General features: G+C 45.3%; 4 protein-coding genes across 11 annotated transcripts in view; 2 read left to right on the top strand and 2 right to left on the bottom strand.

Annotated features, from left to right (window-relative positions):
- The window catches only part of TATDN3 (TatD DNase domain containing 3), a 4,949-nt gene extending 3,923 nt beyond the window's left edge, over nt 1-1,026 (bottom strand). For 2 of the 4 annotated variants that reach the window (XM_061348352.1, XM_061348353.1), the window contains exons 1-4: nt 944-1,015; nt 831-863; nt 675-748; nt 391-475 (exon numbers count right to left, since the gene is read on the bottom strand). In XM_061348352.1, coding sequence (XP_061204336.1) covers nt 391-475; nt 675-748; nt 831-863; nt 944-1,000 — 249 coding nt within the window. In that variant the 5' untranslated portion in view covers nt 1,001-1,015. Of the gene's footprint in view, nt 1-390; nt 476-674; nt 749-830 lie in introns of all 4 variants that reach the window. The other 2 variants (XM_061348350.1, XM_061348351.1) reach the window with 1 other exon arrangement.
- On the top strand, nt 999-12,893 carry NSL1 (NSL1 component of MIS12 kinetochore complex). Its single transcript, XM_061348349.1, is given in 7 exon segments — nt 999-1,062; nt 1,065-1,255; nt 2,027-2,111; nt 5,694-5,824; nt 7,838-7,892; nt 10,403-10,470; nt 11,384-12,893. Coding segments are annotated over 7 exon segments (864 nt in total). The 3' UTR covers nt 11,654-12,893.
- A 2,847-nt stretch (nt 12,894-15,740) lies between these two features.
- Nucleotides 15,741-20,001, top strand: BATF3 (basic leucine zipper ATF-like transcription factor 3). 4 transcript variants are annotated; one of them, XM_061348345.1, is made up of 3 exons: nt 15,741-16,324; nt 17,151-17,255; nt 17,842-18,078. In XM_061348345.1, exons 1-3 carry the CDS (start codon nt 16,022-16,024, stop codon nt 18,001-18,003), a joined length of 570 nt encoding a protein of 189 aa, XP_061204329.1. In that variant the 5' UTR covers nt 15,741-16,021; the 3' UTR covers nt 18,004-18,078. The 4 variants fall into 4 exon arrangements, with proteins under 4 accessions (XP_061204329.1, XP_061204328.1, XP_061204331.1 ...); XM_061348344.1 differs by lacking the exon at nt 17,842-18,078 and adding an exon at nt 19,378-20,001 and having other exon boundaries at nt 15,769-16,324; XM_061348347.1 differs by lacking the exon at nt 15,741-16,324 and adding an exon at nt 16,353-16,757 and having other exon boundaries at nt 17,842-18,018.
- Nucleotides 20,002-46,623: 26,622 nt separating this feature from the next.
- Nucleotides 46,624-55,440, bottom strand: ATF3 (activating transcription factor 3). 2 transcript variants are annotated; one of them, XM_061348343.1, is made up of 4 exons: nt 55,281-55,440; nt 50,732-50,892; nt 49,689-49,796; nt 46,624-48,753 (listed from the first exon to the last, which is right to left on the bottom strand). In XM_061348343.1, the coding sequence occupies exons 2-4, from the start codon at nt 50,798-50,800 to the stop codon at nt 48,556-48,558; spliced, it is 375 nt and encodes a 124-aa protein (XP_061204327.1). In that variant the 5' UTR covers nt 50,801-50,892; nt 55,281-55,440; the 3' UTR covers nt 46,624-48,555. The 2 variants fall into 2 exon arrangements, with proteins under 2 accessions (XP_061204327.1, XP_061204326.1); XM_061348342.1 differs by having other exon boundaries at nt 50,732-50,975; nt 55,281-55,439.
- Nucleotides 55,441-69,846: the final 14,406 nt, after the last annotated feature.

The following is a 69,846-nucleotide window of genomic DNA, read 5'->3' as shown; positions in this document are numbered from 1 at the left end:
TTAAAATAAAGGCTGCAACAGCTCCTCAGGTTTTTCAGGCTAAGGGCACGAACCATTGCCTTCCACTTCCCATGCTAACAAAGGGACATCTGCAAACACACGGGTGCTGTTCACTGTAAGCAAAGCACTCACCTGGGACTTCTACAGCCTGTTTTACTACAGTAACACGGCCAGATGCCTGCAGTGAACAATTCTGCCTTAGGGCTAACGCAGACAAACGGATGTGCTAAGAGACCCTGGGATTCGCTCTGCTGGGTCTTTTGTATTACAGACGAGCAAGAAAAATCACTGGGCAGATCTAAGTTAAATCAGGCAAACCGGAGCACTCCATCATCTGCCCTGAGCGGTCCCGGCTGTATTCTGCAGCCGAGCTGACTATGTGTGGTTTACCTTCAATGTAACGCTGCGCTGCTCCTCTGGTGAAACCTCCTGAACCGGGTGAACTCCCAGGCACGGGAAAACAAACCCTGGGAATCTAGGCATGGAATGCGTGAGAGAGACTGCACAGAAAGCGCGTTTACAGCCAACATGGCCTGACCAAAGAAGAGGGCAGCGAGTCCCCCATCAGCTCCCATTGGGGTGGGGGGACACAGCGGGAAGGGTTCTAGGACGCGGAAGGGAGGGGGGGCTCCGGGACACGATGTGAGCTCCAAGCCTCCCCTCCCGCCTCGCACCTCTCCGACAGCGCCAGGACGCTCGGGAACTCCGCCGCCTGCTCCGACACCACGACGAGGGCCGACACCGCCGCCTGCAGCACAAAGAAACCCCCGCGCCGTTGAGGCGAGGCCGGGCCGGGGCCTGGGGCCGCGGGTCGCTGCCGGGCTCCTCACCTGCTGTGCCGCCCGCACCACGTCCGCCACGTCCTGCAAGAGACACGCACCGCCTCAGCGACAGGGCCAGGGCCGGGGCCGGCACCGCAGCCACCCGCCCGTCCGCGCCTCACCGCCTGGAAGCAGGGCGCGGCGAGGTGGCAGTGGCAGTCCAGCGGCCCCGCCGCCATGCCGCGCCTCGGGCGGGGCGGAAGAGGCGGGGGGGCCGCGGGTTCTGCTTCCGGGCCGGCATTTCCCTCCGTGCTAGGCGGGAAATGGCGGCCCCAGCGCCGGTGCTGAGCCCGGGCCCCGGCGGGCGGGACGCGCGGGTGCGGTGCTGCTTGCGGCGCGGGCTGGCCGAGGCGATGGAGCTCTGCGCGCCCTTCCTGCGGGCCCTGGAGCAGGGGCAGCCGGGCGGGCCCGCCACCGCGGGGGATGCGCTCTGGGTGAGGCTGGGGGGGAGCGGCCTGGCCCAGCGACACCGCGTCTCGAATGCTGGCAGAGGCCCGGCACCAGGCTGAGGTGTTCGCGTTAGCTTAACGGGTTTGTGTTTGCTACGAGAGGGACATGGAGGTGCTGGAGCGGGGCCAGAGAAGGGCAACGGAGCTGGGGCAGGGCCTGGAGCCCAAGTGTGATGGGGAAGGGCTGAGGGACCTGGGGGGTTCAGGCTGGAGAAGAGAAGGCTCAAGGGAGACCTGATGGCTGCCTACAACTGCCTGAGAGGAGGATGGAGCCAGGAGGGGCTGGGCTCTGCTCCCAAGGAACAAGGGATGGGACAAGAGGAACCGGCCTCAAGCTGCACCAGGGCAGGTTTAGATGGAGCTGAGGAACAATTCCTGCCCCAGAGGGTGCTCAGGCATTGGAAGAGGTTGCCCAGGGCAGGGCTGCAGTCACCGTCCCTGCAAGTGTTCACACAGTGTGGAGATGAGGCCTCAGTGCCATGGGTTAGTGGTGGCCTTGGCAGTGCTGGGCAACGGTTGGAGCAGATGAGCTTGAAGCGCTTTTCCAACCCGGTTGAATCTATGGTTCTACCCAGCTGAGCCACAAACACGGCTGTTCACCCTGGCAGGGCTGACGTGGGCAGGGCAGCGAGGCTTGAGCAGCCTTTCCAGCGGCAGGCATCATGTACATGGAGGATGCTTCCTAAAGCCTCCTTCCTGGGGAGGGCTCCTGGAGAAGCTGAAGGAGGGTTTCTCAAGCTCTCCTCTATCTTGCAGAACTTCAAAACAGCGGTGCAGGAGAATGTCACCATCAATGGGCAGCCCTGGGATGAGACTCAAGATGACTCCAAGCCACAGAGTGGTATGTGTGTGTTTCCATTCATCTCCTGCTGGGTGGGTTTGTTTTGGTTTCTGCTTGTGGTTTGTTGAATTGGGCAGTGGTTGTAAGGTTGCTTACGGAGCAGGGGAGGTCCAACTCCAGCTCATATGTGCCTGTGTAAAGATGTTTAGTGTCGCACTGTGCGAGCATGATTCTTGCAGAGCAGTGCTTATAAATGAAAATAAGAGTTATCAAGATGTTTAGGGACCTGTATCCAAGAGAAAAGAGACAGGCAAAGTGCTTTATGTGAAGGACTGTTGCTTGTTTGACACTTCTCTCAAGATCCTTATCGATCTTGAGGCACAAGCTCCAGCTATCACTAATATGGTGCTTACATAACTTAAAGGATTTGCTCTTGACTACCACAGAAAAGTAGCATATAGACTGTCCCAAAGTAGTTGACGTTAACATGGGGGAAAATAAAGGTTTATCTAAGTTTAATGGCAGCAGGCTTGTTGGAAAGTCTTCAGCAAGCTTTTCAGAAGTTGGCGTTTCGTAGCAAGACTTTTCATTTGGGAGGTTAGGAAAGAGCATGTTCTATTTCATCAGTTTCTCCTATCAGAATAAAGGTAATTTACAAAATTTAACAAAATGGGGTAAGGTGACCTATTTTAAAGCTAGAACACAGCAATAGATCCAAGTCCAGTGACCTCCCATCCTCTCTGGACAGTCAGTTTCTGTGTTTGACAGTTCCTGTTGGAATTCTAGTTACTGCAATATATCTATTGCCTCTCATCCGCCTGTTGCACATCTCTTGAGAGAAGGGCCTGCCTCTGTCCTCTCTAGAAACACCCTTTAGGTATCTGAGGATAGCAGTTAAGTCACCCCTTAGCTGAACTTACAGGCTGAGCAAACCCAGCTCCCTCAGCTGCTTGTCATACATTGTCTGCTCCAGATGCCAGTCTTTTTGCTGCTTGGAATTGTTGCCGTACGCAGTGACACTGTCTCCCAGAGCATCCAAGCTAGGATGTTATGGCTTAGCAGGTGGGAACTGTGGCTGGATCATTGAGCTCAGAGGGTAGTGTTCAGTGGTTCATACTTTTACCTCGGGACTGATGACAAGCAGAGTTTCTCAGGTGTCTGTTCTGGGACCCATTCTTGTTAGTGCCTATCCCAAGACCTGAAAAAGGAGATGGAAAGTGCCTTCACCCTGTTTGCAGGTGTCATCAGCCATGGTGGGGTGCAGTGAATATGCTCAAGGGCAGCCCCATTCAGTAGAATATAAACAGGCTGGAGAAATGCATCTGGGAATCTCATAAAATACAGCAGGACAAAAGCAAAGCCCAAAACCTGCAGAGGTGTGGGATGAAAAGGACCTGCGGGTGCTGGCGGGCTAACCATGAGCCAACTTAGTATATTGTTTCAGCAGGAGTGTAGTCAGTAGGTACAAAAAAGTGGTTATTTGCCTTTACTCTGCATGTGCTGGAGCACATCTGGACTACTACACTCAGTTTAGGACCCACCCCCAGTACAGGAAAGTTGTTGATAAGCTGGAGTGAGTTCATCAGAGGCTGCCAGGTGGCCAGAGGACTGGAGCACTTGCACTGTGAGTTGAGACTGAAGGAACCGACTTCTTGAGCCCAAAGAAGACAAGCCAGCCTTCCAGTACCCACAGGGAGGTTACTGAGAACACAGAGCCAGGCTGTTTATAGAGGTGTGCAGTGGGGGAACAAAAGGCAAGGCTCACACTGAAAGGGGAGATTCTGACTTGATGTAAGCAAGTAAAAACTCACATCAGGGTAACTGAGCATTGGAAAAGGTTGCTCAGAGAGCTTTTGCAGTCGCCAGCACTGGAGGCTTCCAATAACCAGCTGGACAAAAGTGTTTGGAGCAACCTGGTTTGAACTGGGAGTTGACTGCTGTGAGCAGGAGGCTTGAGTCACAAGAGCCTTCCCGAGGGCCCTTATAGCCTGAGGGACCTTGTGCTGGGGACACTGGCCAAGATCTCTTTGTGTCAAAAGAACCTAGTAGTATGCCTGTTGCTGCTATTTAATATACAAATTAAGCAAGTGGCTAAAATTACTGCTATTTATATCTAACATATATACTATGTTTATATTTACTGTCTTTTGAATAATAATAGTAGAGATTCTTGGTAGTCTGGTGTCCAGAGAAAGCTTCAATACCATTCGTTTGCTTCCTCCGTTAGCATTAGGTATTCTTTGCCTGCAACTTGATGCTTTTTACAGTTGCACAAAGCTGAAAATACAGATATGTTGAACTGGCTGTGGAGAGGGAGCTCCTTGAACTCTTTTGGTTAGGAAGCTTCTGCAGTTGTAGTTGTAGAATGATAAAACACCAATTCCTTTGACTATGAGGTCAAAAATGCATTGATCTTGTGATGCAAAATGCCAAAATGATTCAGGCTCACTTCACTAATTCGGATTTGTCCAAAAAATTCTCAACAGGGTTTTCTTAACAGGAAAACTTTGTCCAGATAGATGTTATTTTCAGTAAGTTCTCCTTTGTCTGTACAAGTCTAACTTAATGTCAGCTGAGATACTGCCACCTTCCTGCAGTTGGTGTAAGGACTGTATTGTGCTTTTCAGTTTCACTTAAATTTACTCATGTGCCTGCCTATCTCTGATCCAGTTGGAATCACTCAGTGATCTGGCATTTTGAGCCTCCAGTATTTACAGTGACCAGTGGCTCAAACGCTTCCTCTCTGTACTTGAATGATTTCATGGTGATCCTAAACCAAACAAACCCACAAACTCTTAAAACCTTGAGTTTTCCTTTCTGAGGTTTACAGTCACCTGAGTCTGCAGGGGTTGACCCAGAGAAGGTGCTCAGAATCAGTCTTTACCATAGGTGGAAAACGTTGCATGGCATGCAAGTTGTGCTCAAGACATTAGTGGGAACAGTGAATATATCTTCAGTAGGGTAGGAGTAGTGAAAACACCAATTGAAAGCTGAACATATATTCTAGGTACTGAATCTTGAGAGTGGAAAAGCAAGTTACGAAAGTTAGGGCCTACCACATAGAGTCTCTTGGGCCTCTGATTTTGAAAGCAGATATGTTTTGGGTTTATGCAAATCCTTCCAACTAGGAGTTACAGGTGTCATCAGGATGCAGAGTATTTCCAGGAGCTGTGTTTCATTGTCATGTTCAACTGCATGTTTGTGCTCTATATGAAATACAATCAGGTGGCTTCAAATGACTCTTTGGATAGTTGGTGTTTGCATAATGCTTGTAGTTTACACAGATAAACCATTTTTCTTGCTGCATCTTGTGTTGCTTTTCTTCACTTGGAAAACAAGTTCCTTCAAAAAAGAGCAATTTCTTTGTGAGACATTCTTCATATCTTCAGAGTTCATAAAGAAATAGGGGTTTGATTTTTTCCCCAGGTGATTCTCTACCTCCCCATGCCCCATGTTGTGCTTCCATTACTGTATTGCCTTGCAAAGCAGATAAAAGACATATTTCTCTCTTCATTGATAGTTATGCATGGTTTCTTATTGCAGATCTAAAACTCTCTTTTTGTTAAGACTTTGTCTCAAAAATAAGAAAACCAACAAAAACGTAGAATTCCTACAATAACTTGGTGTGTTTGTCAATTTTAGGTTCCAACATTAAAATTCTTGAAGATGAATTTGATAAACTAATAGTAGTGACAACAACCAAGCGTAAGCAATGGCCTAGAAAGATACTGATTCATGCTATCCAAGCTGTGAAAGCAGAGCAGGAGTTGTTGGTGAGTATCCTATGATTTTCAGAAAACCTTTGCATATACTAGCTGCTGATCATCTGGAACTTAAAAAATAACCTTGACCTTTAAGCTTCTTCCCATAGTTGCTCTGGATTCTTTGCATTATAGTGAAATTCAGTTCTTTGCATTAGTTGGCTCTTTGGTAAAGTGAGGGTTACTACAAACCATTGTGACTGTGAGTGAACTGCGCTTGTGGCGCATTCAGCAAGTTAGTTAAACAGATTGCTTTATCTCATGATTTACAAGCCAGTATTCACCTAGTTACCCAGATGTCAAATCTGGGTTTCTGAAATCCTTGGCTGAGGGCTGGTTGAAGTACTAAATGTTCTGTTATGTACAGATACAAGTGGCAGTACAAGAGGTAATGACCTCAAGCCACACCAGGTGATGTTTAGACTGGGTATTAGGACACTGTCATCCAGAGGGTGATCAGATGTTGAAACAGACTGAATAGGGAAATGGTGGAGTCACCATCCCTGGAAGTGTTCAGAAAACGTGTAGGTGAGGCCCTCAGTGACGTGGTTTAGTGGTGAACTTGGCAGTCTTGGGATAATGGTCGGACTTGATGATCTTAAAGGTCTTTTCCAACCTAGCTGATTCTGTGATAGACATTATGATGTGCAGGCTGTTCAAAAGGTGGCTGTGTTTTCCTAAGCGGTTTATTGAGCTGAGTACTTAAGTAACACTGTGTAAGTACTTCCAGTAAAGAAAGAAAAAAAAAAAGGTAATGTGGATTAATGAATAGATGCAGTAATTTCTCTGGGTTTTTTTTTGATACTGAGTGTAATTACTGGCATTAAACAGCTTAGTCTTGTCCTTGGTTGCTGCGTTTCTTTCCTGCTAAGTTAGATCTGCCTTTTGCTTACCTGCTGATTAATTAGGACTCAGTTTCCTTGGGGGAAAAAAGGAAAAACAACAATGACAAGAGGCAGTGGGAATAAGTAGAAATACAGGAAATTCCATGTAATTGTTAACAAAAAACCCAGCTGTGATGGTAGTCAAACCATTGGCATAGGTTGCCCAGCGAGACTGTGGAGTCTCCAGCCTTGGAGATGCCCTTTTCCTGCTGCTGAGCTCTTCCAGGTTTTACACCACTACAACTAGATGATCACCATATGAGTTTTCAGTCAATACATTCTGTTGTGTTTGACAATGTTCGTTCTTCTGCTTGGAGTTGTTACTGTAAGGTTGCTAAGAAGATCCGTCAACTGTGGAAAAATTGCTCTAGTACAACTACAGGGAGGAATAAATAGCTTTCCTCCTATGTCCTTGATAGAAGGAGGTTGAAGGGTTGAAGTGGAGAACTGGAGAAAAATAGTAACTTCGAGATGGTATAACTTACATTGTCATGTCTTTGTGTTTTTTTCCTTCCCCATTAGATACTTCTAATCCCACCATTGATATAACTAAATATTAGTTGTATTTGTTATTTAATATTAGTTAACTTCATGTCACAATTAACTGATGTCAAGTCACAAGACTCAGAGTGGGACCAAAAAGCCATACAGCCTGACCTGTGAAGCAGAGTGTTCATACTTATGCATATGTAGTTGCAGGACTAGAATGTAGTCATTGCAATAGTTTTCTTTTTCTTAGCTTTTGTTTTAATGTACCCTTTGTTTGGGTTTGCTCCCCTGTGAAAGTGTACTGCTGGTTTTGTGAATGGCTCCTTCAAAACCAGAGCAGCTTTTTCCTCTGTTGTGCAGCAGGTGGCAATGCATCTTCTAGAACTGGATTCAGTTTAGTTCTCAGGCTTTAGTAACTACAATTATGCAAGCTACAGCAGATTTTGGAGATGTTTGCGTTGACTGTCACTCTGTTAACCAGAATGCTATTTCCAGTAGCTATCTGTAAACTCTCACACTTTCCTTATCTGAACAATTCCACCACCATCATTTTGTATTAGCCTTTCTCTGTTGTTCTTTCTGCTCTGTGTACATTAAATATCTATTAAACCAAGAGGCTGTTTCAGAATCGGTCTTTGTTTTGAATATGCAGATGCTCTACCAGCCTGTGGTACCACGAGAGGAGATAAGATCACCACCTTCTCAAGGTAAAGATTTCATGCGGAGGGCAGCTGCCTGAGGAAACACTGCCTACCTGATTGGCCAGCTGTAAATGTTGAAGAGGTTTTCTTTCTTTGAACTTGCTTAAATAACTATCTGAAGCAGCTAGAAGTTTGTCATGACTGCATGTAGTGCTGCATCAGTTCATTGTGTTCATTGCTCTTGTTTAGGTGCTGTCTGCTGTCAAGCACTGTACTTAAAGGTGGATTGGGTAGAAATTGTCACAGAGCTACTACTCTCAATAGGTTTTCTTCTTCGCTGCTGGTGGAGGCCAGATAGGGAACTAAATGGATTACTGAAATTATACTTTGACCATTCTTGTGTTCCTTCTATATGAATACTAGAAATGCTTCTGTCTCTCTTCCTAATCAGTCAGTTTCTTCAGGGAATTGAAAGCACTCACCTAGTACTCAGTGACGGCAGTGTGGACTCTCCTAACTTGCAGAGGAAGCATCAAATTTTATCCTGCCTCTGACATATGTACGGGTTGATGAAGAAACAAAACTGGAAACAACACCATGAGTTTGCTCCATGCTTTTGAAAGACTCCTTATACAGACTTCTTGGAATGAGGCAGTGTATTTTGCAGTTGGTGATTGGGACGTACTTCTTTTGAGGCTGGCCTTAAGAAATGGAAATGTTTGTCTTGCCTGTTCTTAAGTATTGAAAAATTACACAATTTACCAATGTTGTTCTAAGTTGAAAAGTGTGGTGACAGAACCTTCACTATGAATTGCTGCACGTGGTTTAAACCTGATGTCACAAGCAGTGGTGTTTAAGTTCGAGAAGCTGAGCTTAATCTTCGAGATCTCACCCTGCTGATCTGGCTGCATTCTAGTCATCATTTCCTCTTTGTAAACAGGAGACATTGCTTCCAGAAATGCCAGCCTGTGCAGCTAATAGGAGCAGTAAAGAGTGTCACTTCATGGCTGAGTTGCTTTTAGTTTCTAGTATCCAGGTCTATGCTTTTCTGATGTGAATCAACTACTCCTTGCAAGTTAGTAACAGCTTGCACTATGTATTGCCCTTTTAGGTTGGGTAACAGCAAAGTCCTAGCTAAGGTAGCGTAGAGTTTGTGCTGAATTTTAGTATTATGTAGTCTTTGGGAAGTTTATGTATCCCAGTTTAGCACGTACAGTGGCCAGAAACCAAAAATATTTAGATTACTCAATACCTTTCGTTTCCTTTTTTCATTTCCCTATGTTTTGGAAAGCTTTAAGCACTGAGGAATATAACGATGTGCATGTCAAGCTGCACGCCTGCAGGCACATTTCATTTAGCTGTCAGCCCTTCTGTATAACTGGAATAATCAAAGGAATTATATTTACTGAACTCCTTCCTTGCTTTTTCATAGGATCACCAATTTTCTAATCCAAATACTCTCCTGTAAGAATGCTTCATTATAGACATGTCCTTTTAGAGGGTGTCCATTCATAGGCCTCTGTGGTGTGTTTAAAGACGCTGCTGTTGAACTACCTCTCCTTCTGAGCTCTGAATGATGGTGCATTTTAGTATCCACGTTCATACATGGGTCATGCGTTCTTCAACCATCCCTGCTCAGCACATCGGGCATCTAAAGAGACTGTTTAACCAAGCACCATCTCTTGCTGCTCACTCTCACTGTGTTTCAGCAGGGGATCACTGTCACCCTGTGCTAGAACACAGTGATTGACTTAAGCTATCTTCACCATATAACATTTGCTTATCCTTTCATTTTAGGGTTTTGGTGGTGGTAGCATAGCATTGGAGACAGAATGGCAGAGAACATGCAAACCAGTTTTTGAAGAGTTGAATTTTTGAGTAAAGAATTATTATTGCTTGTAAATCAATCATCAAAAACATATATTGTGTTGATGATGTTATCATATTGCTACTGCAATCAAATATCTGCCATTTCCTCCCAGTATTCTGCACCTGCTGCCTACTTCAGTGTTCCTGAAAGCTTCTTTTTCTTTCTTTGCTTATTAAGCCAGGAGAATTAATGCAGTTCATGTTGTTTATGCTTGGTTCTGGTTTAGTCTTGGTGCTAACGCTTGATAAGCTCAGCCAGGAGAAAAATGTAACCTTTATTGTAAAAGCCGACTTGTTGGAGCTCCTTAAAAATGGGTTTACTTTACCTCACTTTCTCCACAGTTATGTTTTCATGCAGTTTTATTCAATGTAATATGAACTTGAAAGGTTGAAAACAGCTCTTTTTCTGTTCTCTTCCTTTGTGTCAAACACTGTGTCTCATGTTTTATATAAGCTGTAGGCTTTCTAGTGAAGAACTTTATGGCTTGTGATAGTTGAGACTGCTAGTCACTTCTACATGTTAAAGAGTAATAATAGTAAGATAAAACATACAAGCTCTTGTCCTCAATGCCATAATGAAAGGGATGTGTCGTAGGTTTAAGTTTATATTGGGACCCCACTGCTTTTCTGTTTGATTTCTAAGCAGATAGTGGGGGAAGGAAAGTTGTGTTTCAGAAGTTCATTTGGGCTTTGTGTTTTTTCTGTAGATGCTTACATCGCAGATCTGAAGCAGGTGACGGAAATGGCATCCAAACACATCAGAGGAGCAATGAAGGTGAGATCTCTGTGCTCTGAGAAGATAATCTTCAGTTTCTTGATCTGATAAATATGTCAGAGAACAGGAGTTCTAACCTATCTTGGCTGTGGATTTGTACCAGAAAGCCTGTGTATGTATTGTTCAAGTAGGTTAATCTTAGGGTTGGACTGCTGAAGTTCCATCTGTAAAGCATTACATCTCACATGGTGGTGAGGAAGATGACCCTGTGCCTGTATGTGTTTTTTACAGAGATTTTAGAGCCTGCAGCATCTGAAAACTAAAACATATTTTGAAGACCTGAACGACTTCATATAGCATGTGACATTTATTACTTCAGTACCAGCTTAGACATGAACCTGTGCTGTTCCTGTGCTACTCAGCTTGGAGATGTAATGCAGGAACATTGAAACTTGGCATACTCCTTGCATGGCTTCTTGAGCAGAGAGCCTTTTCACTCTTAGGCTGGTAGCTCTGAGTTACCAACCTTCACCTGCCACCCAAAGGATCCTTTCTGCAGCCTCTGAAGCTTTTGTGCCTGTCAGAATCTAATGATCCTACAAGGATGCTGGAGAGGGACTCTTCATCAGGGAGTGTAGCGATAGAATAAGGGGTGATGGGTTCAAACTGAAACAGGGCAAGTTCAGGTTAGATCTAAGGCAGAAGCTCTTCCCTGTGAGGCTGCTGAGGCTCTGGCACAGGGTGACCTGAGAAGTGGTGGTGCTCTATCCCTGGCATTTCAAGGCCAGGTTGGACTGAACCTGGGGTGACGTGGTCCAGTGTGAAGTGTCCCTGCCCATGGCAGGCGTTTGGAACTGGATGATCTTGAAGTCCTTTCCCTCCCTAACTATTCTCTGATTCTATGAACACATTTAATTCACTGTAACCATTACTTTCCCCGTGTAACATGAGATGGTTGGGTTTGTTTTTGCAGACTCTCCCAGGACTAATAGAAAGAGCAGAAGGTTTTTCCCAAGCGTTAACTTGGCAACCAAACTTGGAACTCTGCAGGCTGCAGCAAGGAGTCGTGGCGTGCAAAGAAAAGAAGCAAACCGATGTCCAAAATCTCTTCTCGCCAGGAGAGGTCACGCCAACAGACACTGGTACCAATAAAAATGTTTTGCTTAAAAGAAGAAAAGCTGTAGGTTCACCAGAAAGAAGACGCTACCCACTTCGACGGAGGAAGATTGCCCTCAGCACCTGAACTTCTCTTGTGCTATTTTCAGCTTGGAATCTCAGTTGTGCTCTTGTTCAGTGTGCTCAGGGTTTCTCTTAAAACTTCACCTCCCCTCTAATGCAGTGCTGTACGTGGGAGCTTCCTCAGTTATTTAGCCTTTGATCCTTCTGAATATTTCTATTTTTACTGCCACACTGGGGGTATATGAAAGCCTGCACATACCAGTAGCATCTGATACCCAGCAAATGGATTTGCTGGTGAACTCTCTTTGTTTTGCTCTTTTATTCCAGCATTTAGCTTGAGTCCTCATGCTGAGCACATGCTTTATGTACGTGGGCACCCTTTTGGTAAACCACTGAGTGCTCATTTACATTAAGCGTGTCTCTAAAGAGGTTGGAGACTGTCTAGCTGTCCTAATGCACTTTCATTTAGTACTAAGTTGGGTAGCTGTTTTTAAAATAAGTAAATTAAAAAGAAATTCACTGAAGGATATTGAAAACACCAGCTTTGATACGATGTCACAGGTTTTAGAGAATCCACACACAAATGGGACATTGGTCCCTGCTGTTCCACCTTTCCTGAACTCAGGTCAGCTGGGCTTATTTGCAGTCATATTTGGTTAAACTTGGAGTTTTAGCAGTTGTACATACCTACTTGTAGTGTACTCTTCTGAACAGGGATTCAGCCATCCGCATCTTCCCGTCAGCTATTTCACTTCAAGTAAGCCAAGTACACAGCTGGGGGTTTCCTGGACAATAGATCTACGCATTGCAGGATCTTGACTTGGGTCACATGTGCATTTGGGGTGTTTGACTAAACTGTAAAGATCAGTATAGGCTACCAGTAAGTGGTACTAAGTTGAGCTAGCTTGATTGATTTCTTCACACATTAGATTGCACAGTAGCACTAAATTGAGCATTGTGCCTTAACCGATCATAACTTGTCTGGTTTATGGTTGCATGTGCTTGTAGTAAATACTGATGTCTAATACAGAATGTTTGTCTTGCACAGTAAATGGAGAGGGCTTTTAGAAACTTTGTTAATGAAATGTACTGTGGGTAGAAGATAGGTCCATCTTCATGTCTAAGAGGCTGGAAACATTCAGAAAACACGTGACAGATTTTAGCATCATTTCTTTTGTAAAGGTGAGTACCTATATGAGACTTTGTGTATTTAATCATCTGTAAATACTTGCTTCCCGTCCTTGATGTATATTCCAATGTGTGTTTTTATACCAAGTAAATTAAATCAATTAAAGCAGATCAAAGTTTCAGATAATGTTGTTAGTTCTAATCCTGGAGTAGATGGTGACTGAACAGTGAAGACTTCAGAAGACATCTGTGTTAAATTTGGGATCCAGTAACTGAAGTAGCTCCCTTTACTGCCTTTGAACTCACAACTGTTATTAATCTGAGGGCTACAAAGCAGCTAATGTAAGAGAGGACAGGATGGGAGAAGGACTGGAGCTGAGAAGCTGTGGAACGTATGACAGGGACAGGTTTTCACACAGCGACTCGCTGTTGTAGCTGCTTTGAGCACGTGTGAAAATCCCCCCCATGGCTTCCTCCCTAAGATCCACAGGTACTCTTTAATCTGAGTGTTCCAAGAGTCTGAATGGCTCCCACTGTAGTATTTGAATGTTTTCTGTGCTAATAGGAGGATTCCCTGCTATTCTTTGTGAATGATGATAGGCAAGTACAGAAGTAGCTAGAATAAGCATACCTCTTAGAAGAGGTCCCATCAGAAATGGATGAGGTAGGACAAACACCTTCAGAAATAAGGAGGGAGAGCACCATGCATTAAGACTTAATAAGTGAATCCATGAGTCCACCCCACAGTGTCTGTTACTGTTAAGGATGCTTGGTCTGCATGGGATTTGAGGGAAGTGGGAATGGATGCCCTGAGTTCATTCCACAGCCCTTATTGCAACTGCAGCTGGGTGGAAGCAGAAAATGGGCACATCTGGAAACACTGGCAGGAGGAATAGTGAGAAGAAGGTTAAAGAAAACAAGAATCCAAATGCAGTGGAGAAAGTATGAACTCAGAACCCTCTGACGGCCACTGCTGCCCAAGGGGTGAGGGAGGGTGTCAGAGAACCTCCCTTTAAATGCAAGTTCCCTGGTGAGCTGAGCTTAAACACTTGAATGTTCAGCTGGCTGTTCATTTCTATAGCGAGTGGTAACTGCAGCTAGCTGTGCCTGGGAGTCTGCTCTTCCCATTGGCAGAAACAGATGAAATACTCCAGGTTTTCCCATTCCTTTTGTCCTTCAGTTAACTCTTCATAGAAATCAGCAGCGTTGTGCAAGTCAGGGGCTAATGAAGGCTTCCACTGCAATGTCACAACATCCAAACGCCTTATTTTTAGCTCGGCCACAATTGGTGTTGCATCAAGAAGTGTCTGGTAGTTTTTCTTTATATAGCCTTTGGATTTTGTAAGACAGCTGAATGGTGGTGGGTGCTTGGGAAGGTTTGCACACCATTGAGTTTCTTGGCTGCTTACGGTGAGGTGGAACATGTCACTGTTCCTTACCATGTCCTGTCAGTGATGCTGTTGTTGCTCATGGGGTGGAGAGTTGCATATTGGAGCTGTATCCTTGTGCATTTTGGCTCTGGGATTACAAACAGCACACTGGGAAGCTCCTCTTCCAAAGAGCTTCCCATGGACACTGACTGTTGGGAAGCTGGGGTGCTCTGACCTGTGCTGTGCTGAGCTGTGCTCAGCAGCTCTCCTCTGCCTGTGTGTAGGCTGCTTCAGTGCTGACAAAAATCACTGATAACTGCCATTATAAAGTGTAAGCTCAGCTGGCTGCGCTGCTCTCTGGGCTTGTTTTCTCTCCTGCATCGAGACAGTGCTGCCGTTACTGCTGCATTACCTGGAATTGCTGTGTAGGCATCTCTACAGATGTACCAGAGATAGCTTTAATACAAAGCAGAAATGTTACCACAAGCAAATTGTGACTTTTCGTTTCCTTTGTCACCTTGAACAAGACCAGGCTGCGTTTGGGTTCCAGGGACTGTCCCATGGCTTGTCCCATATTTGTGGGACCCTGGAAGCCTCTTTCCTCTATAGGTGCCAGGAGTTACTCAATGAAGCAGATGCTAAATTCTTGGTAAGCTGCTCAGGACTTGATGCTGTGGTCAGCATGGCTCCTGGAACAGCATGAGAGCTCCATATGGGGTCAGCTCAAAGTCCTGCTGTGGAAGGGGCTTTTTTTGTCCCCACAGGTCACCCTGAAGGGCAGTTGAGCTATTTTGTCCATGCAGTTCATGGATTTTATTGCAAGAGAGTATACCTGTTCCCCAAACTTACAGAAATACCATCTTCTGCTCCTGTTTATTTCAACTGTGCCTAAGCTACAAGGAGCCCACTGCTTATTTCTTAAGTGACTGCTCAAACACTGCTTGTGCCCATATTTCTACTTCTTTAACCGCATGGTGTGAGCAGTTAGCACAAGACTGGACTGTTGCAAAGGAGGGGTTGAGAGCAATTCACCCTCTGATCACTCACTGCCTTGGGCTGCCTTCCTGCTGATACTGGCTTGGATCCCCGCAGCTGAACCCATCCCTCCTGCCACCTCCATCGCACCCCCTTGGTGAGCATCCCTCATCCGCATGCAGGGTGGAGGAGGAAGGGAGAAGCAAGGCTGCTTTTATAGGAAGCAGGGATTGGGAATGCTCTTGTCAGATGCTTGATAGAGCCAGCACAGCCTGGGTACACGTAGTGAAGTGAGTCTCCATGGTTGTTAGGCTGAGGAAGGCTCACAGGTCAGTGCTCAGGGGAGTGCTGGGTAGCAGGAGGATGGAGACACAAGCTACCTTGGGGTGGAACAGCAAGGAGAAGCGCTTGCCTCTGGGAAAGTCCTGCACAGGTTTCTCAGTGATGCTGACTGATGCTGCTGCAGCCCGACAGGGAACCCATGGCAGAGACTCCTGGAGCCCCAGGCAGCACATTTCTCCCACCTTCAGCATTGAAGTGTTAGCCAGATCTTCCTAAAAGATTTATAACAGTGCTGGTACTTGCTCAGTTTGCAAACGTTGTAAGCTCACGTTCATTGAAGCTGCAGGGCTCAAACTCCTGGGAAAACCAGAAGAGAGAAGTGACCATTGTAAGATACCTGGGGCTTTAAGACTGAGTGCCCTCCACTCTGGGGGCACTTTGCCTTCCTCTATGCCTGCCCCTAAGAGCTGTGACATGGTTTAGTGGTGGTCTTGGCAGTACTGACATAAAAGTTGGACTTGATGATCTTAAAGGTCTTTCCCAGCCTGGTTGATTCTATGGTTCTATGAAAGCTGAGCACGGCCCAGAGTGTGCAGTGGTGACCAGATACAAATGGCAGAGCAGGGATGTTGCTGAAGTACCTGCTGCTGTGAGCACCTCCCATTCCTTGGGAGCAGATGGTCAGGATACCGGTTCCATTAGAACAGAAGGGAAGGGTTTGGAGCGATGAAGGGAACGTTGTGGTCGCGCAGAGAGGTTTTGGTCTGCAGCAACGGCGCCTTCCGCAGCCCTGGCCCGGCTTCGCCTTTACAAGAAGCTCTCTGGAGTTTCCTGATGGTTTAAAGGAACCGGGGCGAGCAGCGAAAGTGAAAATCGCTCGATCCCAGCGCCGGAGCCGTGCGCGCCCCGGCTGTCCCTGCACGGAGCTCGCACCGCTTCGGGGGCCGATGGCGGAGCGCTGCGGGCCGGGCCGGCGGGAGGTGAGCGGGGGGGACAGGCGGGAGAAGGGAAGCCGCGGGCGGCTGCTGCGAGGCGAGATCGCGGCTCCGGCCGCAGGGGCAGCCCGGGGGATTTTCAGGCGGCTCCTGCCCGGCAGCGCCGTGCCCCGGGGGTGCGGGGTCCCCCCGGCTCCCGGCGCTGGCAGGTCCCGGGGGACTGGCACCGGCACGGGGGGGCCGGGCGCTCGCGGTTCGCCATGTGAGGGCCATGCGGGCGGTGCGGGGCGGTGCGGGGCCGGCAGCTCCGCCCCCGGGCCGGGGGTGCCGGGTGCCGGGCGGGCCGGGGCCGCGCGTCCTGCCCTGCTCTGCGCTCCCAGCGCATCCCCTCCGCTCCCCGCGGGAGCGCAGCAGCGCCCGGGGCGCTCCGCAGGCGGCGATGTCGTGCGCAGTCCCGGCGGCGGGGGGCAGCCAGCAGGTACGGGCAGGGACGGGGCTCGGCACTGGGGACGGGAGGGAGCATGGGGCTGAGACACGCCGGGGAGCGCTTCCCTTCTTTCCTTCCCCTTCCCTTCCCTTCCCTTCCCTTCCCTTCCCTTCCCTTCCCTTCCCTTCCCTTCCCTTCCCTTCCCTTCCCTTCCCTTCCCTTCCCTTCCCTTCCCTTCCCCTTCCCTTCCCCACAGGCAGCGGGGGAAGCAGGGGATGCGCTGCCCTTGGCAGGCACCGGGAGGGCTGTTGGATGGCCAGGGGTAGGTGCTGTGGTGATGCTGGGAGTACGTGTATCTTCTCAGAACCAGTTGCACGCCGGACTTCAGGTGTCTCCAAGCGCACCTTAAGAACCAGCGTGGGGGCTCTGGTTTATGTCTTGTAGAGTCATGAAGAAGACGACAGGAAGGTAAGGAGAAGAGAGAAAAACCGAGTGGCCGCACAGAGGAGCCGGAAGAAGCAAACTCAGAAAGCAGATAAACTGCACGAGGTGAATGGGTGCTTGATGCTCAGCAGGCACGGCTTGGTACTGGGCAGGGGACTTCACCATGAGAGGGACTCCATCAGGAGGTGTGCGCCTGTCTTCACGCTGCGGGTGCCTGGCGGTGCGGGGCAGCACGGCTCTGCCGCCCGTGACACTGCCAGGGGATGCGGTCCTGCCCTGGCCTCAGCTTCTTGTGCTGCTCGGTGCCCACGCAGTGAGGCTCCTCTGGGATGCACCAAACCCCTTGTGCTCTGGATTAGCGTTGAGCTTGTCGCGTTCACTGCAGCAAGGTGAACGCTTGCTGCCTTAGGAGGGAGAAGGTGATGGAGGAGGAGGGGACCGTGCTGCTCACTGGCAGTGTGGGCTCAAGCCAGTGCTAAAACAACAGTGTGAGCCTGGAATACCCAGGCTTCTTAGGAACACGAAAGCCTCCAAGAGTGAGAGCTCAGTTCAGTTACAGTGATGCTCGTGTGCTCTGATAGATAATAGTGGGTGTTTCCAAAAAAACCTACCATGAATGTAACGGTTTCTTCCAGAAACTCTGACTATTTCTCAATATCTACAACGTGCTGTGGTTTTCTCACGTCCCCAGTGCAAACGCCGGAGGACAGGAATCCCCTTTGTCTGCTTTGGGATGTTACCCCAACAACAGTGCTTTGTTGTAGGCAGGGCTCTTGGGGTAAGCATTAGTGCTGCTGTGGCTGTGGCAGAGGCTCTTCAGCCCTGGAGCTTCAGCACAGGCTTTTCTCAGTGAGAAGGATCTGCCAGCACTCAGCACAGGGCAAGAGGGGCAGCGTGGGGAGTTTTGCGTTTGGTTTTTCCCTGATCTCCTCTGAGTCACCGCCTGAGAAAACCAGGTGCTTCTGGAAAGGGGCAGCCCCCGGCCTTTGTGGAACCCTGTGTGAGCCCTGCGCCCATCCTGCAGCCCTTCTGATGTTCCTCCTGAACGTGAGGGTCTTCTTTGTGCCGCTGCATTCCCAGGCACGCTGGTGTCCCCAGGTGCAGGCAGGTCTGGTTGGATGGGCGTTCATTCTTGGCAAGAACCCTCTGATAGTCTCTGCAATGGGGCAGAGCAATGGGAGGGTAACGCTTACTCCATGCAGCAAGAAGAGGAGAGCAGAGCCAGGGGTGGACAATGGGATGGAGTTTGGTTACTGTAATGCGTTTGTTGTACTCTGCCCGTTGTACTCAGTGGGTGGGAGGTGGAAGGTGGTGGAAGGGCATGAAGGGGATCCAGACTCTGGCAGCAAAGGGCAGCAGAGGCAGTGCCAGGCAGCCCTGAGGAGCACTGCAGGTCCCTGCTGCCTGATAAACAGGCCTTGGGAGGGAGGTGAGGTTGAGTGGGTGAGTGCTGAGCCCTGGGTTGGCTCTGATGTAGCTCTCTCCTGTTTGGGATGCAAAGGCTTGGCACCAGGGACACTTGAGACACGCAGCTCCCAAAAGCTGTGCCACGCATGTGTTGCATCCATCGCAGATGGGAGCTGCAGAACTCAACACTCCTGCAGTTCAGAGCTGCTTATTCACTGCTAGAGGAGCCTTTAGCTCTGCTTTTGAGGTCAGGGATACCCAAGGCAGTGCTCAGGCCTTCTGGTGACAAAGTGGGGCTGGAGCAAGCTGGCATGACACCCCCCTCCTCCTGCTCCTGATTCCAGGCATCTGAGCCGGTGGCACTGGGCAGGCTGCGGTAGGTGTGCACTGGGTAAATGGCCTTTCCCCACACTGTCCCCTTTCCTCACCAGCAATGCCAGCAGCCAGGTTTTCCCAGCACCTACCTGCTTTCATCCTCCCTGGTCTGACAGTGCATTGGTGCCCTGCTCAGCCTTTCCCAGCAGGTGCAGCTGAGGGCTGGCACCATCCACCATGGGGACACAGCCACCCCTGCCTGATAGGGACCCCTAAGGGCCAGCAGCATCTCCTGGTCTTCAGGGACCACAGCATGGCCAGGGCAGGGGTTGTAAAGCACTTCCCTGTTCCTGCACCCATGCTGTGTCTGTCTTTCCTTGGCATTTAGTGTGTTGCAGTAAGAAACCACACCAGTTTTTCTAGTTACATGAATATAGTCGAGCTGGGAAGCGCTGAAAGGGATGTTTTGACTCCGAGCACGCTTTCTGTTTGTCTCTCCTTCCAGGAATACGAGTCTCTCGAGCAAGAAAACACCTCTCTGAGAAGAGAAATCGGCAAGCTAACAGATGAAATGAAACACTTGAGTGAAGTGTTGAAGGACCATGAGAAGGTCTGTCCACTACTGCACTGCACCATGAACTTTGTGACCATACCAAGGCCCGATGCACTCACCGGCTGCCTGCCGAGATGAAAGCCTTTAAATGGGACGTGTGAAAGTGCCACTAATGGGGTATTTGAAGAACTGCCTGCTTATGGCACAGGTCTTCCATCGAGGAGGGCTGGGGGCTGGACTCAACCAAGCAGCTCTTCTCCATGCTGAAGTGTTACAGTCTTCTGAACCTCAGGAAAGCTCCAGTGTGGATAAAAGACAATTTGAACTGTGACTTCTTATTTGGTAGGATCTTTGAGCCATGGTTTTGCATCCAGGCATGTCAGAGTGGGAACGTCCACCATCGCGCAACGGAATGGAGGCAGGGAACAGTACCCACCCTGGGCTGGGATGCCTTTCACCCACATGTCCACTGCCAGTGACCCTTTATCACTTGTCACCCATGTGTATCATGTGCTGGCTGCTGTTTTTTTCGTTCCTCTAAACAGTTTTGGTTAATAAAAGCAGTGTCCTATCTTTGTGATGTTCTCCACCTTCTTCAGTACTCAGCATCCTTATGACATCTCTACTTTTTCTGTACCATTCAAATCCAAAGTCTAATGCTGATCTTCCCATCAGCTGTTTGATTGTTTGCTGATTGCCTCTTCATTATCTCCTCTTTGGAAGTGTTGTAGCAAATGAGTTTTCCCAATCTTTACTTCTTTAATACCCCCAACCATCCATCCTGCCAATGTTAGTTCTTGAAGTGTTTTATAACCCCCAAATCTTTCATCCTGCATATTGCCTCTGGAAAGTGATGTCTATGGATAGAACAAATGGAATTAGCAAAGTGTTTTGTTCTGTGTCCACACTGAAGATGTTTGGTAACTGCTTGCAAGAAAAACATTTTCTTTGTTAGAATTATACAGCATTGGTGAGAAATATACAGAGCAATGTGTTTGCTTTCCCTGAAGATTCTTAGTAGTGCCAGGCTCTAGAAATGGGAATGCTATAGCTGGGGATCCAGCAAAGAGTGGTTTTCTCACTGTATTTCCCAGTCAAAGAACACCTTTGGATAATAAGAAGCTCAATCCCTTTGCCAGCTCTTACCTCAGCATTCGGATCCTTTTCAGTTCAACCCATGGGATTCATTTCTCCCTTCACCAGGATCGTAGCATTTATCAGCAGAATGGATATGATCTGCAATTGCCGAAAGATCTTTGTTTCTCCTTTAGCATCTCAAGTAGAATGGAAGTGGGGAAACCCTGTGGTCAACCTTACCTTCTAAAGGGGATAACATCCTTGATACCCATGTGTGTGTCACCCGTAAGAAAGGATCTTCAGCATCTTCATCTGCTCACCTTTGGGCCCCGGATGCTGCTGTGTAATTTGGGTACAGTAGAGGTGTCATGGAGAAGGAGGGGTAGAGGGGAAATGAACAACATTCACTCTGGGAGGAATTTGCTATAGCTTAGGATGGAGTGAGGGTGTCTCACATCTCTTAACTTGGGTACGTGCAACTGAGCTGAGGCTGGGAATGGCAAACAGCTAGTGGAGGTTGGGGCTGGTGCCAAAGCATGGTCTGTCCTATGGAGCCCTTGAAAATGGGAGGAAAGATTAACCACCTTGTCCAAGACTTTCCTTCTAAAGATTCTTGCTTCTAGAAGCAGAGATCTAGTTTGCTGTGTAAAATCCTCCCCCTTACACATTTATTCTTCTAAACATCTATCCAGAAACCTGTTCCAGCTTATCATTTGGTAACCCAGTACACTCCATCAGTAAGCACTGTGCCTGCTCTGCAATGCAAGCTGTTTCTGCACTGGAGTTCCTTGGTTTGTTGACTGCACAACGTCTGTGCAGAGTGTACAGGGGGAAATGGCTGAACCCACAGCAAGCCTGTGGGCTGGCAATGGCAACCTAGCCCAAGGTTACGCTGCTTGCAAGGGCTGAGAGCCCCGCACGGGCCTTCATTGCCACCAGTTCCTTTATACAGCTGCAAAGCATAGCTCCAGCCTGTGCATCATGTCCCTTAGAGACAGTGGGCTCTGAACTTCCCAGGGCCTGAGCTGCTGCTTCCTCCTTCATCCATTGCATCACCTCTTTTCCCAGCACTATTTCCAAAGGGCCTTATGCATCATTCTTCTGTTTAACAGATTAAACTGTGCTGTCCCTTGCAAACAGTACACTGTGTGACTAATGTCCTGAGACAAGTTTCAAAACTGAAAGTATGTTTTGGAGCCTGGGATAATTGGTGCAGAAATAGGGAACCAGAAAGGAGAACAGAAAGGAAAAGGTCCATTTGCTAAGGAAGCAACAGGAAGCTCTTTTTCAAATCCAAAGCTCTATTTTTGCAGCAGGGTATTACGCCATCACAAGAAGTGTTTGGTACCTATGTATGGCTAAAACACTGCTTGATGTATTCTGGCTTCAGAAAGGTTCCAGTTAGTTCAGCTTGTTCCCTGTGAATGTATTACATTCAGACACAGGCATACCGGGAAGAGCTTCTCTATGCAAGGAGCACTGTGAATTGCAGTCCTGTTTGTGGATGTGTAACATAGATGAGGGTTTTGCCTGTTAGGTTGACAATGAAGGTTACAGTTTGTCTAGATTTGGTTTGTGTGGATTTCCTTTTCGTATTGCCTGTGACTCTAATGAAGAAGCAAAATGCTTCAGTGCAAACTTACCCACAGCTGAAAGCACCCATTGCAGGAGCAGACGGGGTCCAACCCAGCTATTTGTCCATTCCCTGCTTTCAGTTGTTGTTGGGTCAGATTTAAATGGATTGTATTTTGAGAAGATAACTTTAGCCTCCAAAGGTAGAGAAATGAACAGCAAGACAAAGTCAGGCTTCCCAAACTGCTACTGTGAGTATAAGAGAGATCAACTCTTACATCTCAAGGGAGCTGATTAGAAAGTCTTGCTCCTTCCTACCGATGTTTTACATTCGTGAGCATGAATACAGATAAACATACAAACATGAAAATGATCATTTATCTTATATATATATCCAGAATCTTGCTAAAAACGCACCCTTTAAAAGACACATTTAAATCAGCCTAATTTACAGACTTTATGTTCTTTTCCCTGGCACCTTTTACAGTTGTCTGCTGCTCCATCTGCAGTATCTGCTGATCCTATCTGCAATACCTGCTGATCCCATCTGCAATACCTGCTGATCCCATCTGCAATACCTGCTGATCCCATCTGCATTCGGTATTTGCAGTAGCCTTTGCATTCTCTCACCATTTTATTTCGAATACCACTTTTTCCCCCTTTTCCCCATTTCCATCTGTTGCTGTGTAGCTTGGTGGCATCACCCAATGGTATCAGTGTTAGAGGAACAGGGCTCGCCTGTGGGAGCATATAGAAGTTGAGCTTCACCAGTACATCCTGTATATGGTGAAAGGCTTGTGTGTGTGGCTAGTTTTGTCACTTGAATATTAAGGAAGGTGTCTGTGCACCTTTTAAGATGTACTTCAAAGTGACATAACCTTTACTCTAGCCTCTAAACCCCGTGCTGTTTCCTGTCCGTAGATGAATGCTTTGCTGCATGGCATTTGGGGTTTCCATCTGTGAATCAGTCTAGAATTTCTGCCTCAATGAAAGTGATAGAAATAAGAACCATTCGAAAAACTCCCTTTTCTCTTCTTCCCATCAGTGCAGCGATGCAATTCCTGTCACAGGAAGGAAGCACGTCCGATAAGCAGGAGAAGTGGTGGGTTTAGTTACTGTTACAAAGGCTGCTGTTACTCCCTTGGTAGGAAGGTAGGAGTTTTCTGTTCGCAAACCCTGCGTTCCTGTCAAGTGGCCACTGGAGAAGCCCTGCATGCACATACAGCGTGTGGTGTGTGGGGGCAGGCATCCATAAGGGAGTGCAAGAATCTGGATTAATTATCTGCAGGAATGTGGGTTTTACATGGCCTTCACTGGAAGCAGAAACAGCCTCAGAGGATACGTGGCACAGTGCTTACTCACTTGGGTAATGGTTAACTCAAGAACAGCTACAAGCTGACTTCAAGTGGGTCACTCTCAAGAAAGAAACCATGGCAACAATCATGCCTGCATGCTCCTTTACTGGTACTCATTAAGGTTCTTTTGCCAGACAGCTCCTATGGAAAGAAATCCATCAGAATAGGGGAGGATTTGGGGGCTTTTTTTTTCACCACTGTAGAAATAGCACCAAAAGTATTCTGGAAATAGCTGGCATAGCTATTGCAAATGATCAGGTCTCTTCCTGTTGCTTGTTCGGTCTGCTGGAGGGAACTGTGTGCTGGGCTGCATCAAAAGGAGCGTGAGCAGCAGGTCAAAGGAGGTGATCCTGCCCCTCTGCTCTGCTCTGGTGAGACCCCCCTTGCAGCACTGTGTGCAGTGCTGGGGTCCTCAGCGTGAGAAGGACATGGAGCTGCTGGAGGCAGTTCAGAGGAGGCCACGAGGATGCTCAGGGGCTACAGCACCTCCCCTATGGAGACAGGCTGAGAACATTGGGGCTGTTCAGCCTGGAGAAGAGAAGCTGCGTGGAGACCTCAGAGCAGCTTCCAGTGTCTGAAGGGGGCTACAAGGATGCTGGAGAGGGACTCTTCATCAGGGACTGCAGCAACAGGACAAGGGGTGATGGGTTCAGACTGAAACAGGGCAAGTTCAGGTTAGATCTAAGGCAGAAGCTCTTCCCTGTGAGGGTGCTGAGGCGCTGGCACAGGGTGCCCAGAGAAGCTGTGGCTGCCCCATCCCTGGCAGTGCTCAAGGCCAGGTTGGACACAGGGGCTTGGAGCAAGCTGCTCCAGTGGAAGGGGTCCGTGCCCGTGGCAGCGGGTTGGATGTGGGTGATCCTAAGTCCTTTCCAATCCAAACCAGTCTGGGATGCTACGATCCTTTCAGTTTTCTTTAGAAGTGGGTAAACTAAACCACAAGGGGGTCTTCTGGTACAGAATGAAAACATTAATCGAAGGAGTTAACTCCAGATGACTACTGCACTTCAGTTTCACAGCTTATCTCATCCTGAAGCAGCTTCTTCATGTTGCCAAACAGAACATGACATCTCTAACAGGTGTGCTTCTTTTAAACCTACTAGAAGAGGTTTATTGTATGTGTTTAGTAACCTACACACTGCCTGTATAGCTTGCTGCACTTAGCTGGGTACTGTCCAACTAAGTCTGCCACAGACCATTCCCATTAGAACTCAGGTGTGGATAGAGGTCTCCAACTATGTGAAAGAACTGACCCCTAATGCACTTGTCCTGTTTTCATTACCCTAAATGATGAAAACGTCAAAACTCTTGAGATTCTAAGCAAGGTTCATGAGTAACCTCTCTCTTGGGATCAGCAAACATTTGTCTTCCCATTGTAAAATCTGGGAATACTAATTTGTTATCTGTCTAGGGTAAAATAATTCAGGGTAAGGAATAAGCAACAGGACTCGGCTTAAATATTTGGTGTAAAACTATATGAGATACAGTTACTTCAGCTGGAGATGATGTGAAATAGTCCCAGAATGGAAAAATAACCCGAGAACAAACTGAAGGAAAATGGCAATAGTTTGTTTTACAAAGGTAGAGATCAGGCTAAAGAACAGCTTGTAAGCGTTGGTTCTCAAGGGCTGATCACACACTGCTCTTGGTTAGTACCTTTGGCAAGGACTTTGGACACAAAGGAATCATCAGTACAGAAGAAGATTAAGTTATTATGCAAAAGACACGGCATGACCTTGCACAAAGTAGAAATGCCATGGTGATTCAGCATAGAATCATGGAATAGCCCAGGTTGCAGGGGATGAAAGATCACCTGGACCAACCTTCTGTGGGAAAGGGATGTGATTATCTAGCAGCCCGTCATGATGCAAAGTATTCAGTCACAAACTTGACTCATCAACTGGAAATGACAATGGAGTGAACAAGCAACATATTAGTAACTGATGCTGAGGCACCAATGGAGTGGGGCAAGAAGGAAGTGACATAGGAGCTCAGGTGTGCAGTAATGGGGTTGTTTCTTTATTTGTGTATTTGTGTTCTTAAAGAGAGAAACAGCAATGTAATTATGCAAGGGCCTGGCAAAACCTCATCTGGAATTCTGCACACAATTCTGCTCAACCATGATAAAGAAAGATGAGCCCAAACTAGGCCAGGGATGCAGAAGGGCTACCAGGAACATTAAGGGAATAAGGAATATAGTTTTTGAGACTTCATTATAGACAAAGCCTGAGAAGTGGTAGGGTCACAGCCTATGTAATTACAGCAGAGTAAAAACTGTGTAAGGGAAAAAGTAGGTAAGATGTAATGTTAGCAGAAGGAAAAATAGATACGGTTTGGTCATGGTTTTGAGCTGTGTATGCAAAGGAGTTTCTATGTGTCAGAAGAAAGATGCTCAGGAATAGCCTTCCAAAACAAGTGGTGTGAGCAGTTTTGTAGGCAGGCATGTGTGCGGGGAACCCGCTTCGTTTCAGGATGAGCTTGATTATTTGATGAGACACCAACTGAGTACACTGCTGATCCAGACCATTTCCTCCTGTCCCATGTCCTTATTCTCTTTAGGGCAGGACTGCCATTTAGAAGCAAAAAGGTCTTAAAACAAACAAACCAAACCGTATAAACCAACCCCTTGAGATCCCTGAATCTCACATCAGTACTGATGAGAGAGCTAACACAGACACAAGGCTTTATCAGGCAGGCTCCCTTAACAAACTGAAATCTTTGATAACATCCAGGTAAAGAGAAGAGCAGAGAAGAAAGGGATTATTGATTTTGTCTCTAATTTCCTTCCATTGAACAGAGGCACGTTCCCAGAAAGAGCCAAAAACTGTTCACAGAGAAAAAGAAACCAAACCTAACAGGAATGTGGGGGATTTCCCAAACTCTATAGTAGTTTAAAAGCTGAGTTACTCCAGCTTTGCATATATGCCTTTTGCAGAGGACTGCAGGCCATTTTTGTTTCTCTTACGAACACCTCATTGATTAAACATCTAAACAGGATGTCTTTAAGAGCAGGGAGCTTTAAAACAGGATTTGATACTAAGCAAGAGATCTGCTAGTTCCCTTTTAGCTGTTTGAGTTTCGTCTTTGCTTATCAGAGCTGTTTTAGGGTACAGTAATTTCCAAGTGCACTATTGGGTTGCGAGGTAAAGAATCTCTAGAGATGAATATATATATGTATTTTTTCTCCTTTACTGTAAATGACAATAGTGCCCAGGCCAGAAATTTCCCTTGTAAATTATGGCCATCCCATTCGTTTGCTAAGTTCCAGTATGGACTCAAGACCTATTCAGTTGGTGCACTGAGAGGTTACGCACCCTTGCTCATGCCTGTCTAGGGGTAGGTCCATCAGCTCTGCTTAAGGACTTGATGAATGGCCGAGAGCCATGACATACAGTAGAGACTTTTTGATCATAGAGGTGAGGGAATTAACGGCAACACCTTAGGTATTGCTTATATAACAGCAGAAGCTGCTTTTCATGAGCAATTCTGAAGGGATAAGCACATGTGAGCACAGCTGTACTTTTAAGAAATACACAGTTAAGAAACTGTGATCGAATGATTTTCCAAACATTACCAGGTTTTTATGGCAATTTGATTGATACTTTTCCAAATCCAAAGTACCCTACTCAATCCATCTGGAAACCAGTTCCTACAGCTTTCACCGACTGGTTTCCCGTCCTTATCTGTTTGTGCTTAGTTTCCTTGCATTTCCAACCACAAATTCCAGGAACAACATACAACCGCATGTAATTACTTTGAATTCAAGTTACACTTTTTATAATGGTCGGGGAAAATGAGATTATTTTGCTTTTTAAATACCACTTATGTACATTCAAAAGACAGAATGGCTGATGTGGTTTCCATTTCGCTTTTACAGCAGTATGCGACATCAGGTATCACACGCGGAGTCTCTACTTTTTTTTTTTGCTTAGAAACTTTCCTATTTCCATAATAATATTAATAATAAAATAAATGAAAACCCTAGGTAATTGTTTTAAATTACTCTATGACTTTTCAAATTGTGTTTCATCGACAAATGCTCTTCATTTAGGTCTATCGTGCTTTGCAAGGTGCATCGCTCTTGGTCATTTATCAGGTTAAACGTATCTTTTTCCAGCGCCATCTGCCCATTTTACCTACTAAGAATATTGAGTTCTTCAAGGCAGAAGACTTGTGGCACTGAGCAGCCAATTCAGGGGAACGCTCCAGTACTTTCCTGGTCTTTCCATCCACTTCAGTGTATCTCCTCTGCTATTAATCACGCTTTGTCATGCAACAGCGATGGCTGTGGGAACATCATGTGGCTCGAAATGGTCGGTTCTGTGTTTCATGGGTTGAGGCTTCCTAATAATTCAGTGATGCTTTCCAAAGCCACTTATCTTTTTATGAGCCATATGCCTTACCCTGTGACAGCTGATTCCCTGTGCACTTTGAGTCTTTCCTATAGCCCCTTCAGAACAGAGTGTCTGTTCACGCTTGGCTCACATTTTGATATTTCAGCTGCCATACATCAGTGTAATTTTCACCTCACTGAAGCTGTTCTTGACTACAACAGAATTATGTCACTGTTATGCACACGTATAGCTTAACTTCTTTTACATGGAGCCCCTTCACCACTGAGTTCAGCACGACTGCCATCAGCCACACGGCCCCCAAAAGGCAGGCCATGGGGCACAGCCTCTCATGTGCCGTGGTTACTGTGTGTTAACAGAATGTGTCCAGCCCTGCAGCACGTTCAAGAGACTCCATGTGTCCACAGGGTGGTCTGGGTTGGCAGAATCTACTGCTCTGATAAAGGGACATAGCCTGAAAGGTTATGCCTTAATGTGAGACATGAGAAACCTCATTTTCTGCTCCAGGGTTCCTTTTTGCTGTTTAGGGCTAGATTCCTCCTTTATATCTGTTCTCCCTAACATGGTTTTATAGGATGCTGTGTTCACCAGCACAATATTAAATGGTCCCCAGGCACTGTTTTAATTCATTTGTCATGTTTTCTACACTATACCTCACTTTGTAATTACTGCCTCCATTACCAATAATTCATGCCCTCCAGAGGGCCCCATTTAAGACTGAGTAATAAAATACTGGGAGATTACTATTCGCTTGATGACAGAGCATTTAATGCCACTCTTACCAAAGCTCTCCAGTGCGAGGAAAGAGGCAGAATACAGTGGCTGGCTGCTTTCTGATGTTACTCAGTTAATAACCAAGAGTTAGTTCTCTGAGGTTTAATGGAACAGATTTATTCCTTATCTTCAGTCCTCTCAGGGGATTGTGTGAGGTGAGTGTTTGGCATGAAAGCAGATTTTACACTGCAGACCAAGACTTGCATTACTGTTTCAGCATTGTAAAGTGTTAGTAAATCCAAATACCCTCATTTAGCTGTGTGCTGATGCTGCCAGTGAGAGCACAAGGGCTTCCCATGCATGGTTCTACAGTCAGGTTCTGAAGTTGCATGTTGCAGTCTGTATTCCCTTTAAATCTGATGGGAAATCGTAAGCAGCTGCGTATGTTGCCAAACACTTGGTGGGTTGCCTTAGTGATTTCAAAATCAGAGCCAACAACTGAATGCAATAAAACATCTCACCTGGTTCTCCCCCTATCCCCCACCTTCATGCCATTTTGGGAATGCAAAGGGCTTTTAAAAGGGGTGTGGAGGACATCTAAATTACAAGTGATTTCTGTAGGGGTTTCATGTGGGTATGTTCCAGCTGGGTAAGAGCATTGATAAATTGGCTCTGGTAAATGCAGCAGGCACAGGTTTTGCTGTTGCTGTTCTCCTCTGCCGTTGGTTGCCAGAACTTATAGAAGAGGCCATACCTCTGCTTAACCTACTTCAGTTCTCACTCGGGTATCTTGGCTCCTTTGAAAGACCCCTGATGCTTTAAGGTAAGACCCTGCAGGATGCTTATTTGTGTTTTAGTACTGGTGGAGTCAAAGAGTGGGGAGTTTTGGTTTTAAACCTGTGATACATGTTGGAGTGAAACCTGCTCCTTCCCACTCCCAAGCCACTGGGATTTGTCATCAGGGGCTGCCTTTCTACTAGGGCCTTAACCAAGGTGTTCAGTTCCTATTCAGAGTGGGAAGAGATGAAAGGAAAGGACAGAGGCTTCAAGCATCCAGAGGAAAAAGTGAGCTTTGGCTGTTTCTGAAGTCCACCTAGGCTAGGATTGCATGCTATGTTAGCACTGCTTGAGTATGTTTTCAAGGTGTATGGATGTAATGTGTGAAAAGGCTTTGGTTGAGAGAGTGGATGTGTATACAGCTTTCTGGGTGGCAATACCATCTAAAGCAGGTTTATCCTCTGCTCACCCCTTCCCTTTTTCCATATTGCTCCCATGCTTCCTGTGGTACTAGTGTATTAAACCCAGTGAGTAATTGACCAAAAAGCAGTCTTATATGAAAGAAAGAGCCTTTTTTGAGTGTCATTGCCTGATCTTGTTCACAGAATGGCTCTGCAAGCAGCAGGGATGCTGCAGCTGAATGAGGGGGGCTTGCTGGGGCAGAGAGACAGAAGTAAAGGCAAGGGAATGCCTTGACCTGGTAGGTCGTGCTTGCTACTGGACACTGTGTCATGAACCCCTTCACCCTTAGTTGGCATCCGACGTTTGTATCCATAAACAGGACAGATTATCTGCCATGTGATAGCTGCATATAGAGCTCAGATGGCTTGTTAACATGCTTTAACACGCGGAAAGCTTGGACATTAATAGGCAATTGCCATGCCTCATTTCCTGACTTGGCCACTTTTGTGCAGATAGAGGAGACAAGCTGGTTACTTAGAACTATGTTCTGAATGGCCATAACTTTGCTGGAATTTCATTGATTCAGATGTAATGAAGATCCCTCTCCTCCCCTACTCTCCTTTGGGAATAAATACAGTAGAGAAATCACTGCAAGAAGTCATGGCTGATTTTGAAATGCTTCTGTGATGAGAATGATGACTTTTTTTTTCATATGGAGTTAGTATTTCTAGTAGTATCTTCTTAGGTATTTAATAATCCTTTGGGTATCATTCTTGTCTTTATTTTAAAGAGATTCATGCCTTCAGAAGCAGGCATTAAGTGATAACTCATTTTCACCTCTATCTTGATACTTGCTACAGCATTACTGGTTTACTGTGCAATAATATACTTTCTATCGTTGTTTTTTAGAGTTGCAAAACCTTAAACTAGCCTTTGCAGTAGTGTAAGCAGAATACATAAAGTGCACTTGAATCCCATGAACCGGGCAGGACAGGCAGTCCATCCATCAGTTCTCTTTGTAGAAAGGTTTGTCATCACCAGTGAAATGGGATGTGGTCCTTTGGAACAGAGTGTTTCCTGTAGCTTCCCCATACAGTTTTTATTACAGTAGGAATTGCATCATGTACACTAGTGGCCAAAATGTGATGTACAGAGCAGTGGCTCCCAAGCAGCGAGGCAGGACTGGAGGTTTGTGTCTGTGATGTGCAGGAATAGGCCCCACAGCCACTGAATGAAGAAGCAGTGAATGAAGTGTTGGCTGCTACTGACTGGACAATTAGCTTCAAAAGGAAAATACTGACAGCTTTACCATAAAGCTATTTAAAAGCGAATTCCCACCTTCTTGCCAGAGGTCACCAGTTCTATAGCAATGACTGTCAGCAGAGCTGATTATTTCTCTCTGCTGATGATCAAGCTATTCCTTGGGCTGCCTCCCTGTCTAAACTGGCTTCAGAGAACTTATGTGATCAGTTGTACGCTCTGCTGAGTTGCTTGCTTTTAAACCACTGTGCATGCTTGCTCTCTGAGTGCATGTATAAACCCAGAAGCATCGGCACAATGCAGTGTGCAACAGATGAAATGACTCTGTACAGGAAGCCACACATGAGCCAAGAGGGTGGGATAGTTAGCCCTGCTGAGCAGTAGAGCTGGTTGCTCTGGCTGGAGCAGTGCTGGTAGGGAAACGGTGCGATGGCACAGAGTTTTCAGCTATGAGACTTCAAGATTGATATGCTGCAATCCCCTTGTGCCATAGAAGTCAGTGTTTGCTAAGACAGGCATCTGTTTTGGGAATCAGAGTTGATGCTTCTGTGAGTGCTCTGAAGATGCACATCAAAGATTCTTTGATAGGTGTCTCTAACTCTGGTCTGCCGCTTTCATTCAGTGTTTGCATACCACAATGCATGGTTGTGATTGGAGATGCTGGGTATCGCACAAAAGGCTTTGGTATCTTACTCAGGCAGTGGAAGAGGCTCAGTGGGCATAGGCATTTCTCTGCTGGTCATTCCTGTCATCTTTATGTTCTCTAAAGGCAGCTCACTGGGCTATACCTGAAAGCCATCAGAAAATCCTAATGACCAGATTGGTTGTACCGGGGGTGATGGGTTCAGACTGAAACAGGGCAAGTTCAGGTCAGATCTAAGGCAGAAGCTCTTCCCTGTGAGGGTGCTGAGGCGCTGGCACAGGGTGCCCAGAGAAGCTGTGGCTGCCCCATCCCTGGCAGTGTTCAAGGCCAGGTTGGACACAGGGGTTGGAGCAAGCTGCTCTAGTGTGAGGCATCCCTGCCCGTGGCAGGGGCTTGGGACTGGATGAGTTTTAAGGTCCTTTCTAACCCGACCCATTCTATGACTGTATTCTGTTAGCCGTGACACACGGTCTCCAACCTGCCTGCAGGCAGCCTCCATGCAGGCAAACTCGCGGGGTCAGGACTCCCATTATTATTATTACAGGACCCGAACTTGCCCGAGCGAGGGTAAGTCCCTGCGCGTGCTGTGCCTGGAAGTTACTCGGAGCTCCCGTGGGCTCCATGCGCCGACATCCACCCTCCCGCAGAGACTGAGCCCGGCGGGATGCGGGTGCGGGCGGAGGGCACGGAGGGGCGGGCAGAGGCACGGACACGGACACCTCCGGCCGCTCCCCCGCTCGGAGCCACAGCGCGCCCTAGCGGCCGCGCCGGGAAGTGGAAGTGCTCCGGTTGGAGCGCAGGGTTGCGGGGTGCCCCGGGAGCGGGGTGCTCGGTGCAGCCGCGGTGGGGGTGCTGTGCTGCGGGCCTGGGCAGGATAGCGAGGTTCTTGTCCATAGATAAAGGTTATGAAGCGCTTCCCGGCTCGGTTTGTGACCTCCGGGAATGTGTGGAGCTTTAATTACCTGCTGCGAGCAAGCATCATTCCAGGAGGAATTCCAGCAGCCTTGGTGGGACTAGGCTGAGTATCTGCGCAGTGCTGGTTTAGCATTAAAGAGCCAAATTCCGTGCATGCAGTGCTGTTTCAAATTAACTAAAATACTCAAATCGCATCAAGATGATGCAAGATACTCATGGCTTAATGCACGAAATACATCAAGGTCTTGTAGAAGCCATGCACTGTAACCGTGTCCTTCTTTGCACGAGTACTTGCCATTTACTGGCACAGCGCTGGGTTAACCTACGAAGTAAAACGTGTAGTGTTCCAAAGAGCTGTGCTTGCTGTTTGGAGGATGGGAGAGGAAACTGAAAGGCTGGTTACGCTCTGATACTGAGAGTCAATGTGCTGTCCTCGGTCGGTGGCGGAGAAGGAATGGAGCTGCTGAGAGTAAAGTGCATCTGAAGAGCTTGTTTCACTTCTTGGTGTTGCCTGTTCTCCAGCTATCAACTACGTGGCTACTCCCTTTGAGCTGTTCACAGGAACAGATCTGGGGATTGCTTGATTGAGAAACACATCCTGGAAACACCACGTTTCATAGAAGGAGTCGGTGTATAGAAACCCTACATTTGGGTTCTGTCTTGTTTCTCACTATCCTTACTAGAAATGAAATGCCCCACAGCTTTGTGATTCAGCATTGCGCTACTCATAGCATGCTCGCAGCTCCGGCTGGAGCAGTGGAAGTGCTATGTGTATATGTGAATTCAGAGGTCTCCATATGAGGTAGGCATTGCTGGGTTTGAGCAATCAAGTTACGCACCAGAACCAAGCTTCTCATTAGAAGACGGGTGAAGGATCAGATTGCAAGCATTGCCTTTTGCCTTTTGTTGTTCATTGCAATCAGCCATTGGTTTCATTCGTGCTGAGGTCTGTGTTACACGGGGCAGAAACCTTCAGCATTCCTGCTGCCTGTGACAGGAACACATTCCAGATTCCTCTGGTTTTCCATAGTCCCTAATATTCCCTTTAATTATCTTTTCCTGTAAATGAGGACTGTTTTCCATAAAGAAGTCAAAATTGATGCAAGCAGCTGTCTTTTTCTGATCTGTGATTCATCAGAATGAGGGTGTTTCAGGGAAGTTCTCTCTCAGAAGCCTCTTCTGGGAATGTCAATTCCTGAGTGGACCCTAAAACAACTGTTCTCTGATTTCATGGGGTTTTCCTCATGTTTTGCCTCTGTTCCCATCTGAAAAGCAGGTGAATGTATCCTCCCCTGCCTTAAATAGTCCCACAGGACCTGAGGCATGATTCCTCATCTTTACCAACTCGGGATTGCAGGATATAAACGGCAGAGGCAGACTTGAGTTTGTTGTCTCATTCCACCCAATGAGTATTGCTGGCATGTTTCTGCAGGGGATGTTTGCAGTAAAACAAGGATGTTCTGTGTTTTACCCTCTTTAAGTCAATGGAGATTCATGGTGGGACAGCCGAAGGGAATCTTCTCACCTCTCTGCATAAAGAAATGTGTCTCTGAGCTTTTTATGGAACATGAATCCGGATTTTTAGGGACTGAGAGAATGAGGGACTGCCTGCTGTAAGCTCAAGACCACCTAAGGAACATCAAAAGTCCATGGGGCCTGATGGGATGCATCCATGGGTCCCGAGGGAAATGGTGGATGCAGTGTCTAAGGCACTATTCCATTTGAGAAGTAGTGGCAGTCCTGAGAGGTTCCCACTGACTGGAAAAAGGGGAACATACCACACACATATACACACCCCTTTCTAGAAAGGGTGAAAAGGAGAACTGGAAGCTACACACCCGTGAGTGCCACCTGAGTGCCTGGCACGATCATGGAGCAGATCCGTCTGGAAACTGTGCTTTGGTGAGACACTCCACACCCCTGCACTCCTGATCCAGCCCTGGGGCAGCAGCACCAGAGGGATGTGGAGCTGCTGGAGCGAGGCCAGGGGAGGCCATGGGGATGCTGGGAGGGCTGGAGCAGCTCTGCTCTGGAGCCAGGCTGAGAGAGCTGGGCTGGGGCAGCCTGGAGAAGAGAAGGCTCCTGAAGGGGAGACCTCAGAGCAGCTCCAGTGCCTAAAGGGGCTGCAGGAAACCTGGAGAGGGGCTTGGGACAAGGGATGTAGGGACAGGCCAAGGGGAATGGCTTGAACCTGCCCGAGGGGAGACTGAGCTGAGCTCTTAGGCAGAAGCTCTTCCCTGTGAGGGTGCTGAGGCGCTGGCACAGGGTGCCCAGAGAAGCTGTGGCTGCCCCATCCCTGGCAGTGCTCAAGGCCAGGTTGGACACAGGGGCTTGGAGCAAGCTGCTCCAGTGGAAGGGGTCCCTGCCTGTGGCAGGGGTTGGAACTGGAGGAGCTTTAAGGTCCCTTCCAACCCAACCCAGTCAATGAGCTGACTGTTCAGTCCATGGCTTTGGCTCTCCAGCTGTCTGTGTAACCATCTAAGAACTTACAGGCAGGAGAATGTTCCTGATATACATTAGCAAGAAAATTGCACCTACCTCTGGGAGATGAACTAAACCACAGGCTCTCCCGCTTACAGTCCAGATTGGGCAGGGTTTATGTGAAAGGCTGAAGGGCATAACGTTGCCTTGGTTTGTTTCTTAGCAGAATGATGAAAGATGAGGTAATAGGAAGGTTTTGGTCCGTTCCAAGGCTTGAGAAGCTGACCTGGAGCTCAGTGTGCTGCTTGCTCCTTGTGAAGTCTTGTGTTAGAGTGGTTTGTTTGCCCATGTCTGGTGGGAACAGTTATGTAGTCCTGAGTTTACTGACAATTAAAGCTGCCATTGTAAAACAATAGGAATGGGGTTTTTAGTGCCAGAAGTTTGGAATGGGCTCTTCAGCTCATGAGTGGTACTTCTTTTATTAAGGAATTTATTCTATTTAAAACCAAACCAGTTTTCACTCTTAAAAACCCAATATTCACTGAGTGAGGAGTGCTGTAGATCCCCCAGCAAGCTTCATGGGGCTGGGCTTCCCACCCATTGACAATACAGAAACCACTTTGTGATCAAACCTCCCTTGTCCCCACTCTTAAATCAGGAACTGAAATGACTTCTTATGCCCTGCCTGTCTCTCTTCCTAAGCAGATTTTAGCACTTCCAGCCCTTTACTTTGTGTTTGCCTGCTATTTGGTGCCTTAAGAAAGCCACAGATTCATGTGTGGTTTCTAAACAGTGTATATTGCAACGTATATAGAGAGAAGTTTAACAAGGGCTTAAATCATGGTGTTGTTTCTAGTTGTGTGTAAGTTATTCCTAAAAGAGAAGCATGTGATTAAAATGCAGTAACTTGAGTTAATTCAGCACTGGCAAGCATTGCAAAACAAGTGTAATGGAGATGCTTCACAGGAAGAAGTGTGGGAAGATAACCTGTATATCTGGGGAGAACTGTTTAAGATTGAACTCTCCTGTTAGTTATTCATGCCACCACAGGCTGACCATCAGGTGCTTTTGGGATACTTGCCATTAACAACACACTTAGCCTCCCTGCAGAAGCAATGGAGCACACACTGAGCTCAACAGCACTAGGAAGTGTGGTTGGGTTGGAAGGAACTGGTCTCACACTGGGTTGAGCTGCAGAAAAGAGAATCAGTTGATAGGTGTGCTGGTGGCTTGTGTTCTGAGCAGGGAGGTAGGGACTGGAGGGAGGTTTCTAACTTCCCTTATCCTTTACTGGGTAAAACCCACCCAGGTTAGCTCATCCAGAAAGACAGACTGCAAGAGATGTGTTTTATTTACCTCTTGGCCCTCCCCTTTCCCTGCCAAGTGGGTGTACACATAGAATGAGAGCAACTTATAACCCATTGTCACAGTGCTTGTTCCTGAGGCTGCTACTGCCACCTTTGCTTTCTGCCATAAGGCAGATAATACTGTATTCATGTTACAAGCCAGTGCATGTTAAATCTGTGCAGGTTACTCTGCACCTATCTACAGGCAGTTCATATTACCTGTAAATAGACCCTCCTCTTATGTACTCTGAAGAATAACCACCGAAGTCAATGATCTGCTTCTCTTGGACACTAGGACTGTAGTTTGTGCCACTCTTTGCTCACTGGTTGATTTGACACGTAACGTTTTTGAAGCTGTGTATGCCTACCCTGCTTCTGAATGGAGCTTGCTGCACTATTACTAAGTAAAAGCCTGGAAAGGTCCAAAAAGAGACCTCCCTCTGAAATTCAGTCCGGATCAAACGTGCGGTGCGGTACAGAGCAAGAACCCCAGAGTCCTCTGCCAGCCCTAGATCCTGTAAAGTCTACACACACCAGTAATCACCGAGGTTATTTTGACATGGCTAAAATGACTCTTGAAGGCATACACACATTTAATAGCTGTATCTTTTACAAGTGTTATTCATTCTGGTGTGTCGCGCCTCTGGCAGTCATTTCTGTGCTAATGGCTCAGAACAGACTGAGCACTGGGGGCTTATAAATTTCATATGACACTTACTGTGGGGTTTTTCCTTCTTTTTCATATTTACACCCAGTGAATAGCCAGCGAACCTGACATCATTGGGAGTTCAGGATGGTTGGTGACTGTCCATTGCATTCCACAAGAGTGGATTTATTACCATGAGTCAGAGAAGTAGAATTACCTTTTCATGAGGTTGGAGTGATCTGTCTTTCCATATAAGATGCTACTATGGTAATGTTGGTTGTGTTACCAGGGTGACCTAAAAACATTCACGGAGTGTTTTACACAGAATTCATTTGAAAGGAAGCTGGGCATTACCTTCTGTTCCCTTACTAATGCATATGCTTATCCATACTTAGAAATACTCTTTTAATGCCTGAATTTTAGTTCAAGAAGTAAAGCACCTTAATGGGGCCTAAATCCCCCAAACGATTTAAGTGCCATTAATGTCACCATAATTCTAGCTCTCTGCAGCCTAACCCTTATTTTCCATTCAGCTGGGCAAGCACAAGCATCAGATGCAGGTGATGAATCCTTCACTCTGTGTGGTTGCATGGACTCCTAGCTCTAGCAGTATGTTCTGAGTGGCAGTTTGCCTGCCTGACATGATGTCTGACCATCGGGATCTAATGTGGGATTCATTCTGACCACACACACCCTTCATAGACCATAAAATGGTTATGGTTAGAAAGGACCTTAAAGCTCCTTCCCCTGTTTCAGTCTGAACCCATCACCCCTTGTCCTGTGGCTGCAGTCCCTGATGCAGAGTCCCTCTCCAGCATCCTTGTAGCCCCCTTCAGACACTGGAAGCTGCTCTGAGGTCTCCACGCAGCTTCTCTTCTCCAGACTGAACAGCCCCAATGTTCTCAGCCTGTCTCCATAGGGGAGGTGCTGCAGCCCCTGAGCATCCTCGTGGCCTCCTCTGCACTTGCTCCAACAGCTCCGTGTCCTTCTTATGCTGAGGACACCAGCACTGCACACAGTGCTGCAAGTGGGGTCTCATGAGAGCTAAACACAGGGGCAGGATCACCTCCTTTGACCTGCTGCTCACAGTGCTGGTGATGCAGACCAGGACATGAGTGGTTTCTGGGCTCAAGCGCACACTGAAGCTGGCTCATGTTCAGTTTCTCTCAGCCAGCACCCCCAAGTCCTTCTCCGCAGGGCTGCTCTGAATCTCTTCTCTGCCCAACCTGTAGCTGTGCCTGTGTCCTTCTCTGATGCTCTAGTTGTTGTCTGTGGAAAGTACTGTTAGTCTGGAATTTAAGTATGTGTCATATATGCTGTAGTCATTAGGGTGGCATTTCTAGCGGAGAGGAAGATGAGAAACCAAACCAGAGCCTGATTCACATCTATCCCCCTGCCCATTGCCATTACCATATCCCCTTACCATTTACTTTGCAATCGTGTGAACCTCTTCTATGCTCTTTTCATTGCACGGGGGCTTCTGCCATGCAAGACATGGCCTTTGGTATGCTGATGCCTGCAGCAAATGTAGGCTTGTAGCTACTCTCTCCATGTCTCTTCATCTCAGAGAACGCTTGTCCTTTGAGTCAGTTCTTTCTCCAAGCGGGTTTTGTGAGGCTGGAGACTCGCTTGTCTGAGATGAACACCTTTGGTTGCCAGGCACACCCTGAGAATGGGTGCCTGTAGCTCGTAAAGCCCTGGGTTCAGTGACAAAGTGAAAGGGATCAGGGTGGGAGGGTGAGGGGCTGATTGCCTGCACGTGAAAGTCTCCTCTACGTAGGTACGTGAGGTTAAGAGCTGGCACTGCTCAGCAGTAGTTTTGTATCTCATTCTAGAGATGGTGCTAGAAGTAGTCATAATCTGAACTTGTGCTAGCTGCTTTTGCTGCTGTGGCTGCAGCCTCCAGGAGGATTTGAGGAGATGCAACTGCTTCTTTGTAAAGAACACATGGTTCTTTTAGCTTATTGTTGCTTTTTCCTCACCTATGGTTTCTGCCACAGTGACCTATCCTGGCCTAAGTAAGGTTCTTATGTCCCCTATCAAATGTTTTCTATGGAATTCTTGTCTGTGCTGAAGAGGATTTGGTCACACCTTGCAAAAAAAGATGTTAGCTCTCACGCTGAATGAAATCAAAACATCCATTTCCCCAAAGTAAGTATAATTCAGACACATTTACACTATGGTTATCAGTTTTGTGCTGCCTTTGTGCTAGGTTTACTGCAGCCTGTTGCAAAGTTGTTTGAATCCTATATGGGTGGATATCTGTTTGAGTTAGTGACTGGTTTCTTCAGTAAATAGCCTCTAAATGAGACTGTTTGAACTCATGTACAGGAGAGTAAGACTCCCACATCTGTTTGTGCATTATGTGCAGACATCTCTTAAGAGATTCTGCTTGCCTTGCACACAGAATGGTGCAAGCTACTGCAAATGCAGAGGACAAATGCAGTGTAGCAACCTATCTGGAAACAATTAGTCACAAACTAGGAGCTATTTCATCATTCATGTGCAAGTAAGATAGCAGAGCTGAACCTCTACTTGCACTCTCAACAATGGCATTTCCTGCTTTTGAATGCATATTTGTGCAATTTAATATTTGCTTTAGCTTCCTGTAGAATAGTTTCCTTTTTTCTTTCAGGGAACTATTACTGTGTGCTATAAACCAGCTTTGTAACATTCTGTTCTCTTGAGTAATGACTTCTAGAAAGATAGGAAGGGAAGGGTCAGTGCACAGAGGGTAGGAGGGTCAAAAATGCTTCTAAGAAACTCAGATAAATGTAAACCAGAGCGCTTCTTCCTGCTTTTTGCTTAGTGCAGAGGGGCATGGGGGTTACATGGAAGGCACATGGGGTTTCTAATGAATCTTTCCTATTTCTTGCCATTAATTTTAAGGTTGAATCTAATATTGCTAAGCTTTCAGAACTAGCACTGAGAACTGGTTTTATTTAGTCACTCTTTCTCTTCCATTGATGGTTTTGATGTCAGCAGGGCTATGTGGTATAGTCAAACCCAACATTTAAAAGTCCTATTTTAAAAAGACACCCCCCCCCATGCACAAACAAGCAATCCACAGCATTCACTTCCAAATCATAGTTTCATAGGATAGTTAGGGTTGGAAAAGACCTTAAGATCATCCAGTTCCAAGGCCCCTGCCATGGGCAGGGAATGTTACCAGTCTAATGCATTAGATGTATTTTCTCTTGGGTTTTGAACTGCTTACATGCAAGTAATAGTTTGAAGGCTTTCCCTACAGTCATTGAGGAATGAAGATCTTGCCCCACCATGTGTATTTCAGATCTGGGGCTTCAAGAATGTATGATTAAACCACAGGAATTAGCTACAAATGTGAGAGTTCCAAGCCCTGTGTCATTCAGTTTTGATGGTTGTAGGAGATTAAGACAAGGGAAAGTTCTCACCATAACAGCATCAGAGGGCTACATTTATTCAAGGCAGACAAGAAGCGATCCCTGTTTTAGCCAAGGAAATATACCTGCACACTGTTCCTTAGAGGGACTATTGTATACCCAGTTTTTGCCAAGCGACTTCTCTTCTTGTGATCTCAACTCTTAACCAAGTGATAGCCACTGGTTTAGGAATTTTGACTCCAGTAGCTGTCTGCATAAAGGCATCCATGGCACACGTGCTCCTCTGTCACAGAAAAGTGCCTTCTGGGTGTCCAGGAAAACTCTGAGCTACTCCAGTTCCACTTGTGGGTAATCCTGCATGTCAAAGAGGTCGTTTGGAGTCAGGTAAACTTGTCAAATGCTATCTTTTCCCCTTATATTCCAAAGCCGCCTGTAACTCTGCTGTAACCCAGGTAACTGAAGTTGTATTTGTGTTCTTCAGGGGTTTTTTTAACCTTGCAGTGTATATTTGACTCATGGACTGTGTCCACACATGCTGTCACTATCACTGGGAAAGGCAGAGAGTGTAAAACAAAGAACCCCTAACAAAACAAAACCCCTTAGAGCCCCAAGCAGCAAGTAAAGGAAACCAAAACAGGCCAAACCAACCCAAACCCACAACTAAACATGTTCCTGAGTTTGAGTGGAGTGCTGTTCACTACAGGTGGTTTGGACAACGTCACTTGGGTATAAGTGGTAATCACACGGCAATGAAATTTACCTTTTGGTTCCATAGCTTCCTAGTGACTCAGCACAGCTTTGAACAAGTCTTGTGAAGATTCACACAGAGGCAGTCTTCAAAGATAAGGAGTTTCATTTTGCTTGGGATGAAAGAATGGCACTGTAATAGCTTTTCAACTGGAATGAGTCATTGAGTGGTTTGCGTGTTTGATTTCCCCATCTGAAAGACAGGGATCACAACTGATACCTTCCTTTCGAAGCATTTTGGAAAGGAAAGGCGTCATGATATTATTCTTATTTATAAAGTACCATAGTATTAATAATTACCTAAAAAATAACTTTCTACTGATGTTTTAAGTCACACAGCATGGAAGAGATGAAAACCTGGCAATTAAATGTGTACCTCTTTGAGATTTCTTAATGCCACAGAAAAGCTTGGAGTAGCCAACAGATGTGAGGAGTTCCAAATGTGAGTGAGGATGATGAAGACCCTGTTAGAGGGGTCGTGCAGGAGGTAGAACTAAAGGCAGAAGAAGCTTGTCGGAGGCAAGCTGAGGGAATAGAGTAGCTAAAGGAACTGAATGCTAAATCATCCTTCAGGTAGACTAGTACTGATCAACCTGTTAGAGAGTGTAGTGCCAGCTGGTGTTCAGGGTACAAAGGGAACACTTGTAGAGCTGAGAAGCTGAAGGAAGAGGTCATTCCTCAGCCAGAAGCCTCTTTAGGATGGGGCAAGGGCAAGTAAACCAGCAGAGAATCACAGAATGGTTTGGGTTGGAAAGAACCCTAAGATCATCCAGTTCTAACACCCTGCCACGGGCAGGGACACCTCACACTAGACCATGTCACCCAAGGCTTTGTCCAACCTGGCCTTGTTCACTGCCCAATGGAGTTTTTACCAGAAGGATCAAACAAATCTGAAGAGAAAATTGTTGAAATACTAAAAATAACATGTAACATTTCACTGTCACTTTGACTTCATCTTCTTTGGTATCTGAGGACTGGAGTGTGGCAAACATGTCACCAACCTTTATAAAATGTTCCAGAAGCATCCAAGGAACTATAGGCTTGTAATCTGGCAGGAAAGTTAATGGGAACAAAGATAAAGTAGGTATCTAGATAAATGCAACCTCTTTGAAGAGCCAGCATGGCTTTTGTGTCTGTAAGCCTGAATTTCATTCCACATCTGGGGCTCTCTTAGAGAGTTGAGATGTATGGTTCAGGGAGATTCACTTCTAAAGCCATTTCAGTACATTCCCTCACCAAAGATTATGTTTGAAGAAACCAGATAGCTGTGAATAGAGAAAACGCATAAGCATGCATAAAAACTTGATTAAAAAGTAGAAAAGAAGGAGGAGTAAATGAACAGTCTTAGTGGTGGCAGGTCATCCAGTGGAGTTAGACAGGAACCTATACTGGGACCTGCACAGATCAGCATCTTTGCAAGTGATCTGGTAAGAGGGTGAAGAGTGTAGTCAGAAAGTTGTGATGGTACAAAATTATTCCAGATAGGAAGGAGAAGGGCAATTTCAGAAGATTTGCATTAGGATTCTCTATGTACAGTTTGGAAATGAAAATGGCAGAAAAATTTGATGCAAGTAAACACAAGGAAATGCATCTCAATCCTGGTGCTATACATGAAATGCTGGGCTTGAGTTTATCATTACCGCTTAGGAGGGAGATTTGGGGGGTTGTGTTGTGTTAAGCTTAATGCTTGGCAGTCATCAAAAATGCAAACCTAATTTCTGGAGTTAGTAGGAAAGGGACAGTGAGCATCAGGATCTCACTGTATTAACCCGTGGCTTGACAACATGGCTTGGCAACCTGATCTAGTTGAAGATGTCCCTGCTTATTGCAAAGGGGTTGGACTAGATGAGCTTTAAAGGTCCCTTCCAACCCAAACTATTCTGTGGTTCTACAACACCTTGAATACTGTATATAAAACTATGGTCCCTTAATCTTAAACTTCTGGAATAGCCAAATTTTTCCCAGAAAAAAGGTAATTGGAGTGATCAAGGGTGTAAAATGGCTATGGGAAAAAGAAACAGTGACTGGATAGGCTGTGACTCTTTATCCTGAAAAAGAAACAGCACAGCAAAGTATAAAGTCATGTGTCATAGAGAGGACGGATAGGTGTTCACACAACTCAAGAATGGAGGGCTGTCAAGTAGAGTTATGGGGAACAGGATCAATAGCAAACTGTGTTCTTCTTTTAAATGGTGATAGCCCTTTGGAGCTTGCCACCAAAAGTTTCTGCAGATGCTGGTCAAATACTTCAGAGAAAGCTCTATAGAAAGCTACTACCTAAAGGAATCATGTCAAGCTTGTGACTCACAAGCTGAAAATAGGGTGTGCAAAAGCCCCCAGAGGAAGCATACTTACCCTGTTCTTGTTCTTCCTTGGACAGCTGCTTTTGACCAGTGCTGTAGGAAGAGAACTGGGCTGGGTGGACCTTTGGTCTGCATGGTGGACCCATTTAGTTGAGAATGCAGGCAGCTACGTGACATATGCTAACCTGAGGAACTCAATGATACCCAAGCTGGCTTTAAATGAGCTACCTCAGATGCCAGTAGCAGCCTGTCCTCTGCCTGCACGGAGAGCTCATCCTCTCAGTGACATCAATTAGCCTGTGCTGAGTTTCTTGCTGTCATCACTGGGGTGTACTAGTGCTAAGTTAGCTTATATGTAAGTATTGCTATGCTACACTATTTGCTGTGTGGGCATAATCACTGCCTAAGTGGGCATGATGGGTGCACTCATAACTTCAGGGGGAGTCTACAAATAGGAAGTTGCTAAATACACATAAGAAGAAATAAAGCATTCCACCTTCTTGTTACCATTTTCTATTCATTTATTTCCGAGGTCTAACAATTTCTCCAAGTGTCAGCTCTACTACACTTGGGGTCTAAAATCATTCGGGTGGTTTGTTTTATGGGGTTTTATTTGGGGCTTTCCTGGTTTGTGCGTCGTTGTCAGCAGTAGTAAAGATACGCCACCAGACCTGATGCTGTATCAAGAATAGACTCCAGTGTATTCTCTTTTAACTGTGGTGGCTTTGAAGATCTAATAGCATTCAAAATTAGTGAATTGCTATTTTTATCACTGAAGTCAGCAGTTCTGACTCAGATTGTCCAACAACAAAATGGCCTTTAAATAACAGGATTCGAGATAGTGACGGTATTCTTTTAACTACACATTAAAAAGTAATTGTGTGTTATAGAAATGAAAATATTGGTGTCATTTCAAAGCAATGAAGAACGTTACTAAGTACTAAAGCAAACGAGTACTTGATTGCGCTCTTTAATCATGTGATTCTCGGCGTTTCCAGTTGGGGGCACTGGGCAAACATGGCAATGCCAGTGTGAGTGAGTGGTACCTAGCTTAACGTTCTGCTGAAAGTGGTGAGGGGGATCACACCAGAAGAGTGGATGTGAGATACAATTGTCATTCTGGATTTAGGAATGTTTTTAAGGTGAAGTAGATGTAGTTTTCAAAGCCCTTTTGCTGTTAACCAGAAAAACTGTACAGTTTTACTTTCATTACCCGTAACTCATCCAGTTTCTTTGCAAAACTAAGAATCGGTGCTTTTAAAACCATCCTTAATCAATACCTTCAAATTCTCATGGGCCTGGGTAGAAAAGCTGTTGTAGTTGAAATTTGCTACCGTTATTTTCATTAAATGGTTCCAGCCTAGCACAAGTAATTGGCTCTATCTACCTTCAGTAAGTGCTATTTATTCATTTACATCAAGGAAAGAGCTATAAAGAAGTAGATGATGCTCCTTATCAATGTACAGCGTAAAGCCCAGTAAGCTTCAAAGTACATACAGATCTAGCATCTGAAATGACCTAAGGAGGAGATACGGCATACTATTTTTTCCAAGGAATATCAATTATGCTGTTAGGAATAGGCCATAAGAGACCAACAGTGGTTTCGTGGTTTCAATTCATGCGATTTAGGGACAGTATTATAAGAGATCAGCTCATAAAATCAAAAGCCCTGACTTTGTTGCTAAGGTGTTCTAAAAGAGGCCAGGCAGATGATTCGTACATTTACCAGTTTAGAAGCGAGTCAGGTATTCAAAAGTAAAGTTTGACAGCAGCTAAAGGAGAATGCATGAAAGGGTGAATACATGTATGGGGACTAGACATCTGTAATTGGGTGTACCAAGAACAAAAATAAGCATTTAACATTGCCAAGCTCATAGTAGCCTAGATCTTCCTTCCAGCTGATATTTTTAACTGGATTTTGCAATAGTGCAATGGATTTCCTGGCCTTCTGTCTGACCTCTGTATTACAGGTTAGGACTGCTTGCAAAGGATGGAAGCCAAAATTTTTTTGTCCACATCAGTGGCTGTGAAAACACAGGGACTTGTGTCTGGGTGTAAATACTTAGGTTTGGAAAGGCACGATAGAACATTTTGTTCATCTTTCTTCATGTTTCTCCACACATACAAACAGGGGAAAAAAATAAAGCCCTAATCATGCTATACTTCTCTAGTGTCTTCCATGTAACCATAGAAAGCAGTCTATAAATATTGAAGCTTCACAGCAGCAAAGCCATTAAACCTAGTGGGTAATCAGAAGAGTGGAATAAGTATCAGCTGGCTGGCTGTAAGTTTAGGTAAGGCTCAGGAGATCCGAGTTCCAGTCCTTTAAGCCCTAAGCCACAAACAAGGAATTAGCCAGGAATTCATGATCAGCCTTTATAACAACAAAACTTGGTTTATACCTTCCTTTAAACCTATAAAATGTGTTCGCTTTTTAATATCTTGGTGCTCATGGACCTTAAAACTTAGAATGAATTAAATGACACATGAATAAATGTATATTAATTCTTTTTTATTAAAGTATCAAAACAAACTCGAGAATAGAAAACAAACTGCTTTTAATGCATTTTAAGGTTTGTCCTGCATAAAGTATACCCTTAAAATCTCATGCAACATACTGTTCCTGTCTAGTGTTTAAACACGCTTTTCCAGGGCACAGTTAAAGGAACTTGAGTACCATCACTTCTAGAGCAGCGTGCAGGAGCACACATGCACACACACACACACACACACACACACACATACAAAAGCATTAGAAAGCAGCTCTGACTGCACATACAAAGAAACAAAAAATAGATTATCTTCTGACAATTGCAGTGGTACCATATTAACATTTGGGATGCTAAGTAAATAACATCAAGCAACAAAAGCATGACGCCTGCGTCACTAGTGATATGGTTAAAAGCAACCATACAAATTCCCTAAGGGAGACACATGAATTCTGTCATTATATTCTAGTCTCTGTGGTAACACTTTATAACAGTATAGGAGGCAAAGAGTTTTGTCTGCTGGTATTTGCCCGAAAGGCAAAGCCAAGGCATACAATACTGGGATGGTGCCTTGGTTTTGTATTTCCCCATTACAGAAGTCAAATACCAATGAACATTGACAAGTTTATTGTAACAAGCTTCATGTGTATCTGTTGTCTGATAAATAGCTGGCCCAACTCCCTGTGCAACTTGCCCTCTAAGCTGGAGAAGTTGCAGCAGAGGCTCCAACCTCTGCTTACAGGATGTGAATAAAACTCTCATTGAAGTCAATGGAAGCTCCTTCCAACATACAGAAAGATAATGGATTTTCAGGACAGAATCAGACCTAGCATGTCATCTTTAACACATTAACTTTTCAGATACATGAAGTACATATGTTTAAAATGCAATATAGGACATTACAATATATCCAGATCTTAGGAAAATGTACTAAGAAGTTCTGTTGCAGAATATAACGATCATATAAGGATCAGGTATGATATCCAATAGACTCATCCAGGACTTGCAGGGTAAAAAGCTTATGGCCGAGGTATCTTTAAGCTTAGCCTTTAGAACAAAACCACAGTTTTGACACTGCATAACTGGTGTAAAATATTATGTACTGTAAGCTCCATTCTTATCGTCTGCTTTGCTTAAATGGTGCCATTGTACAGCCAGACACCACTGATGGAGGTACAGAACTTAGGAAAACATAATGCCTGCACCCAGTGGTTCAAGATACTTAGTGCCTCATCTGTGGAAAAGATGAAGGATACGTGTTTTCAGTAGCTGTGTCTCAACTACAACTGGTGAAGTTTAGGAATATATAATATTAAACACCAAGAGGTAAAAGTAAAAAGACAGCACAACACTTGTGGTTTCAGTTTTCTCTTGCTCGCAGTATTTATTAACTCTATCCATTATGATAGTGATAAATAAGGATAATATTTTCTTTTACAAAAAATTGTAAGGATATATTTCATAGGATTAAACAATCTCAGAATTTCACAGAAACATCAGAATTCAAACACTCGTAGCTCCAACTGTTTCATCCAGCAGCTCTTCTACCAGTTCAGAAACATCCAAGGTTAGTATTTGATTAAAAAAAAACCAAAACCAGTTATTCACTACATCAAAACTCTTTCCTCCTTTAGGTTTTAAGTAACACTTTTGATTGGCTGTAGTTGCCACTCAAATACAAAATGAAAGTAGCTACAATCAATTTTTCCCTCTGAATCACCTGGCAGAAGGAAGTAATCCTGACCAGGGTGGAAAAAGCTTTCTCAAGCTCATGCTTATAAGAACTATCTCGTAAACAGACCCACTGAAGTCCATGGAACCTCTTCTGTGAGTGAGGGTTAATAGTGTGAATTAAGGCTTGCAGGATTTGATCCTAGATTATCTTACTTTTTCAACTCTTCATTATTCATGAGCCTGAGATTCAGTCCTGCAGTTCTTTATTCAGGCAAAACCTGTGGCAATATCCCTCCATAGTTAGTTTCTTCTTTCCAGTGGGTCCAATTCACCAAGTGGTGGTACAAGCTGCTCTTCAGCAATGCAAGTTAAAACTGTAGCCCCCAAAGGATAGCAGGTGGGGTTCCAGCTCCTAAAACACAAGGTATGGACATTCTGCAAGGAGCATCTTTGTCACACCCACGAGGCTCTTCAGATTCGGTCTTTGAGATGAGTCACAGAAGAAAACCCACACAAGTGTTGTGAAGAAGAAATTACAAAGCTTAGTTGGAACTAAAAGCTTTTTGTGTGTCTCTGTGTGTCTGTGTGTGTGTGTGTGAGGTTAGAATGCAACGTTATGCATCGGTACATGAAACCATCCTCCTGGAAACTTGGAAACTGAAAGTACTGTCAGTCCGCCTTCCTTACTAGCGACAAGGAGGAAGAGTGTCCATCCAGCACAGCTGTCTGTACCATGTGCATCTTCGGAAGTCATAGTGTTCTAGCACAAACGTGAGTGCGGATACTGTATACTAGCAGAGAGCTAAAACTTCTGAAGCTGTTGTCTGTAGCTCCTAGGAACAGCGAGTATGTCAGGTGCAAAACCTATATTTGAGGCAGAAGGCTCTTCAATTTGATTGAGACCAGATCTTCCAAGGGGAAGAATCGCTGTCAAGCCAAAATGATTCTTTCCGCTTTAAGCAATCTGCCTTTCCTAAAGGCTCTTGACTAATAGAATCCTACACGTTATGTCAGATCCTCCATGGATTCTGGTAGCTGTTAAAAACCACTACAAATACTTCCATATTTGCCGTATCATTTAACCTTGTAATGTGCCTTCTTTGATCTGTTGAATAAAAAGATTCCTTTCATCTTCAGGTGTCCTTCCATTTTGTGCCCGAACTATACAAGTGGGCCTGTGAAGATTTAACATGTATATCAAATGCTGCTTCTCGTTCTTTAGCTCTTCAATCTGGGCTTTTAATTCTGCATTGATAGTTTCCAGCTTTTCTGATTCCTAGTCACAAAGGACAGACACAACTATTAGACTAAGTAGCTCAAACAGGTAATTGCAATGTTTATCTCGTAGCTGATCTCATAGTTGTGGTCTTTTATTGGTGGGAAAGTATATGGCTAACAGAGAAAGAAACTGCACGTTCTTAGCATCCTACAATTATTATACGTTCCCTAGTCAATAGCAGTCTAAGAAACAGATTGACAGCTACCTCTTTTGGCCTTTAGAGAAGTTGAAAAGCTAAATTCAGATCTGTATTCAGTCACAATGGCAGATATCCAGAGCGTTATTATTCTGCCATGTTGTTCTCTGACTTTGGGGGTCAAAAAGTGTCCCCAAGTTATCTACACTTATTAATTCTCTAGAACATCATGTCACTTATCTGTAAAATCATGTTAAGCTAACAAAGTTAAGGGAGCAACCTTTTTTCCCTTATCCCTAGATGCAGGAATAAGGACAGGCCTGCTGCTGCTGCTGTAATAGAGTTGCATATCATGGCAGAGCAGGTCAAGACACAGCTGAGGTCTTAGGATGGAGAATTAAGGGGTAAGCTATTATGCCACTCATTTCATAAAGAGGTTAGAAATTACTTGTTGGTATTTGTATGCTCTGGGTCTCCACAAAGAATCTTCTATGAAATGATATTTTACTACTTCCTGTGGTCAGTGTACACTTTCAAGCTAATATTATCTCCATAGACAAGGCTGGTCTCTAAAACAACAATCTCTTCACTCCTACCATGCCTTCACTTTATCCCAGTTTTAGCCAGGTTTGGTTATAATATATAGCATGTTCATTTTTCTTAAGGAATACCTTGAAGGGTTTACAGAGTTTTGGGTGACATCCTTCTCTTATTTCCTACTATGACAGTACCCCATGCTCTCTGTTTGGATCCTGGCAGCACTGCAGACTAAGAACAACTCAAGCCAGTCACTTACTTTCTGCAAACATTCTGTTTTCTCCTTCTTTTTGTTTCGGCACTTTGCAGCAGCAATTTTGTTCCTTTCCCTTCTTCTCTTTTTTCTTTCATCCTCTTCAGGAGAAAACTGTCCCATAAAAACAGATACACACAGTCCATAAAGGGTCATAAGTACATGACTTGTGTTTTGATAACTTCCACGCTTTTAAAAGCAACGTGGATAGTGTTAGTGCTCACATTGTGAGTTATACAAGAATGTGCTTCTGACCTCGTTTGTGGTACAGTAAAACTGCAGTGACTCTTAGAATTGTCAACAAAAACCTGAGTGGAGTCTGGATGGATGTGGTCCATGTGATGGCTCCTTTTAACTCAATGGGGCTCAGAAACCTTGCTGAGCATCTCCCCAGGCTGACTCCCACGCCTCCACCTCTCCTCCATGCCCTGAGGTGCAAAAGGAGTGAGGGGCTTGGGGAGCAGAGTGGAGCATGTGTCATGAATGAGGCAGCAAGAAGGCAACAAACTAAGGGCAGCAGTAAAAAGGGGTATTACATGCCTTCAAGCTTCAGTTTGTTTCCTATGGAGGCTGAGACAAAGGTGTAGGTATTTTCCTAACTCAACCTCTTTCTCCATGTTACAAGTGTTTTCCACAGAGACTATCATCTTAGAGTAAAAACTTCTCATGGACACAGCATGGCTGTGCCTATTTTAGTCTAGCCCACAAGGGTCCTACTGGACTGTCCTCAGTGAACCGAAACTTCAGCAGTGATTTATTCCAAGTTCAGCCACAAGTAATTAGGGAAACCGGGTTAGTACTTGCTCATATCACTGTAAAACATTGCCCTTAGTCCATAATCAGAAATAAAATACCCAACTATAGGCCTCAGTGGAAATGAGAACTACCAGAGGGCTTCCCAGAACCACATGACAGAAAGCCAAGTGGCCAGCTTAAAAGAATGAAGTACGGTGGAGAGGGTTGTCTGTAGTTAAGAGTTACTGGTCTTGTAGTGAAACATTATTAGAGAGTTAATCATTCCCACTGAAATGCTATTTAAAGAGCCATACCTCTGTTTTCATGATTGATGTTTCAACGGGCCTTTCAGAAACTGTCACTGTGTCCAATGTAGAAGACATCCTGTGCGACTGACGCTTGTTCTGAATGGTGAACCTCAGTTCCTCTTTCACCAGTGGGGTTAGATTTGTGAAATCATCAAACCCCAGTGACCCTGCAGGGGACAAAGTGGGAACAATTGCGGAGGCGCTGACTTCTAATGCAGACACCTGGCCTGAGTGTTGGACCATCATTTTGCTGAAAGGGAAAAAGAGAGATAATAATCTTTCAACCACTTTAGGAAGGCAAAAATAATTCATACCATGAATCATAACCCATTGCTTGATCCCCCGTCTACCCTGATCTCTCACTAGAGATAAGCAGTTAAGAATTTGGTCACTAGTAAAAACTATTTTGTGTTAACTTAGTGTTTGAAAATCATAATAGCATTAGCACATCACATAATTTTTAGGTCTTTCTGAAACTTAATACTGAAAAAGATAGCATGTATATATATATATATATATAAGTAGTACGTGTGTATATATTCTGTGAGGTTTTATGGCAAATGAGAATCAAGTGAATAGGAAGAGAATAAGGAAAATAACCAGAAAGCAAGGAAACACTTGTAATATTATAATTACAATTATTATTAGCACAGAAAGAGCTTGAAAGTATCCCCATCCTCAGAACTATACCATCACAGGTTCCGGCTTCAAATGAATAGAGCATGCCTTGATCTCAATCACATTTGGGCAAAGATCAAGAAGTTCTACTGGAAGCTGAAGTCTACTAACCAAGACAGGATCTATCACAAAATCATTGTGCTTAGTTTTACCCAGAGCTGTAGACCTGGTATAAACTCCTGAAAAATGGTTACTAATAAGAGCTGGCACAAAGGTAAAGTCTGTACATGCTCAGGGGCTTCAAAGGCTGAGCTGGAGGGGTTGAGTCATGAAGAACGTGAAGCCGTTTCTTTCATTCCTTTGCTCTTGTCAAACCTGAAACCACCATCATGTACCCTCAGCAAGAGGTCTGAGATGCTTAAATACGTATGGTCAGATCTTCCACTCCTATGAACGAGCGTGACTGGAGAGGCTTCAGGGAAATTATGCAAATGGACACCTGCAGAGGAACTCAATTTCTAGTGTTTTTCCTAAGAAAGTGAACCTTCTCAACAGTTGCTCTCTACTTCCCTCTTTTTAGCCATTCTTATGAAGTTCTTAGCCAGTTTTGGAGGGAGAGAGGCCCCTGTGTGCTTGGTGAAAAGAGCTGGCCCCACTGAGAGAGAGGCAAAACTCAGTAGTCAGCCATCCAAACGCCATGGGCAACTAGCAAGGCAGCTCTGCATGGCACAGACCATCTCTCACCCAGAAAAAGGAGAGCTCTGAGGCCTGGAAGAAAGCTGAGCACTTTTTGTTACTGGCCCAAGGTGCAAATCCATATAGAAAAAGATTGTGTTACTTCCCTTATTTATGAAGTGCCTTGTGTTAGATTGGATTTGGTATCAGTTTTCCAGCTTTCTTCAGTGTTTAGGTGTAGGTTGTTGGTTTTTTTTAATAGCTGTATGGGTAATTACAGTGTATGTTACCTACTCTTGATTAGAACTCCAATAATTATAGCTAAGTCAATTGTAATTAACTTAGTACAGGTAAGCAAAGAGTTGCCTCGGGGTAGCAGCGTGGGTAAGTTAAACTTCCACGTGGTCCACCCTGATTTGCACAGTTCCCTGTACGCTACTTCTGTAACGCAGCAAGGGATGTTTGGGGTCACGTGCCTTGACAAGAAGATAGATTTTGCTCAGAGATATCTAAAAATACACTGTAAATCCACACTGGTGCAATTGAGAATAGAATCTGGTTCATCGCTAAGGGGGGTAAATGTGAAAATCTGAGGACAGTTGGAATTGCCAGTTGGTAGCCACTGGGTCTTCCTCACCCGGTCACCATAAACTGAGCCTTTCCCAGAGTCTGGGGGTAAAATCCTGAGCTCACTGAAATCAAGAGGGCTTTTTCTGTTGACCTCAATGGGGCCGGGGTTTCACCAGTGGTTATTAAAGATGAGGAAATTATTTGGAAGAATTTGTTATTCAGAAAGGCCTTGGGAAATTTATGTCATTCTCTTAAGAAAACCCCTGCTCATGAGTCACATTTAAAATACTGATATGGTTTAATCCTATAATCTCAGAAAGCTAACAGTTACTCTTTTCCAACAAGTCAGAAATGGCCCTATAATCTCCAGCTGAAGTCCTCCCAGCATTATCTACCATTTAGCAGTATTCAACTGTTCAGCTCATTTAAAAAGGGTAATTCCAGATGACACCAAACCCCTCATTGCTAGCAGAAACTTCAGCTACATTCACTAAACCGGTCTCTGGCTGCCAGTGATGGCTTCATCCAATTGTGTATAACTCAATCAACCCAGGAGTCTTTAATGGTTAAACTCTTTGTCCAGCCTACAAAAGAATTCATTGGGCTAATAATTTTCAAGCTCTGGTGGTTTATTCAATTACCTTTCTGTTTAGGTGAACTTTTAGTTAAGGTCAGCCCATAGCATCAGAGGAAACCAGGACTGTTTGTGCCTGAATGTTTGTTCACTGTGGATTTCTACTAGTTAGTACTGGCGCACCACAAGCAGCACCAAACCCTGCTCTAATGTCTTCCCATCTGCCTTTCACTAGTATAGGAATGAAAAAGGAATAGTATGTACCCATGGTGAGAGGAAGGTGTCCTTGACCATAGAAACGTGCTACTATCCTGCCTGGACAGCTCACTGACCTTCCAGACACCCTGAAAGGCATCTCCTATTTACTTGGACTTTAGGGAAGGCCTATAAGGGGGCTGAGGTTTGTGCAAGGGTTCCTGCTGTGAGCAGAGGACCATTTAGCAGGGCTCTTTGCCACTGGTTTGTGTTCCTGAGGCTCTTCCTCGGGCCAGGGCTTCTGAAGAGCCCCTCATAGGGTCAGCTTCCAATCTACCACTGGGATCATTAGGAGTCAGTGTGACACAAATAATGAGCCCTGTGTCAAAGCTACTCAGTAAGCTAAATAGATTCCCTGTTCATAACAATAAAGTAAATGTTTGCCAAATTTTTGAGGAACAAATCTGCTTTTAAAAGTGTTTTACAAGAAGGAAAATTAGATTTTGCCATTTTAAGAACTGCAACAAGTTGCCCTTCCTTTTTCCCAATTTTTGTACAAATGGTAGCTCTGCCTATAGGCCATCAAGGGCACTGTCTCATCTTCCCTGTGTTTGTAAAGGCTGGGGAAACAGCAGGAATAAGAATAGCAAGCCTTAAAGTGCAATTGCATCTGGGCCTGCCTGGTATGACCTCTGTTTATTTGGTCAGACCATGCACATGGACCTGGGCTCAAGTCTGTTTCAGGCACTTCTGAAGTTACTGCCACTGGAGGTGCTGAACACTTCACAGTGCTGCGCCATAAAAGCACAGCTTGTCCCCAGGGCGACTTAATGCTTCCTTACTTTAGCCTCAGTTTGGGAATTCTCCAAAACTAACAGCTTTGTTATTAATGGTGCCTTCCCAATTCAGGTAGATTCAAACAACTTGATTCATTTGCTCTCCCCCTACTTGTTGGTTGTTCTTTTGCTGATTCTTTCCATCTGCAGTGAATTCTCAGCTCTCATCTGCCCGTATGTTAATGTCAGGATTTTCTTCCTAGCTCTGAGTTTCTATTATTTAGGGATATTCTTGTTTCATATTTATGTTCACTCTTTTCTGTTTGCTTAACTGCAAAGCCCGACTTTGCAGTGAAGACTATGCATTAAGTGCATAGCCTGGCTCTGTCTCTTGGTTTTATTTCTTCATATGAATTCCTTCTCCTCTGGTGCTGATGCAATAAACCCCGATAACCATTGAGGTTAATCTTAACCAGCATTAAGAGCAGTTATAGTTCACAACCTCTGTGCACGCTGGTTGACCTTAAGCTTTCTGACATCCCACATCGTTCCCGAGCTTCGTGACAGCTTCTCAAATGCTGTTACGAGGGGGAAAATCGATTTCCAACAGGAAACTCGTTCTCTGAAACAAGTTTGCTGTTGTGTCACGGCTGCCTTGATTAGGCAACAGTTTAGCAACTGATCTTCTACATGTCAAGGCGCGGGGACAGAAAGTGCCTGTTTCTGGCTCACAGCGGGAGCTCTCGCTCGGGTTCAGGCTGTGACAGATCGCGGTACCCGCGGCGGTGCTGGGCTTCCCATCGCTCAGCCAGCCCCGGACCCTGCGGGTGGCGGTGCCTCCTCCGCCCGTGGGGCAGCGCCGCGCTCCGGCATCCCCGCGGCTCCCGGCGCCGGTCCCGATCCCGTTCCCGGTCCCGTTCCTCCGCCGAGGCCGCCACCGCGCGGTGCCGAGCTGCGCTGCCCGCCCGGGAGAGCCGGGGCTCGGCGGGCTCCCACATCTGGCGGCAGCCCGGGCAGGGAAGGGGATGAGCGCCGGGACGGGGCCGGGGGGGGCTCGAACTGGGCTTTGCGGCGGCGAAACTTTTCCTCCGTGCAGCGGGACAGGCGCCCGCGGGGCTCGGCGGCTCCGCTCCCGCTCCCCACCTACCTCCCTCCCGGTGCCACGGCGTTCCCGGCCGGAGAGAAGGGGCTCCGCACCCGCCCGGCAGCGCTGCCGTCCCGGCTGCCGTCCGCTCCCCGCTGCTGCCTCCTCCGGGAGAGCAGCTCCCGCCGCTCGCCGCTCCTCTGCCTCTTGCCTCGGTTGCATCACCCCCCTTATATAGCCGAGCGGCCAGCGCTGGTATTTACTCTGGCGGCGAGTCCCGGGCTGATGTCATGCTATTAATAGCCTCCCCGAAAGAGAGGGCGGGGAGAAGCCGAGCCCGGGGCGGTGATGCAAGGCTTCCCCGCCGGCAAGGCTCGGCTCGGTCCGCGCTGAGCCGAGCCGAACCGAGCCGGGCAGCATCCACCGGCACCCGTTTTCTCTCTCTGCTTCTTTTTCTTTCTTTTCCCTTCTCTCCTCTCCCCCTTTTTTTTTGCTCTCCTTTTAAACAGATGAAGGCTCCGAGAGCTTCTTTCTGCGGGCCGTTTTGCTGCTGCAAATAAATCAAAGTCCGTCTCACGGCCAAAAAGGAAAACAAAGGGGGAGAAGAGAGAGAAAAAAACCCAAACCCCCTTTCGAAAGGACTGAATACACGATCTTGTTCTACAGGAACAAATTGTTTAACGGCTCCCCTTTCCTTCCCCCCCATGCCCAGAGCTGCTTTAAGTGACACCTCAAAGTTCATTTTACATGCAGTGGAAGGCTTCAGTTTTTACTCTGAGGGGAAAAGACCCCTTGCACGAAACGGTAGAAAGCTAAAAATAATGCGGTTCGGGGTGGGATTTTTGTTGTTTGATTGTGGGTTTTGTCGACCTCCTTATGATTTCAGGGAAAACCAGAGTCCGTATAGGCAAGAGGGGGATACGGTGGTGGCTGTAGAGAAGGGATTTTGTTTAGTTCTCTCTTTTATTTTTGTTTCCATAGCTTCCTGATTTGTTAAGCCACAGAAATTGCCTCCTAAAAGCCCCCAGAATGCTAGGAAATAAGATACAGAAGAGATGCAGAAGGCTTACAAAGAGGGACGCATGCTGTTATCTAGGATGATAATATTCTATATACGATACATACAAACTTGTCATTGAGACAGTCCTCAAGTCTCTGCACAAGGCATGGGAAGATGAGAATATTTAATGCTTGATGCTATTCTAACTAAACCAATATAATGTATATATACCTTCACCCATAAAATATATACCCTGCTCAAGTGTTCCAACCAGTTAACTAATTGCATAACATTCAACACGGCTGTATTTTGACAATAGGTAATATAGCGCAAGTGGTGTCTTCTGGCATATATTCATTGCTTGGAGCATTTTAGCAAGGGTATTGATTTCTAATACTAGTTTGAAAGTTCCTCTGCATCTCCACTCCATGTGCTGTATGTGCACTTTTAACCCTCCTGTTTTACATTCAGTTGCCTGCTCTGGGAAGAAGACTCATCTTCTGGTGGGAAAGGGACGTAGCCTGGAGCAGTGATGTGGGCTCTGGAAGGTGCAGTCAATCCCTGTTCTCCACAATGAGGTGCTCTTTGTGGAGGGCAGGAGGGAGCTCCTCTGACCTACCTGACAGCTCTCCGCTGCAAGCGTTTCTTTCTCACTATCTACAGCTCCTTCAAAACACATTTAATGCCTTATCCTTATTAATCTGAGTAAATCAGTGTCACGTATAATTCCAGGCAAAAAAAAGTCACTCCCCAGAAGGGTCTGGAGCGAGCTTTATGCTTCAGCTCGGTGCAGCCTGTGAAGTTCTCTTTACTTCAGAGGCATGGTTGTATAACCGGGGCTGTGTTCAGGAACAGCTGGCATCGATTTTCTCAAGCCTAGAAGGAAAAAAACCCACAAAAATCCCTCTCAAGCAAAGGCCAAATGTGGAAAATTTCTTCCCAGAAAATAATTGGTTGGAAAGTTCTGAGCATGAAGTTATTGTGGAAACGTGTTAGCAACATCGGGCTCAGTGGCCATGAACAGGTGCCTGCTGTAATTCTGACAGGGATTCAGCAACTGTCGGTCCTCCTTTAGCGAGCTGGACCAAAAGTGGGGTTTTATTTGGGGTGTTTTTCAGCGAAGCAGAGAGCAGTGTTGCAGGATAATGAAGGAGGGGGAAAAGCAGCTCCCTCCAAAGTGGGAAATGCAAGTGCTGTTATCCTGTTGTTAAGTCACTGACATCTGCTCAACAATCACAACACTTCACCAAGCAGGCAGATGATGGTTTTGGTTTGAAATCATGCTATATTGTACTAAACCAAAGCCAAGACATTTACTTGTTATACAACGCTGCTTCCCCACTGCTGGTTCCATTATTGCCCGTGAGCTACAGCCGGTACTAAGAACTGACAGCAAACCAGTTGTGTTCGTTCTTGAACGACTCCTGAAGTGAGCCAGCTCCTCCCTGCAGAGCAAACAGAGACGGCTCCCGTGTGCAGTTAAGATTAGGCCACTGAAACATGTCCTGGCTTGAAATTCTTCAGTGAAAAAAGGAAAATGAAACCACAGTGAAAAATAAGCCCGGTTCCACTGTGTCACGGAGGTTTTATCCTGCTCCCGTTGCAAGCAGAAGCTAACCTGATTGCAGGAAAAAGCACAGGAACACGCTCCAGTTTAAAACAAAACAAACAAGCATTAATAATGAAGACTATCAGGAAGTTAAACCCAGTACAGCCACCAGCTGCTCTGATGTTCTTTGCCCATTTCTTTTTCCAGCTCATAAAACAACTTTTTTACTTTCCTCTGAACATTTACCGGTCCTTTTCCATTTCATTTCTTTCTATCATTCAAACTTCAGTGCACAACAGCACTCACTTCCCAAAGGTGATATTCGTGCTTGTTTTTCCTTCTTTCCCTTAAGGCAGGTACAGCAGCTCATCACTAGAAGACCAACACGTATCGGATCCTTCTCCCTCTGCAGAGGCATTAGGCTGCGTCTAACACCCCACAGTGTGGTCCTTCCAGCCCTCCAGGAGTCTCAAATGCAGAGGAAACAATTTTTTCCTTTGCCTTTTCCTGACCAAATCCTTTTTCCACATCCCTTGCCACTACTACACACACTGTGGGAATTTGATTAGAACTAAAGTAAGGGTGTCTCTTTGCTAAACAGAGCTATAGACATCATTATATGGAGGAACTCACTCCCATCCTTACAGCAAAAGCTTTCTGCTGTCTCCCATCTTAACATCTATGCCACTGTAGGATTACAGTTAGAGTACCACAACTAAAATCCCTGTGTCCCATCCAGATCCTCTGTTGCTTTACGGTCATGCAGTTCCAATAAGCCTATTGGTCTGGTGAAAATATAATGAGATTTAAAGAAATAAAATGGGCAGTGGTATCTTGAGTAAAACCTGTCTCTCTCTGTGCTTTGCAATTTTAATTGTATTGAGCTTTAAAATTACTCCAATCCTGACAGGTCCAAGTTTTCCTTGTATGGCACATATATGATGAGAAACAGGTTTCCAGAACTCAAAGTTGTCATGTGGGAAAATGAGCTCAGAATCAGGGTGTTTTAATGTTGCCTGCAAAAAAAGTATTCTCTGTTTCTGTGATGGAAATTAACTTTCCCTTTGTTTTCTCTATATGGTACATTCAGGTTTGAATCTGTGGGGTAAGAATCCCCTGTTCCCCTAAATATGCACTACTTTTGAGCCAGTTTTCTTACCAATTTCCCTATCTGACTGGACTAACACCAGAGTTGAAACTTAGGACTTTTTCCCAAGGTTTAGGTTGCTGCTACATGAACTACAGGAGTTATCTGCAGTAGAAGCAGCATCATGCATCCCCACCCAGGCCAGGTCTTTTTAGCTGCTGTTTGGGGACCCTTGGGTATCTGTGAGCTACTCCCAAGAGTTTCTCCAACAAGTGACTAGAATAACCCCCAACCCCATGGCAGTGAAGATCAAATCCATTCGGGAAGGTCTGGATCTCTACAGGGCTAACAGGTCCAAAACCAAAGGGAGTTAAAAACCAGTTAGAGACTTCCATAGAGGCTGTATGGCAAACCCAGGTACCATCTTACACTTTGTACCACTCAAGCAGATGAGTATTATGTTTTGTGGAGGTAGGTGCACTATTTGAACTTACTTTATTCTTTAATACTGAAGACAAATTCATTCGCTCCTTGCTTTTCTCTCCTCAGCTTACTTTTCTTTCCTTACTTCTGTCTTCTACCACTATTCCCCTAAATCCATTTATTCTCCACTTAATATCGCCTTTTGAACATCCCATTTCCTACCATCTTCTGCTTTGTTTCAGTGATAGTCATCTTTCCCATTTCCTTCAAACAGCAGTTTCTCCTTTTGCCATTTCCCTGTTTCTCCTCTTCTCATTTCTCTCTTTTCCCTCCCTGCATCCCTGGATTTCATCATCCCCTTTTCTGTTCCCATTTTCCAGCAACTTTTCTCCCATTGGTGCTTCTGCTCCTGTTCGGCAACTTCCTGATGAAGCTTAGATGAGTCATTTTAATCTTCTCTTTTGCTTTCTGTCATTTTACTTCTTGTTTCTGCACTAAGGAGACGGAGGCAATGATAACAAAATCACCGGTAGGTGCAACAGCATCTGCATTTCAGGACAGGATTCCTGTGCCCAAAATTACCATGAACTTCAGTGGAACTTCATTGAACTCAATGTTCCACAAGGTTGTCAGACACTGCTGTAGGCAGTGTTTTGGGAGTGCAGGGTGGAGGGACAGGCTACACAAACACCCCTTCTCTCTAGCTCAGGGACAGCCCTGAAGCTCACTCGGTCAAGTATATCTTTAGTTCCCTTTTGCTGAAGCCTTTTAAATTGTCTTCTATCGGATGGACTTTGTGCACCAGCATAGGAGGTGGCTAAGTACAATAACCTGTAGCTGCAATTTCTGATCTCTTTGGGTACATTCAGGTAGTAACCTACAAGCAAAAGAGACCCCACACATGAAAGAATCCTGTCTTAAACTAGACGGAATAAAGCAAACTCACTGCTTTCACTTAACAGGCAAAATGATACACCAGATGTATTATTTTGCCCTCATGAAAGCAGAAATCCTATCTCCTTGATGGTGCCTTTATAGTCCCATCCATTTAACGGCAAGAAAAGCTCCATCTTCACAAATCCTCTCCTTCATCTCCCTCTCTCCATCCTTCCCACCTTGTAAAAGCATGCCAGCTTTTATTTGGGAGCAGTTAGAGATTTATATTGAACTTCATCAATGGCTTTATAGGTAAAAAAATCATCACCAATTAAAGTACTGTGACCTGATCCAACTGTTACCGAAGTCAATGGAAAGATTCCCATTGACTTCCATGAGAGATAAACTTAGCCCCTGGGGACTATGAAAAATCAGCATTTGGTCACACTGGTTCTCAGCATACAAAGCTCTCCTCTTGAAATGACTTGAAAGAAATGGTAGAAACGATTTGCTGATATGTCTATGTTCCCCTTAGGTGGACTAATGTAATTATGGTCTGTATTAGCAGTTTTCCAGGGAAACATGGAGAGTGAAAGGAAGCGGAGGAGAGAACATGTCTATTTTTTCTGTGCTAAGTTACAAATAGTTTGGATGCATTATGGAATCAGAATGCTGCACACAAACACACACCTTATAAGAACTGTTTCTATTGAGTGCCTTTGGAACTGTGCATGTATAAAGAATACACTGGGACTTACTGTCATTAATGGTGCTTTAAACAGCTTTTCTCATCTGCCTGATGAATATGTAAGTTACAATTTGCCATCATAATTAAAAATACACATTTCCAAGTATTAAATATTGATTTCTACATAAAAACCATTTCAGATAAGAATGATGTATGACGGATCTGCAATCTTCAGAAGATTCAAAACTGAGGCTGCCATCGCAGCTTCCGCTCTGCTTATCGTTTGTCCTCTCACCTACTTCACATGTGCCTTGCCATGAAAGGAACACATGAATGATCTTAACTTTCAGCTTCTTATCTGTCCTGGTGTATTCTTTTGGCTTTAACTGTACAGTAACTTGCCCAGATAATAAGAACAAAGTGTAAGTAAAATTAAAGCAACAGAGCTGCTGTAAAATTAGACTGCCTCAATTGCAATCACAGAAGCGATCCCTGAGCCCAAATCCTGACTGCTCCGTGGGCATGGGAGGCTGCCGATGAGGCCACCTCAGCAATGGGGGAAGATGCAGGGAGTCACTGCAGCCACCCTGGGTTCCCAAGTGATGTCAGTCCAGTGGGGAAAGCCACCCCACGTGGAGCAGAGTCCATCTTCTGTCTGGAGATTCTCCAAAGCAAAATGGTTACAGAGGGAGAAAACAGACTGCAGGGTGCCCCTTGTCCAGGGCATGTCCTCATCACAAGGCTGTAAAGTCGGGCACAGTCTGGTTTGCTCATAACTTCATGATAGGACAGCTTGAGCTGGAGAAGCCTAGAGTAAGATTCCCCAAACAGCACAGCTGATCAGTCTGTGATTAGATCATTTCTCCTCAGAAAGGGGGAACACGAGCTTCATTCCTCTCAGCCAGAGCTGAGAAAATGACTCAGGTCTTTCCCTCCAGCCCAAGGGCTCTTGCTGATGGGGTTTTATTAATCCCTAGCCCAAGTCTATAAGGGAAATTTAGGTCTCTGAATGTCTCAATCACAGTGATGCTTAATTCCACACTGCAGGTTAGATGGTAAGTGGTACAGAGGGACACACTGATCTCCAGCATGCCCAGCCTCCTTCTGTGGAGCTGGGCTTCAGTCCTTCTACACTGGAAATCATTATTCATGAGGCAGATGGGAACAGTGCTGCTCACTGGACTGGGAGTCAGGAAATGAGAGGGCTCCTTGTTCACTGTCTTTGTGATTGTGGATAATGGTCTCCCTTCGGTTCTGTTTCCCAGTCTGTTGAAATGCATAACAATACTTTACATTCTAGGGTGAAGGGTGAAGTAGCTGAGATTCCCAAATGGAAATCACAGATAAGGTTAGTGTATTTTTAATTAGCATTCTAATGGGCCATCAGACATGAGCCTTTTGTTGCTGGATGCTCTCTAGACACATTATCATCTAGTCTTAGTACTCAGTGTCTGTGTTGCAGTAGTATTTAGTAAGGATTCTGAATGTATTTTTCTTATATGCAACTGTTTTATACTAGGCTCTAAAAAGGACGACAGTCTTTCAACTGCCAAATATGAGCCCATATTCAGCACAGCAATTACGTCCATGGCTGAATAGGTCCTAAAGCCTTGCCTAACTTAAGGTTTGCTGTTAAAGATCTAAAATAGTATTTGTAAATGTTATAACTGTTTCCTGTGAAATTGTATTTCTTCTAACAGATTTATTTACCTGGCAAGGTATAATATTGTGGTCTTTTGTCAGGGTCCTGACTTTGGAGTTTTCTTCTATGTAAGGGCTGATCAATGCATTCACTACAGACCTTTGAAGGACAGTAATTACTGTTATTTTTCCTAAACAAAAAGGTTTAGAACTTGAGCAGATGCTGAATTATTTCTCATAAAGGGAAAGTATAATTCAAGTCTATTTAAATGTGTGCCCCCCCTCCCCCCCCAAATGAAAGCTGTTGGAAGTAAAATGTGCTTTACCACCTCATTTTAAAGAGACAGACACCGGTCATGTTCTGAAAGGGAAGGTAGTTTCCTTGCTAATAGAGAAGTATTTCGTGCCCTTTCATATGCCAAGATGTTCCACGTTAAGTGGTGAAATGTTAAGTCAAGACTGCTTCCAAACAGCATCCCTGTTGTGGCACAGGTACAGGTACCAGGCAGCCCCCAGCCCAGCTTGCCATTCCGTGCTGAATTCACAGCCATGCCCAGTGCTTCAGAGGTTTTGCTCAAGTTGGGATCGCAGGATCAGTCCTTGTGGTTGGAAACCACAAATTAGGCTCAGTGTTACGCTTCCTGGCTTTAGTGAGGCTGTATCTGTTAGTGCTATTTACACACCACTCCCCTTTAGCCAGTCAGATACATCATCAGCTTCATGGCTGGAGTAGAAACTACAGATACGACAGAGTACCCCAAACAAGCTATGAACTCTATAAACTGGCATAAGTGCTTTCATTTCATCACCCAAGGATTAGGCTTGGGATGGTTTAGCTTGGTATTTTTTTGTCGATGATTTATATCGTGTTCAAAGCACCTGTATGAAGCAGAGGGAATATGTAACGTGGAAAGCACCATTTAAATTTGGCAGGTCTCTGCTTTACAGATGATTTGCTCTTTGCGCAACAGTGGGTGTTCAGGCTCCATGATTTTCTCAACCGTTTCCTTGGTGGTCTGTAGAGTCTTCTGAACCCAGGCTGTAAATCAGGCTGAGAGCGTTTGCAGTGAAAGAAGACTCACAGCAAGGGGAATGTGCACATTTTCCTTCGCAGAGTGTGTGGGCTCAACATGTACTTGAGTTGTTGGGGCTTAGTTTAAAATTATTACTGGTCACTATATATATAATATATAATATAATATAATATAATATTAACATTTTTCCCATTAATCCTCTGTATCCTTAAAATATCCATGCAGATGCCTAAGCACGTGTAGGTTTCATCACCAACTTGAATATATGCTTAAACCTTTTTCCCTTTTTAGAATGGACATCTTTTTACAAGAGGGGCTGTAAAAGCAGCATTCCTGGCTGCAGCCCAGCTCCTCAGGAGCTCACCAGCACCCTCCATGCAGCTTCTTCCCCACCATGGGTATTGGTAGGAAGAGCCATAGGCTTCCTCTCTAAACTCGCTCCTGTGAAGTGAGTAAGAGGGAAACTTCAGCATCCTTTGTCTTCCTGACATAATCTGTTCATTGACTCTTACTTGTAAATGTGCCTGCCCCAATGGACTGCTTATAAAACCTGATGATGGGGAGTATAATCACCCTTCTTCTATTACCCTAGGCCAGGACCTGTCCTTGTCTTTCATGGCACCTGCTGCATATCTCCCAGAGCTCACCAGAAGTGCTATTGGGTGAAATTTAGTAGCCACAGGAGAAATGAACTAACAGTCATCAACTATTATCATCATGGTGACTGTTAGCATGATCGCCTACCAGCATAGTCATCACCTATTTTCCAAATCTCTGGTCTTTGCCCTCAGCTCTACCTCAGTTAAGTTTGGTCCTAATTCTCCTTTCCCTTCTCCATGTGACTTCATGGACTCCAGTTTGGCTGCACTTCATTTGTAGCAATGAAAAGAGAGTTGAGCTTTGAGTCCAAGTGATCAAAGATCTTCCACCTAACATCCCTTTACACTTATGTGATAAGACACCACAATATCTAAGAGGGTAGGAGTTCTTTCTTTGCTATCCTTCTTTCTACATGGATTATTTTAGTCTCTATATGTATACCTTACCCTCCCTGCAGTCTGCGAGGCAGTATTTCCATTGATGTAAGCATTAAACCAGCGTCAGGGTTAGAGCAGCCCCTAATTATATTACAGTTTAATAGGGAAACAGAGTATGTTGAGTAGGAGGTCAGCAACATATTTTTGGAGCACATCTCAAAGTTCACCCAGTACACATCCCTTCCTTTTACTGGAATATTTATAGCTTGTTTGTTTTAAACTGAAAACATCCTTTCTGTGAACTTCTGAGAGCTGTTTGGGACAAAGACTGTGCAAAACCTGAATCGCAGCCATTAGTTACAGGAGATCTGGATCCTCCTCCTTTTCAAACCTCCTGTGATGGATTGGGGTGGCACCTTTACAGTGGACAAACTGTAGTAACCTAAAGGAAGCAAATCCCAAGCTCCTTTTAGAGAAAACCCTTGCCCAGGGCTATAAAAACCCTGGCACCCAGATCCCATGTGCACTGCAGTCAGCAACCTTCATGTTCCTGTGCACCTTAAAGTGTCATTGCTGCATGGATGCTCAAATGCATCTGCTACCCAGCTAGAGGCCTTACTCAGGACTGTGTCCAGTGGGTTTTGATAGTAAATTTTCACCTAGGTCCTCCAAGGATTGTGCCTTCTAATCATGCCCTTTTAGGTACTTGCTTCAAAGAATGAGAACAGGGCTCCGTTTCTGCTCTAAAATGTGTGTAACATCTCTGAGCAGCCCTGAGAATGAGGACCAGCAACAGCCTCCTCTCAAGCCAACTGTCCTCTATTTTCTACATGGCCTCAGCAAGGAGCATGGAGGGTGGTCCTCTCCCCGTCCATGGCCTGATAGTTCAGGCAACCTCCCAGCTCGAAAGAAATATGAGATTAAACCTCATTAGACAGTCAGTGGAACTGAGCCCCAGATCTTACAAATCCCTACTGGATGCTTAAAGGCAGCAGCAGCACCTCATCCTTTCAGCAGCATTTGCAAGAAAGGAGCGATGCTTTGCTAAACTAAAACTAAGAGACCAAAGCACAGGTAAAGATCCGAGGTTTGAGGCTCTCAAGAGGACAGAGGTGCCTCCCCAAAGCCCATATTCTCCATCTCTCACTTGGGACACTGAGCTGCTCCCTGCACATCTTGGTGGCCAACTTGGGAGCCACTTCAAGGGCACGAAGCCTTCCAGCTGAGGACCAAGAAAGGGGACCTAGAAGTCAGGTGCCGCTGTGAGTAGATTTTGGGTGGCTGAGGTGGCTCCTGAGCCTCTTGAGTGAGTTTACATTATACAGTAAAGGCAGCAATCACCATCAAGGCGTGAGAAACCGCTTTGCTTTCCCCTGTGACGACCCAAGTGTACCACCAGCAGGGACAACTCTTTTAGAAAGCAGTGGGAAAACGTTTAGACAGAAGAAAGACTCAGCACCTCCATAACAGACTAATTTGAACTGGTAATGTGACAGGGCTATTGTGTGAACGTTTTTGACGAGTGATTTAGCAAAGTTCAGTACTTCTCGTAAGCAAAAAAGCACAATTCCATGCCAAAGTTAAATAGTGGTTAGTTCTGAATTTCTTTGGAAAACAGCAAACTTGTGTTGATAGAAAGATGAAAAGAACACATTAAATAAAAGGTCCAGCTCTTTGAAACGTGCCACCTTATTCTAAAATAACCATATCAATCCCAGCTGACGCTCAGGATGTTAAGGAAAGGATTTCCCTTCCCTCCTAATACACTTGTGCAGTAATCACAGCATGGGAGTGTTCAATTATGTTAAGTTGGATATAAACTTATATTGTAAGATACCCTGCTTATCAAAGTTAAGTCCTTTCACACAAATGATTCTATTACATGAATGAGTGGTTATGAGTTTGGTTTAGTTTGGGGGGGGGGTACTCTAAAAGAAGTGGAAGAATTGGGAAAACCAGATTTTGAAACAATTTCACATATGCTTAATTTTAATCACGCACATAATCCCAGTGAGTCCAGTACTATTCATCTGTTTAAACTTAAGCACAGACATAGGTGTTAGCAGTACTGGGCTTTAACATAGAACAAAATCTAATGTCTAGTTTTTCAGTGCTAGAATTAATACCTTGTTAAATGAAGTTTCCTAAGAGAAGTCATTATATGAAATGTATTATAAAAATGAACCTGTATCTAACACATTTTAACTGAGATATATATTATGAGATATACTATTTCTAAATATGTGTATTACAATAGTATAATACTTCTTTAAAGTACTAAGACTCATATGGGGGACCTGATGCACAACCTCATGGAAGGAGCCCTTTAGGGAGCAGGCTACTGAGCGAGGGAAAACTTGGGACACTGTTTTCTGGCAGCATGTCCCCTGGTGCAGGAGCTTCCCCTCACTTAGCAGAACAAAGTCTCGGCTTTGGTATTTGTTGTCTTCAGTGAGTTTCCAGCAGAGCAAATACCTCCACGGAGCCATTTAACCTCCCTGTGCTGCCCCACGGGGAAAAGCTGGGAGCCCTTCCCAACCAGCTCTTCTCTTTCCAGCCCAGAGGCATGAAAAGGCCAGCTTGTCCCCTGCTTGAAGCCACGCTGTCTTCATGCTAACTCAGCCCTTTTCAGCCTATAAGCACATGCTAGGTAGCCATGACCATCCCAAACAGCAATCTTTGCCATTCATCCAAGGGTTTCCCTGAGTATTTCCTAATAGGGCTCATTTTTTACTGTGATGGTGGCCTGGCATTAACATACACGTTCCCAAATCCCTTGGTAGCCGTGGAGGAGGTTGTCTGTTGTCTCCCGGCTGTCCTGCAGTGGGGTATGGCAGCAGCCCATGCTGCTCCATGCAAAGTAAGGGAAGACAACACCACTGGGGTCTCATCCAGGTAAGGAATGGGATGAAGCGATTTTCATTGCTGCTGGCATGGGTATGTGCTCCCAGTTCTGTTTTCTGGTGCTAATTCAGAGCAACATGTTATCAGTTGGCACCAAGATAGCTGGTGTTAGTATAGAAACACTGGGCCTTGTTACAAGATACATACTCTGAAAAGTCAGAAAAATACCATCAGCTAATTTTCCTCTGATCCAGAACACAACCTAAATCCCGATGGATCTGCTTACTTTTACTTGCTTTCTAAAATCACAATGATTTTATAAACTCACTAACTGTCTGTGCACATTCTGTTTTGGAAGCTCAGCTTGAAAACAAACCCCAACCAACCAGTAAGGGCCAGCAACACTCATGAGATTTTATCAGCTACTTCCAGTCAATGTCCCTGGGTGCCTATTTCACTCTTGCTATTTTAAGTTAATTTGCAAAGCTTCGGCAAGGAACAAAGGTTAAATACTTGGAATCTGCACAGGTTGTATATCACTGCAGAATGCTGCATCGGTGTTACATCCAAATGGTGGTTTCTCCAAGAAGGAAAAAGGGGGGAGCACGGGGTGCAGCTGCCCTGAAAATCATTGCAAGAAGAAAATCCCTCCAAAGATCAGTTGGAAAGCAAGAGGTGAAAATGCAGAGCATGCTGCTTTCAAGGCAGATTCATTCAGGGACTTCAGCTCGGTACGGAGCTGAGCAGAACTGTTATATATACCTCTCCTGTTATGTGTTGCTATAAGGAATAACCCAGTAGAGACCTGCAGTGGAAGAACTTGCTCTGTTAAAATGAGTACAAAAAGCTGAGCTTTGGTAGTTGATGTTGGTAATTAAAAGTAGTGAAAATAGACATGAACCCAGTGGAGCAGCATGCTACGGAGGTGGACGTTCATAGTTATAAAACTGCAGTCCCGAATGAGCTTACAGCAAATCAGATTAAATTTAAGACTGCCAAATTGTGCTATGGGAATTTATTTCTGTTGATGGGGCTTGGATTGTTCTGTTTATGTCTGGTTTGGGTTCTGCTGGGGGATTTTATCACCATGTATTAAGTACATTCATACTTTAGTAGCAGTTGCCATCCAAAGCCATCTCTGCACAGCAGGTACATTACAACCCCTAGTAAGTAAGAGGTTACAACAAGTAAAAGGTGAGCAAATGGAAGGAAACAGATCTAGTTTGCCCATGTTTGTGCAGCATGAAAACCAGAGCAGGGAAAACAGGAAACCTCCAAGCCTTGACTCTCCTGGCACATGGGGAGTGATGCCAAGGCAAAGGTACTGTGGCAAAGCTTCCCACCTCCAGCTTCCTCAGCCACGAACACCCTTATTACCAGCTCTGGTCCTCACCCATCCCTGAGAGCCAGTGATGGTAAATCCAGCGTGCCACGTCTGGCCTCAGCAGATTTTCTCATGAAATAAAGAACCGGGTGTGACGTGGAATTTTGTTCCGAATTCTTGGAATCTGTCTCCTGGAAAACACGCTTTCTGCAGGCAGTGCTGCTATCAGCACGTGCTTTCTGCACTTGACCCTCCTTCCCACTTGTGGTATTTCATAGGGAAGTTGTTAACTGGTTATTTTTGGTTCTATACTTTAATAAATGGGAGCTACTTTGTGTTGGTATTTCAAAATTAGGTTTCTACCTTCTAGGTTTATCCTAGGAGAAACGAAGCGTCCTCAGCTCTTATGAAACCAGCGATGTTCTGGGTGCTCAGCACATTACAGGATACGGCCTCATCGGAAGGATATTTGACAGACTTCTAACCAGAAAGTGCCCCAGTTTCACTCAAAAGCCACTCGTGAAAGGAGCAGCCAGAAAAACTCAACCTATTTGTCAAAGTACTTGAAATAAAAATCCTGAGAGTCAGTAATTTGTCCAGATTTGGGGGAACAACAGAAACAAATCATCACCACTAAGATTTTATCTTGTCTTTATACTTTTTTCTTATGGCTTACACACTTTGTAGTTACCCTTTCTGCTATTTATTCAGAACATATTCATTGCAATTTTCCTCTGTACCATTACCCCCAGCCTGCAGATAGATATTTTTATTGCAGAGAAAAGACATCTCATCATGGTACCAGGACTCAATTTTGCCTTATCCTGTTTGGTTTTCTTCCTTTGTGCTATTCACAGCTCCAAATATCTGTGAGATGACCTAATATCAGTTTTGTTGTTGTTTCATTTTGCTCTTGTTTTGCTGGCTGAGAGGATGTGTGTCAGTGGCGTTTTGAAATGAACCCTGGTAAATAGAGCCGCTTCTTGAAAAGATCACTGCTCTCATTCGAGCACGACTTTGCCATAAATATGCAAGTGGGAAGAAAACTATGAAGACTTCTTATGCGAGCTACCCACGGGCTCAGTCTTCTCCCCGTTATGGCACAGTGCTGCTTCTGGATCCTTCCTCGCGGAGCTGATGACCTACCTCTCGGCTGTGCATGGCACCGAGCGCCAAAGAAGGCTAA

This window comes from Neopsephotus bourkii, unplaced genomic scaffold (genome assembly GCF_033783945.1).
Source record: "Neopsephotus bourkii isolate Nb327-2 ecotype Australia unplaced genomic scaffold, CSIRO-AGI_Nbou_v1 NB_354, whole genome shotgun sequence".
Classification (NCBI taxonomy): domain Eukaryota; kingdom Metazoa; phylum Chordata; class Aves; order Psittaciformes; family Psittacidae; genus Neopsephotus; species Neopsephotus bourkii.
Note: the sequence above shows the minus strand (reverse complement) of the source record. Positions and strands in the feature narration are given on the sequence as shown.

Excerpts from the sequence above, each read along its gene's own strand:
- BATF3 (XM_061348344.1), top strand. The coding sequence starts at position 16,022 with ATGGTCAGGATACCGGTTCCATTAGAACAGAAGGGAAGGGTTTGGAGC. Across the intron at positions 16,325-17,150 it reads GCGGGCCGGGCCGGCGGGAG|AGTCATGAAGAAGACGACAG; the intron begins GTGAGCGGGGGG and ends TATGTCTTGTAG. Across the intron at positions 17,256-19,377 it reads AAGCAGATAAACTGCACGAG|GAATACGAGTCTCTCGAGCA; the intron begins GTGAATGGGTGC and ends CTCTCCTTCCAG.
- ATF3 (XM_061348342.1), bottom strand. The coding sequence starts at position 50,971 with ATGATGGTCCAACACTCAGGCCAGGTGTCTGCATTAGAAGTCAGCGCC. Across the intron at positions 49,797-50,731 it reads CATCAATCATGAAAACAGAG|TTTTCTCCTGAAGAGGATGA; the intron begins GTATGGCTCTTT and ends TTTATGGGACAG. Across the intron at positions 48,754-49,688 it reads AAACAGAATGTTTGCAGAAA|GAATCAGAAAAGCTGGAAAC; the intron begins GTAAGTGACTGG and ends CTTTGTGACTAG.